At 38.0% G+C, this 71705-nt stretch overlaps 5 protein-coding genes and 3 long non-coding RNA genes across 8 annotated transcripts; 3 read left to right on the top strand and 5 right to left on the bottom strand.

The window, feature by feature from the left end:
* Positions 1-14063: 14063 nt before the first annotated feature.
* LOC133734814 (uncharacterized) lies at positions 14064-15696 on the bottom strand. Its single transcript, XR_009858597.1, has 2 exons — positions 15250-15696; positions 14064-14427 (listed from the first exon to the last, which is right to left on the bottom strand). It is a non-coding gene; the product is annotated as an uncharacterized LOC133734814 (long non-coding RNA).
* Positions 15697-15962: 266 nt separating this feature from the next.
* On the top strand, positions 15963-19812 carry LOC133734799 (G-type lectin S-receptor-like serine/threonine-protein kinase At4g27290). Its single transcript, XM_062162417.1, has 7 exons — positions 15963-17593; positions 17722-17874; positions 17958-18115; positions 18489-18699; positions 18826-19063; positions 19143-19293; positions 19374-19812. The coding sequence occupies exons 1-7, from the start codon at positions 16330-16332 to the stop codon at positions 19680-19682; spliced, it is 2484 nt and encodes an 827-aa protein (XP_062018401.1). The 5' UTR covers positions 15963-16329; the 3' UTR covers positions 19683-19812.
* Positions 19813-19952: 140 nt separating this feature from the next.
* LOC133734801 (G-type lectin S-receptor-like serine/threonine-protein kinase At4g27290) lies at positions 19953-23848 on the bottom strand. The gene is made up of 8 exons (XM_062162418.1): positions 23695-23848; positions 22245-23567; positions 21777-21908; positions 21570-21694; positions 21288-21498; positions 20892-21129; positions 20654-20804; positions 19953-20558 (listed from the first exon to the last, which is right to left on the bottom strand). Exons 2-8 carry the CDS (start codon positions 23521-23523, stop codon positions 20250-20252), a joined length of 2445 nt encoding a protein of 814 aa, XP_062018402.1. The 5' UTR covers positions 23524-23567; positions 23695-23848; the 3' UTR covers positions 19953-20249.
* Positions 23849-24598: 750 nt separating this feature from the next.
* LOC133730885 (uncharacterized) lies at positions 24599-25867 on the bottom strand. The gene is made up of 2 exons (XM_062158391.1): positions 25118-25867; positions 24599-25057 (listed from the first exon to the last, which is right to left on the bottom strand). Exons 1-2 carry the CDS (start codon positions 25865-25867, stop codon positions 24599-24601), a joined length of 1209 nt encoding a protein of 402 aa, XP_062014375.1.
* A 2560-nt stretch (positions 25868-28427) lies between these two features.
* LOC133734803 (G-type lectin S-receptor-like serine/threonine-protein kinase At4g27290) lies at positions 28428-32103 on the bottom strand. Its single transcript, XM_062162420.1, has 7 exons — positions 30677-32103; positions 30205-30327; positions 29851-29975; positions 29575-29785; positions 29204-29441; positions 28952-29102; positions 28428-28860 (listed from the first exon to the last, which is right to left on the bottom strand). The coding sequence occupies exons 1-7, from the start codon at positions 31944-31946 to the stop codon at positions 28552-28554; spliced, it is 2427 nt and encodes an 808-aa protein (XP_062018404.1). The 5' UTR covers positions 31947-32103; the 3' UTR covers positions 28428-28551.
* A 6610-nt stretch (positions 32104-38713) lies between these two features.
* Positions 38714-40833, bottom strand: LOC133734807 (uncharacterized). The gene is made up of 3 exons (XR_009858588.1): positions 40609-40833; positions 40424-40504; positions 38714-39030 (listed from the first exon to the last, which is right to left on the bottom strand). It is a non-coding gene; the product is annotated as an uncharacterized LOC133734807 (long non-coding RNA).
* A 19930-nt stretch (positions 40834-60763) lies between these two features.
* On the top strand, positions 60764-62018 carry LOC133734810 (uncharacterized). Its single transcript, XR_009858592.1, has 3 exons — positions 60764-61005; positions 61105-61208; positions 61299-62018. It is a non-coding gene; the product is annotated as an uncharacterized LOC133734810 (long non-coding RNA).
* Positions 62019-62780: 762 nt separating this feature from the next.
* Positions 62781-67398, top strand: LOC133734802 (G-type lectin S-receptor-like serine/threonine-protein kinase At4g27290). The gene is made up of 7 exons (XM_062162419.1): positions 62781-64550; positions 64868-64993; positions 65211-65335; positions 65410-65620; positions 65771-66008; positions 66095-66245; positions 66343-67398. The coding sequence occupies exons 1-7, from the start codon at positions 63278-63280 to the stop codon at positions 66649-66651; spliced, it is 2433 nt and encodes an 810-aa protein (XP_062018403.1). The 5' UTR covers positions 62781-63277; the 3' UTR covers positions 66652-67398.
* Positions 67399-71705: the final 4307 nt, after the last annotated feature.

Below are 71705 nucleotides of genomic sequence, written 5' to 3' on the forward strand. Positions count from 1 at the left end.
TCGGTTGGAACCCGAAATTGGCTTCTCTTGACGACTCTGCTCTAGTTGGGCTCTCCACTTCTCTCCTCACCTCTGGCTCGCCATCTATGTTGTTCTAGCAAGATCGAAGCTTACATCCGACGACGAGGCCGTACTGCAGATGTCGAGACGAGCTTCGATTTAGGGTTTGAGAGGTCGGAGCCCTGAGCTAAGATTTTAAGAGGTAAAAGCGACGATGTGAGGGGGAAGAGGGTGGGAAGAGAGCGTAGTGGCATTTTTGGTAATTAAGCTTAATTTTAGTGGCTGGTTATTAAGAGGTGACCTTAATTATCATGGAGACATTTGTGTTATCTGGATTATAATAAGACACTTCAAAATGACTTCTTTTATCATTGGCCCTATTTTTAATTATATTAATTATTTTTATATTCTTATTTATATGTTAAAAAAATAAAACTAAAATTAAAAATACAAAACCGCCTAGGCGGCGCCTGGGCGCTAGTCCCTTATTTATTGCCCGACTAGCGCCTAGCGATTTTTCGAACCTTGACGAAACTTTAGAGAATAAAGGAATCAAGACATTTTTTGATGATGAAAAGCTCGAGGCGGGAGATGAAATAGCACTTGCACTTCTCAATGCAATAGAAGCATCAAAGATTTCGGTCATCATACTCTCAAAAGACTATGCTTCGTCAAATGGTGTTTGAGTGAACTTGTTAAGATCCTTGATTGTAAAAAGTCAAAGCATCAACGTGTTATCCCAGTTTTTTACAATGTGGATCCATCACACGTACGACATCAATCTGGTAGTTTTTCCCTTGAGAAGTGGACAGACAAAAAAGGAGTTTCCCGCATGGCGAAAAGCTCTTACCGAAGTAGGAAGTTTGTCGGGATTTCATTACACGAACGGGTATGTTAAATACAAGAAATTTATACATTTTGAAAGCTGATCGACTTATATTCCAGTTGAGGGTGGTTTATTTCTTAAGCTAGCAAAACATGCATATTGGTAAATCACCGGTATATATATTTGTAGTGTTTCAACATGTATACAAATGTTGATTGGTCAAGTGTTTCCTAAATATATTTTCAAACTGACAGGTATGAATCTAAATTGATTGGCGACATTGTTAAAAAAATATCAGATATCAACGAGCAAAAGAAGAAAGAAGCTGGAAACTCAGTTGATGGGTTCGACAAAATATCCCCACAAGAGGTGGCCGGGTAAGTCAGCGTCTCAGAAACAAAGATCGATGGATCTGGTGGTTCACCAGTTTAATTGGTGTCCAGAGTGCAATGAAAAGGGCCCTTTAGATCTGATTTGATCTTCCCATGCCAGTTGACTTTTGTTGCAGTTTTTAAGTTCTGTATTCGCATAGAAATCCATTTCTGTGTGAACAGCGCGGATGTGCTCTTTCGTTTAATGTCAACATTGTCTTTGCATATTTTTCATGTCGATTAAGTGTTCTAATCAAATAATGTAAGAATCAAGTATTTCTTTTGTACTAGAAACGGTTACACAACACGACGTCACACCCAATGGATGTGGATAGTTTGTATTTCTTTTGTACTAGAAACGGTTACACAACACGACGTCACACCCAATGGATGTGGATAGTTTGAGGTAGTTTGTTTTATTTTATTTTATTTCATACTAGCCTCCCTGCACGTGCTTGCGTATAATTTTTTTTATCTACTATATTACGAGAAATTTTGAAAAATGACATTTTTTTGGTCACCAAGTTGATTTAATAACCTTGTTTTCCAATTTAGTGGAAAAATGACCATATGAGAAGGCAAAAAGTCTCTATTACCCTTAGTGGACTAATCTCTTATCTCTCGTGAGAAGATCTCTCGTTCCTCTTCTACTTCTACCATGACAACCATCGTCTCGTATAGTCAAAACTTAAACAACTATCTTACTTCTTCACTAAGCTTAATTGACATTAAGAACTGGAGCGTTGTACTTCAGGATTCATGTACTAGAAAAGAAAATGAATTCCTGTATCTACACTGCTACTGCTAGTTTTTGCTCTTTTTCTGTTAAACATTGTATTTGAGACTTATCAAATTGTATACATGTTTTGTGATGGAAAGGATAAGGTAAACTTCAATGCAAGCATCATTCAAATTTCCTATGCCCATCTAGATCATTGTAATATTTGTTTGTGTAGCAAACAGCATGAAAGCTTAAAGTCTTTCCTAACATGATGGTTTAGCCATAATTCATAGAGACTCTCAAACATTCATTGTTTCCTCATTCCCATTTTACACCCTACCCACGGAAAGAACATTCCTTTGGCTTAAAGGAAACAATGAATGTTTGAGAGTCTCTATGAATTATGGCTAAATCCCTCCATCTTATTCTTAATTAAATCCTAAAACCCTAGCTAAAATTTAAACCTAGAAATAATAATAAACCCCACTAGAATAAAAGCTCAAATCTATCTGAATAAGAAATAAATCTGAAATATGGGTAGAATAAACCCTACCCATAGAAAGAACATTCCTTTGGCTTAAAGTGGTGATCGCTATGGTATATAAATCTGAAATATTTTTCTATGCACCGGTGCCATTGCAAGTGAACCAGTAGATTTAGTAGATCTTAGCCATTAATATTTATACGCAATCTCTTTTTAATAACAAAAAAATGTATTGTGATGCTATCCAGCTGTCCATTTTTGTTGGTACAAGTGCACCGACGTGCACTAAATACTCTCTCTACAAACCTCTGTTTTGTCTTTTTTTTTTCTTTTTCTATAGTAAGTTGATCTGACTTCTAATTCAAGACCTGAATTATTATATATATATATATATATATATATATATATATATATATTGTTGAAGGAAAATCGACTTAGTGTGCCTTATCAAACTAGGAGTAGTAATAGGAGAGAATGTTCTAGAATTCCTAATCCTACTCGGATTAGTATTCCTTGTAACATTAGAACATGTACTTTGTAATCCCAATATATAGGGCTCCTATTCTCAATAATATGATTACAATTCTCTCATCAATTCTCTCTCGAATCTATTTTACTTAAACACGTTATCAGCACGAGTTCTAACCACAAAACAAAAACCAAAACCCGAATACCTTCTTTCACCACCGCAGCCCCTAGCCCGAGCTAGCCGAGCCTACACTGCAGCTTGCTCCTCGCGCGCCCAGCGCTACGTGCCCTTGCGCTCCCTGCTGTCCCCCTGCGCGCCCGTGCGCCTGCAGCCCTGCATCGCTGCCCTGCTGCTCCTGCAGCTCTACCGCACATCTGCTGCCCCTGCAGCATCTCCGCCAGGCACCTCTCGGCCAGCTGCATCTGCAGCCCTCTCGGCCAACCATCCGGCCAAACTTCCAGCCTTATTCCATACATCACCGAGCCCACCTAGTCCTCTATATTCGACCTACATCAACTACAAGTTCAAGAATCAAGTTTTCAAGCTTCAATTAACCAATATGTTTCCCGGAGAGCTAGAATGCCTCGTGGATAGTGCAACTACACATACCATCCTTCGAAATAGGCAACTATTTCTATGGATGACGCCTTCTCGATCTTTCGTGACTACGATGGTTGGATCATCTCAATTGATTCATGGTCGAGGACCAGCCCAATTTATGTTGTCAAATGGCACAACATTAAATGTCACCGAAGCTCTTTATGCTCCTAGGGCAGGAAGAACCCTATTGAGCTTCTAAGATATAAGAGCCAATGGTTTTCATGTGGAAACACATTGTGAGAATGGACAAGAGTTCCTTTGCATCACCTCTAATGACTACGGACATAAACGAGTATTAGAGAAACTTATGTGTCGATCTAGTGGGTTGTATGCCACCACTATTCGCATAATTGAATCCAATCATGTTTGAGTTATGATTTATGGGATTCCGACACGTATAGGCTTTGGCACGACCGTTTGGGACATCCAGGTCGTGACATGATGATCCGTATATTAAAGACTTCACACGGACATCCATTTTTCAAAACGAAAAGAAGTAAAAATCGGATTTTGGACTCCGAAAGAGCCCCTGCGCCTCATGGCGCCGTTTACCCCCAAAACCGGCCATCCTTGGCCGGCGCTGCCGTCCCCCTGCGGCCTCAGGGTGGCATTGACACCACCAATGCTCTTTTGTCTCCAAATTTTACTTCTAAAGTCAATTGTGACTTCGTGGCTCAACCAAAATCCTCATTGGTTATTTCGAACGCCCATCATTCGTTCTGCAAAGCCTGCTCTTTAGCAAAATTAGGATTGAGACCATCCTATGCAAAGGACACTAAAGAAAATATACCATTCTCGCAAAGAATCCAAGGTGATATTTGTGGACCTATCCAACCACCATGCAGACCATTTAGATATTTTATGGTATTGGTTGATGCATCAACACGCTGATCACATGTCATGCTATTGTCCACTAGGAATGCTGCATTTGCTAAACTCCTAGCCCAGATTATTAAGTTAAGGGCTCACCACCCTAATCATCCTATTAAGTCTATAAGGTTAGACAATGCTGGGGAGTTTACATCAAAAACTTTTGATGATTATTGCATGTCCATTGGGATTGATGTTGAACATCCTGTTCCACATGTTCACACCCAAAATGGTCTCGCAGAAGCCGCCATTAAACGACTACAAATGGTCGCTAGGGCGTTGGTAATGCGCACCAATCTCCCTATTTCTGCTTGGGGCTATGCAATATTGCATGCAGCTGTGCTTATTCGTCTGAGGCCTACTGCCACTCAACCCTTTTCTGCGTCCCAGATGGTGACTGGGTATGAGCCTAATGTCTCACACTTACGCATATTTGGGTGTGCAGTTTATGTGCCAATTGCGCCTCCACAACGCACCAAAATGGGTCCTCAACGACGATTAGGCATTTACGTTGGATATAATTCTCCAACGATTGTCCGCTATTTAGAACCCTTGATAGGCGATCTCTTTACCACTAGATTTGCGGATTGTTACTTCGATGAGACAGTCTTCCTGTCGTTAAAGGGAGATAAGAACATCAATGTTCAACAGGAATGACAGGAATTGTCGTGGTCTGTCCCCACTCTGTCTCATCTTGATCCCCGAGCTGCACAGTCCGAAATTGAAGTGCGGAGAATTCTCGATCTTCATAACGTAGCAGAATCGATGTCTGATGCGTTTTCTGATATCGCTACAGTGACGAGATCACACATACCTGCTGCAAACGTGCCTGCAAGGATTGATGTCCCTAAAATTAGAGGACATGACGCCACCTCAAGAGTACATGAGTATGGCGCCAACGTCCCCACCCTTGATGACGTTGTGGCTAGGCCTACGGCTCCTGCCAGGAAGCGTGGGAGGCCTATAGGTTCGATGGATTCTCGCCCAAGAAAGAAAGCGAGTTTGGCACAGAATAATCCATTAATCATCAATGTAAATAATTCATCTCATGAGAATATTCCGGATTATGGTCATGTCCAAGAGACATCATTGGGGGACGCTCCAATGTCAGAACCAACTCCAGAGAATAGAGAGATCTCCATGAATTACACTAGTGTACATGAGATGATGGATAGAAATTCTGTGACAATTGATCGATGATACATTTGCATATCATGTTGCAAAAGGAATTATAGAATATGATGATATTGACCTCGCTCTATCGGAGAATGTCAATGAAGAGCGGATTGGCCTAACTGGAAATATGCGATCCAGGCTGAATTAGATTCACTAGCAAAGAGACAGGTATTTGGGCCTATAACGCAGACACCCCCAGATGTAAAACCTGTTGGCCATAAATGGGTCTTTGTTAGAAAGCGTAATGAGAAAAATGAGGTGGTTAGATATAAAGCCCGCCTCGTGGCGCAAGGTTTCTCACAACGCCCTGAAATCGACTACGAGGAGACATACTCTCCCGTAATGGACGTTATAACGTTCCGTTACCTTGTCAGTTTGGTAGTTTTCGAAAAACTTGACATGCAGCTTATGGATGTGGTTACTGCATATCTCTATGGGGATCTAGATTCAGAGATATATATATGAAGGTTTCAGATGGACTTCAATTACCCAAATCAAGTGGCTCTAAACCACGGAGCGCGTTTTCAATAATATTAAAACGCTCACTATATAGATTAAAACAATCCGGACGGATGTGGTATAACCGTCTAAGTGACTACTTGATTGGGAAGTGATATATTAATAACGAAATATGCCCATGCATGTTCATTAAAAGAACAAGTTCCAGATTTGCAATCGTAGCAGTTTATGTAGATGATATGAACCTAATTGGAACTCTAGATGAGTTAAAGGAAACTGCTAAATATTTGAAATCCGAATTTGAGATGAAAGATCTTGGGAAAACACGGTTTTGTCTCAGTTTAGAACTCGAGCATCGTAGTGATGGGATTTTGATCTATCAGTCTGCATATATTCAGAAAATTCTAAGGCGCTTTAATGAAGATAAAGCAAAGCATGTAAGTACTCCCATGATCGGTCGTAGTCTTGAGCCCGGAAAAGATCTGTTTCGTCCAAAGGATGAAGACGAAGAACCATTAGAGGCCGAAGTGCCCTATTTAAGTGCAATAGGCGCATTATTGTACTTAGCTCAATGCACAAGACCGGATATCTCATTCGCAGTGAACTTGTTAGCTCGACATAGCTCTGCGCCAACACGCCGCCATTGGATTGGTGTAAAGACAATCTTTCGGTATCTAAGAGGTACGATTGATATGAGCCTATTTTATCCCTATAGAGAGAAAAGAAATGACGAAAATTTGGGACCGGACCCCAAGAGGCAAATTGCCACCATCCATAACATGATCGCCGGCCATGTTGACGCCGCCGCCGCCCATGGTGGCCGGACTCACCCTACTCCCCTCCATCAAAACGACAATGATGTTTTGATGGGTTTTGCTAATGCAGGGTACCTCTCTGACCCTCAAAAAGGTCGCTCCCAAACAGGTTATGTCTTTACCATGGGAAGCACTGCGATATCTTGGAGGTCTACAAAACAGACCCTTGTTGCTACTTCCTCAAATCATGCAGAGATTATTGCTCTACATGAAGCTGTGCCTGAATGCATATGGCTAAGGTCTGTAATTAGACATATTCAAGGAAGTTATGGTTTGAAGTCTACCACGGATGAACCTACATGCATTTATGAGGATAATGCAGCTTGTATTGAACAAATGAAGTTAGGTTTCATCAAGGGCGACAACACCAAGCACATATCGCCTAAGTTCTTTTATAATCAGCAACAACAATCACTTCTAAAGATTGATGTGAATCAAATCCGATCAGAGGATAATGTAGCGGACTTATTCACTAAGTCGTTACTTGAATCCACCTTCGAGAAACATGTGTAGAGCATCGGATTGAGAAAGTTATCCGAACTCCCATGCTTGTAAGCAATCAGGGGGAGATATCGACATCAGGGGGAGTTATGATGTCTACATGTTCGAACTCGAAGAGTAGAGGACGTGTTGTACTCTTTTTCTCCTCCTCGAGCGTATTTTTGTATTACAGGGTTTTTTTCACTCGAGCAAGGTTTTTAACGAGGCAACAAATGAAGTGTCACCACCAAGTTTGAAGCGGCACAAGGGGGAGTGTCGAAGGAAAATCGACTTAGTGTGCCTTATCAAACTAGGAGTAGTAATAGGAGAGAAGATTCTAGAATTCCTAATCCTACTCGGATTAGTATTCCTTGTAACATTAGAACATGTACGTACTTTGTAATCCCTATATATAGAGCTCTTATTCTCAATAATATGATTACAATTCTCTCATCAATTCTCTCTCGATTCTATTTTACTTAAACATATATATATTTTTTTTGTAGCTTATGGTCAACTTGGGATTGTTTCCATTTTCCATTTTCTCTTATTTTTATCCATCCTGCCCGTTACCATTGAACCGGTCCCGGCAGAACCATCATTGAACAAGTCCTGGCGACGAAGCTAGCTAGCGATAAAAGATCTAGTAAAAGCCATTCTTTCATGTACGAGTATTTCTAGTCAAATGATAAGACAATTGGAATAGTTCTGTGCTGTACGTTACTCTTAGACATTTCCTGTCAGAGTCTTCCAGTTCTGTACTTTAATTGTTTAGGAAAGACATCCAACTTCTGGGGTGAAGTCATATGGTTTCTTCAAATCAAAACAAAGAATTTTCCTTGCTACTTCTAAATCAAATTTCAACAATATCGTAGTCTGAGATTTTAGCTAGGTAGACACATATGCAGTAGATAACTGATAACAGACCACGGTTCCTACCCTGTTATGATCATACCCAGCTCATAGTCAACTTTTAAAATGGAGCAACACACCAATGCAATTATCAAATGATCAAAATCAGACTTGTTAAAATGACCAATACATCAGCTTCTTTAAAATATTCAAACTTGAATGGGGCTGGTTTCTGATTGAGACGATTAGTAAAAATTTCTGAAGTTGACATTCATAGCTCTACACTTAAAAGGGATTAAATTACTTTTCTGCCGCCTCTGCATCTCATTTTTAGCTTTTGCCAATCCATCAATACAGTTGATTCCTTGAACTATTAAGCACAATTAAATGATACGCAGGAGGATCTCATGGAAACTTTTATGGTATATCTCTATTTTTCTGCATGTCACCTTTCTTTATGTTCTTTGCACCATTAGACATTGTATGTGCTATCGAGTGACTTAAGATGGCAAGACCATAGTTTCAGCCGGTAGCAGTTTGAGCTAGAATTCTGTACCCCCTGGAAACTCCAGTAATCGGTACCTGGGGACATGGTACAAGAAAATAGCTACTGGGACTGTTATGTGGGTTGCTAACAGAGATACCCCCCACTTATTCAGCTGAATTTTGAAGTTTACTGACCAGGGAATTCTTGTCCTTATAAACGATGCTAACACCACAATTTGGTCACCAATTCAAATCAGCAACCACCTCGCTTTCATAGCTTTTGGACACAGGTAATTTAGTTGTGAGTGATCACAATGACCTGGAGACCACCATTGAACAAGTCCTGTTGAGAAAGCTAGCTAGCAACAAATATTTAGTATAAGGCATAATCTTTGATGCTGTTGTAAAACTAACATAGAAAGTGTTTCAGAAAATGGAGAGAGCTTTGCTTCTAAGAACTTGAGAGAGAGAGAGTTTAGATGCAGATAATAAGTGTAGTATTTTCTGTTTTTCTCCTCATAACATGGATGAGAAATGGACTACATATAGTGGAAGATAGGGAACATGTAGCCTAAAGTCCTCCATAAAACAAGGACCCCTAAAGTCCTCCATAAAACAAGGATTCCTAAAGTCATCCATAAAACATGGAAAGGGTAAGCCTATAACAACATAATGATGTACCCTATATCTATTTACATGATATAGCCATAATGATTTACAACACTCCCCCTTGGATATTTCATGTCAATAGTGTTGCATGGGTTGTGCGCTTCTAAGTTGTCTCATCAAAAACCTTGCCAAGTAATAAAAACCCTGTGGGAAAAAAACAACCTTGGTCGAAGGAGAAAAAGAGCACAACGCGTATGAGTGTGGAGTAGTAATATCACAGCTTCGGAGATAAGTGGAGTCTTCTTATTAGCATCATAAGTAGGTAGTATGTCTACGAGAGGGATGCATTTAGATTTGCTACACCAAAACCTTGCCCGGTAAACCCAGTGGGAGAAACCCGTGGTCGAAGGGAAAAGATGAGCAAATGCATATATGTCAAATCAAAGCATCTTCAGGATGTAGTATAAGTGGGGTGACCATTCTAAAGATGTGCCTCGTTAAAACCTTGCCAGGTAACAAAACCCAGTGGGACAAAATAACCCTGGACGAAGGACGAAAAGAGTACACGATGGTCAAGTGTATATGCTTCGGGATACTCCCCCTGATTTCGACTCCCCCTGAAAATTACATGTTAGGTAATTCAGATAGTTTACGTAGACCAATACCTTGAACATGCTTCTGGAATGTAGACTTTGGTAGTGACTTGGTAAAGAGGTCTGCACGATTATCTTCAGATCGAATCTGCTTGACTTCAATCTTCTGATGCTCCTGTTGTTGCTGATTGAAGGAGAACTTCGGTACAATATGTTTGGTGTTGTCTCATTTGATGAAACTCGTCTTTATCTGCTTGATGTAAGCAGTATTATCCTCGTGGATAGTGGTTGGTTCATCAATGGTGGAATGCAGCCCACATGTGCTTTGTGAGCTAGAATCTCAGCATGATTCAAAGAGATAGCAACAAGGGTCTGTTTTGTAGACCTCCAAGAAATTGCAGTATTCCCAATGGCAAAGACATAACCAGTTGGGGAACGCGCCTTGTGCGGGTCTGATAGATAGTCTGTATCAGCATATACAACAAGGCGAGCATCATTCTGTGGATCAAGTGGGTTTGATCCATTCCTTGATGCATAGGGATAGAATAAGCCCATGTCCACCGTACCTCTACGGTAGCGAAAAATGTCTTTTATGCCATTCCAGTGGCAGTGTGTTGGCGCAGAGCTATATCTAGCTAACAAGTTCATATCGAAAGAGATGTCCTGTCTAGGACATTGAGCCAAGTACAATAATGCGCCTATTGCACTTAGATATGGGACTTCTGGTACCAATATCTCTTCGTTATCATCTGCAGGACGATACGGTTCTCTCTAGACTTCAGACGACCATGGGTGTGCTTGCTTTTATCCTCATTAAAGCATCTTAACATCTTCTGGATGTAATTTGGTTGATGGACCAAAATTTCATCTGCACTGTGCTCGGGCTCCAGGTCGAGACAATAATTTGTTCTCCCAAGGCCTTTCATCTCAAATTCCAACTTCAGGTGCTTTGCGGTTTCCTTGATCTCTTCAGGAGTATCGATCAAATTCATGTCATTGACATAGACCGCCACAATTCTAAACTAGGAACTTGTTTCCTTAATAAACACGCATGGGCATAGTTTATTATTCACATATCCCATCTTGATTAAATATTCACTTAGACGGTTATACCACCTCCGTCTGGATTGTTTCAATCCATAAAGTGAACGCCTCAAAACTAATGGAGAGCGTGTTCCGTGGTCTAGAACTATTTGCATCGGGTATGTTAAGTTCTTCAGGAACTTTCATGTATATCTCTGTATTGTGATCCCTATGGAGATAAGCTATGACCACATTCATAAGCTGCATATTCAGTTTTTCAGAAACTACCAAACTGATAAGGTAGCGGAACGTTATGACGTCCATTACTGGAGAATACGCCTCCTCGTAATCAATCACAGGGAGTTGAGAAAATCCTTGCGCCACTAGACGAGCCTTGTATCTTACAATCTCGTTTTCCTCATTACGCTTCCTTACAAATACCCATTTAAATCCTACAGGTTTAACATGGTGAGGTGTGGGAACGACAGGTCCGAACACTTTTCTCTTTGTCAAGGAATCTAATTCGACCTGGATTGCTTCTTTCCATTTTGGCCAGTCGTCTCTACGTTGACATTCATCAATAGAGCGAGGTTCGATGTCATCGCTAGTTATAATTTCGGTAGCTACCGCGAATACAAATATATCATCGATGATAATCTCATTTCGATTCCAAATCTCACTTAAGCATGCATAATTTATCGAGATTTCTCTATTCTCGAGAGTGGGTTCAAACGTTGGAGCGTCCCCCAACGTTGTCTCTTCTAGGACGGACCCATAATCTGGAATTATCTCGTGAGATGGATCAGTTGAGATCGCGATGTCTAGTGGATTCGTTTGTGCTGGTTTTACCCTCTTCCGGGGATAGTAATCCTTCGAACCTAGTGGTCTACCTCGCTTCTGGGCAGGGACATGTGACTGGTTAGCCGCCATGGTCGTACCTCGTCCATCCGGGACAACGCGTCCTACAGGGACATCTATTCTTGCAGGCACATTTGCAGCAGGTATATGTGATCTCGTCACTTTAGCTAGATCAGAGAAAGCGTCTGGCATATTTTGGGCTACACTTTGTAGATCTAGAATTCTCCGCACTTCACTATCGCATTGTGCGGTTCGGGGATCGAGATGAGACATAGTGGGGACATTCCACGTCAATTCACGTCGTTCATCAGGAACGGTAACGTTCTTATCTCCCCCTAACGGCGGGAAGACTGTCTCATCAAAGTGACAATCTGTAAACTCTCCGGCATTATCAGGACTTATGGACTTTATGGGATAATCCGAGTGGTGATCCACAATTTCATGATCTGGGCGAGAGTTTAGCAAAAGCAGCATTTTCTTGTGGACAATAGTGTAACATGTGATCACTTTGTCGATACATCAACCACAACCATGAAATATTTAAATTGTCCGCATGGTGGTTGGAAAGGTCCACAAATTTTCCTTGCATTCTGTGCAGAAAAATGGTGTGTGTATATACTAGTCTTTGCACATGATGGTCTAGAGTTTAACATTCCTAACGAGCAAGTTTGGCGTAATGTGTTACTAAACACAGGACCCTTATTCAGAAGGGGATGCCCGTGTGATAAGTTGAGGATACGGTGCATCATACTTTGACCTGGGTGTCCCAAATGGTCATGCCATAGCAAGTAGTTGCTCGAATTGGTTAGCTTCTGGCTAACAAATTTCAATTTCTCCAATATACGCTTCTGGCCGCACATTCAGAGGTTATGCAAAGATATTACACTCATTTTTCTTAGGGGTTTCAACGTGATAAATGTTGGTTCGAATATCCTTAATACTCAATAACGTTCTTCTGGAACGTGGAGAATATAAGGCCTCATTAATGGTAAATTCAGTACCATTGGACAACATAAAGTGGGCTTTGCCATAGCCCTCTATCAGGTTGGATTGGCCTGATATGGTTGTCACAGAGGTATGCATGGGCAATAAGTTTGAAACATATCTCCGATCTCGGAGTATGGTGTGCGTAATAGCACTTTTAACCGGACAACAAACTTCCCCACAGAATATGCCTATTCATTTATTTAATTCAATGGATCACATGTATGAATAAGTTTATTGAATTAAATATATTCGAACATAACCACATTTCTATAATCCAAAATAATTGAAAACATAAATCACCAAAATCCGAAGATGTTTCATTCATTAAGATGAAATAGATATGGCACAAGGGGCCAATTATACCCATGTCTTCGAGTTCTAATCCTCGGTATGTTCAGTAACTGCCTGAAAATCCATGATCTCTAGTGTGGAATCGATAGAAAATGACCCTTTAATAAAGTTGGTATTTCGAGTTCTGCGACTGGCGTAATACTCATCTACTGCTTAGGCTATCGCACAACAGGTGCCGGACCAGCAGTCAATTCCTCCACATTGATAACAAAGATCATGCTGATCGATTCTGGTGGCAGCGGGCCGGACCAGTGTTCCTTTCAACTCGGGCTTGCTGAGTTATGGCATCATGGTTCCTACCACGTGGGCCTTGGCCACGTGGAGCCTGATTACATGGCCTCTTGGGCTTTGGCCAAGTGGCAGACGGTCATATGGGCTAATTTCGTTCTGCCAATCATGTCTTGCTTCAAGCAAGAAAATGGTCATTTGATGGTGAAAGTGCTCTTCTAGAGCGACCCAAAGAATCTGTGTATCCTCTTCATCGGATACTCAACTTGGAGTGTTTTCTCCATATGTTTCCTTTGAAAATTATGGCACTCATATTAAAAGCATCAATGACGACATTGTTAGCATTGATTGTTGATCTCATCTTCTTTGCAGTTAGATGAATTATCACATCTTGAACCACTTTAGATAGTTTCTTCCGGAAACCTCCAAAGAAACAAAGTCAAGTTTGTTGAGATTTGGTATTTCTTACAGGAAAGGAACAAATAATCTTAGTGCTTTGGGTAATATCGTCCATAAGCAACTAATAGGAACTTCAGGTTCTATAACATGGTATGAAAAATCGGATTAAACATGTAAAATCTACTGGTTTTATCATGTGTGGTGAATTTATGAAGGAAACTTCAAGTTTCTTAAATGGCATTATCGAAACTACAAGTTCGATATGTGTATGAACTACTGGTTCATTTAGAACTTCTAGTTCATTAGGTACCTGCATTTTCTACACATATATTCTAGTGCGAAAATTTAGACAAGTAACACAATAATATTGAATAGAGCAAATTGAAATAATATCTCACAAATTGAATAAATGGAAATCACAAATCAATTGAGATATTAATTGCATGCTAGTAATATAACATATTAATTGTCACACAATTATGTGAATAAATGCTTCTGGCAATTAATTACACATATGAAATATGGTGAATTTATTTGCAATAGCCATAATGACATGTACATTGTCTGGGTTCAAATCTCAGTAGAATCAAATCATTTTTCCTTTTATTTGATTCTGCTGGACCAAAGGAATGGGCTTGATAGTGAAGCCTATCGGGCTTAGTCTGCGGGCTTGTGACCCGGCCTTTCATGCGTAATTTAAATGGTGTGTGAGGCCTGCTGGGCTGCTAGGTCCCGCAGAGGGAGAGTGGGCCTGCTGGGCTCAAGCTGGTCTGCCAAGGAATGAAAAGTTATTACTCAACCCTTTTGGTAACTCCAATTAAATACGACCAGGTAAGAGTATGAGGTTTGGGTGGAGCGAGGCTCTCTTAAGTACACAACCTCATTGTATCTTGCCTAGACATCACATCGAATTGGGTGAGCCTACTTGGAAAGATTCATAATATTTCAGTGTTGTCAAAACTACAGGTTCGATACTATATGTGAACTTCTGGTTCAATATTTATGTATGAAATTTTGGTTCAATGTTTATGTGTGTGAACTTCCGGTTCGTTAAGTACCTGCATTCCGCACATATATATTCTAATGCAAAGAATTTAAGCGGGTAAAATATTTAAATTTAATATGAGCAGGTAACACCACAAAACATTATCATAATAAATAATGAAGGAAAGATGTATCATTATCACAAAGTCCAAACAAGTATTTATAGATATTTGTCACAATATACATGAATTAATAGCTAAATTAAAAAGCTATTGATTTTCCTTTTACTCATTCCATTATGCCAATTATAGTGCAAGAGAAATAAGTGTCTCTCATAGATGATTAAGTTAAACTAGATGCTTCAATAAAAGTCATAAATCGTGATTGCAGCTTCTACTGAATAGCAGTCGAAAAACAAACCAAAATCCCAACCAAAACAACCCAGAAAAATATGAAAAATTATAGAGATGCAGTAAACACACAGAGGCTCTAGCATACAAAATTTGGTGAATTTTGGAGTTGAATTACTATTTTAAATAAATACGGGAACACAGAGGACAGAAGGTAAACTGAAACAGTAAAATCTGTTTTTGCTTGGAAAAACATACTTGGTTGTAGAGCTGGTAGAGTGAAGATGATTGAAAGATGAACTGCCTCTTCTCTGCAACCCAAGTTATTCACCTCTCCTCTTGTCAATCTGCAATCCGAATCGTAGAGCTATTCGTGCTGATAACGTGTTGTAAAACTAACATAGAAAGTGTTTCAGAAAATGGAGAGAGCTTTGCTTCTAAGAACTTGAGAGAGAGAGAGTTTAGATGCAGATAATAAGTGTAGTATTTTCTGTTTTTCTCCTCATAACATGGATGAGAAATGGACTACATATAGTGGAAGATAGGGAACATGTAGCCTAAAGTCCTCCATAAAACAAGGACCCCTAAAGTCCTCCATAAAACAAGGATTCCTAAAGTCATCCATAAAACATGGAAAGGGTAAGCCTATAACAACATAATGATGTACCCTATATCTATTTACATGATATAGCCATAATGATTTACAACAGATGCGTGTTTCTGGTAGAATGGTATAGAAATTGGAATTGTTCTGTGTGTCACTTTTAGACATTTCCTGTCACTGTTTTGCTTTGATAAGATTGGAATAAAATTGACCTTCTCTTTTCTTATTTTTTCCTTTTTCCTTTTCGATCTTTTTCATCTCTTGTTACTTCTCAATCAAATTGAGACTCCAATGGCATGTAGGCACAAATGCAATTTGATGGTTATGTAACCATGACACTAGCAAACTAAGAAGAAGAAAAGAGGTTCTGTCAACCAATTTTGGTTTGATGATTTCTAGGTTATACCCTGTTAGTTGTAATTTCATACCCTAATATGCTCATACCCATAGTCAACTTTTAAAATGTATCAATACAATTATCAAAATGATCAAAACTAGACTTGTTAAAAGAAAATGATAGATGGAAATTCAACTTCTTTAATCAATGCAAACTTCAATGGGGTCTCTTTCTGATTGAGAGGGTTAGTAAAAAAATTGCTGAAGTTTGACATTGCACTACACAAAGGACTTCAATTACTTCTGTAACCTCTCATCTCATTTCCTGCTGTTCAAAATCTATCAATGCATTTGGTTCTTTGAACTATTAAGCACACCTAAATTCATTCAGGAGCTCAATGAAAACTTTCATCATACCTCTCTTTGTTTTCTGTCTGTCACCAATCTTCATGTTTTCTGCTCCATTAGACACTATAAGTGCTACTGAGTCACTTAAAGATGGCAAGACCATAGTTTCAGCAGGTGGGAGCTTTGAGCTAGGATTCTTTACCCCCCAAAATTCCAGTAATTGGTACTTGGGAATATGGTACAAGAAGATAGCTGCTAGGACTGTGGTGTGGGTTGCAAACAGAGATACCCCATTTAATGGTTCGGCTGGAGTTTTGAAGTTTTCTGACCACAGAGTTCTTGTACTTATAAATGATGCCAACACCACAATTTGGTCTGCCAATTCCTCTAAATCAGCAACCACCCCAGTTGCACAACTTTTGGACACAGGTAATCTAGTTGTGACAGATCACAATGACCCGGAAACTTTCCTGTGGCAGAGTTTTGATTATCCATGCAATACAATTCTGCCTGGCATGAAATATGGAGTAAACTTGGTAACAGGCCTGAACCGGTTCCTGACGTCATGGAAGAGTGATCAGGATCCTTCCAGAGGGGCTTATACGAATCAGCTTGACACAACTGGGTTACCGCAATTTTTACTAAAGAAAGGTTCTGTAGTGCAGTTCAGGTCTGGACCTTGGAATGGTCTCAGGTTTACTGGAATGCCTAATTTGAAACCAAATCCCATATATACCTATGAGTTTGTATATAATGAGGAGGAAATATATTACCATTACCAACTCATTAACAGCTCAGTTTCTACAAGGTTAACACTAAACCCCAATGGAAACCTCCAGCGTTTCACATGGATTGACAGAATTCAGGATTGGAGCCTTTACTTGACTGCACAAATAGATGACTGTGACAGGTATGCAATATGTGGGGCATATGGTAGCTGCAACATTAACAACTCTCCTTCTTGTGGATGCTTAAAAGGTTTTGCTCCGAAATCCCCCCAAGACTGGGAGATGGCAGATTGGTCACATGGCTGTGTACGAAAGACTCCACTGGATTGCCACGATGAAGAGGGTTTTCTACAATATTCTGGCATTAAATTGCCAGATACACAGCATTCCTGGTATAACAAGACAATGAACCTCAAAGAATGTGAACAGGTTTGCTTGAAGAACTGCAATTGCACAGCTTATGCTAATTTGGATATTAGAGGAGAAGGAAGTGGCTGCATACTCTGGCTTGGAGAACTGATTGATACTCGAGAATTCTCTGATGCTGGACAGGACATATATATAAGGATGGCTGCCTCTGAGCTAGGTAAGGGTTTACTAACTTTCTAATCACAGAAAATTAGGCATCCAGATATCATGGATACAAATTCATTCTTAGAACTTACTTAGATATTGTTTTTTTGTGGTAATTCTAATTTATACTTGAACTGGCAGTGACATACAGACGCTTGAAGGGAAAAACAAAAGTTAAGGTCATAGTTCTATCTTTACTAGCTGTGGGGATAACTCTTCTAGGCCTATGCTTGATACTAAATTTATACAAGAGGAAGAAGAAGAAGGAAAAAAAGCAGATTAAGAGAAAATTAGGTAACTTATTTCTATCTGTACTATACTGATACCAAATTTGATCACAGCAGAAATAATTCTTTGATAATACATTTTAATTGTAGGAAATATGTTGCATACTCCAGAGCAAGACAGCAATGACCAATCCCAAGATGAGCATCTAGAGCTACCATTATTTGATTTTAGTACTATAGCAGATGCCACCAATAATTTTTCTGTTGCTAACAAGCTTGGAAAGGGCGGTTTTGGTCCAGTTTATAAGGTAGAAAATAAAAGCAATGCTGAGGAACTACTCAATGGATGGCACCATTCAGTATGCAATTTTGTTTTCACCAATTTCAAAAAATGCACTTAGCGATTGTGCACATCATTTCACTGTCTGTTTTGTTCTATTGTGTATCCACTAAGAATGATGGAACAATTATTGATGATATAAAGTTATGTTCTGCTGGTAGCACTATAGAGCAATATGAGTACTTGACAAATCAAAAACTTTATGTGTTCAGTTATTACCAGTGAATTATCCTCTTCTGCAGATAAGGTGGATCCTTTTTTAGCACGACAGGTTTTCAGTTTACTGTTGGTCTGATTTTAGCATGAAAATTGTGAATAATAACAAGAATAATATCCTACAGGGAAAACTGATGGAAGGGCAAGAAATAGGGGTGAAAAGGCTTTCAAGAAGTTCGAGACAAGGAATCAAAGAGTTCAAGAATGAAGTATTATGCATTTCCAAGCTACAGCACCGCAACCTTGTGAAGCTTCTGGGATGTTGCACTGAAGGCCAAGAAAGGCTGTTGATATATGAATACATGCCCAACAAGAGCTTAGACTTCTTCATATTCGGTTTGGCTTTTTATTCACCCTTTTCTTTTTAGCTCTAACTAACTTATTGTGTTTTATTGGCTTAGTAATTATTTTTCAAAAACAGCCATCCAGATTTTCTAACCTTATCCTTCAAAACTTGGGCAGATGAACAGCTAAGTATAATTCTGGATTGGCCTAAGCGTTTCCACATTATCAATGGGATAGCAAGAGGGCTACTTTATCTTCATCAAGATTCCAGACTGAGGATAATCCATCGTGATCTAAAAGCCAGCAATGTCTTACTAGACAATGAACTGAATCCAAAAATTTCAGATTTTGGCATTGCTAGGAGTTTCGGAGGAGATGAAACTGAAGCAAATACGAAGAGAGTGGTTGGAACATAGTAAGGACCATAAATACATGTTGTAGGTCACTACTTACTACAGTTACATATGACAATAATTTATAACTATGGTTTGCAGTGGTTACATGTCTCCAGAATATGCAATTGATGGTGTCTTCTCGGTGAAATCTGATGTTTTTAGCTTTGGCGTTTTGGTACTTGAGATAGTGAGTGGAAAGAAGAACAGAGGATTTTCTCACACAGACCACAAGCTTAACCTTCTTGGACATGTAAGTGTTATCATTAAACAAGTGTACTTTATCCCTATTAGTTAAATTTACCAAATGCGGTAATTAATATCCTGAAATAGGCCTGGAGGCTCTTCAAAGAAGGCAAGCCATTTGAAATGATGCATACATCTATAAAGAACAAAAACACAAGCAGTATGTCTGAGGTATTACGATCAGTCCACGTGGCTCTATTCTGCGTGCAACAGAGTCCAGAAGAAAGGCCTAGTATGTCAAATGTAGTTCTCATGCTAAGTAGTGATATTACATTGCCACAGCCTAAAGAACCAGGCTTTTTCACAGAAAGGCATCTGCTATCTATGGCTTCCTCATCAAGCCAGCGTGAAAGTTCTTCATCCAACAGACTATCCATTTCACTAGAGGCTCGATAGAGTTCACTTTTACTCAAGACTAATTATGTTTAGCCCTCATATGATGACCCTCCGACTATGTACAATGTTATCGCATTTCATTATTTCAGCCAGAACAACTTGGTGCTATATATATCAAAAATTTAAAACTTCCTGCAGAACTATGAGGTTGTATTCCTAAATTCTTTTTGCTGGTTTATCACTTCTGCTGATGAAGATAAAAATCACTAGAATTATAAGGTTCCGGTTAGTATTTAGAGTGAAACTAACTGGAGAATTTAGACAATAATGGATAACTGAAATTCATATGCTAATTAATTTGATGGCTAGTGCCTACAACATAAAAGACACAGCTTTGGAAATACAAGTCTCAGATACTACCAACCCATATAATGCGATAACGGGAGTTGTTAAGAACTTAAGATAAATGGAGTTGTTATCCATTGAATCCCAACAATAAATACCTCTTGATGTAATTGACAGTTGGAAGACTTACAAAATGCAACTCTCTTCTCTTCCATCAAGAACTATCACCAATTCAAAGTCAGTTCGCAGGCAGAATGCGTGAATCCGAAATATGAACAAGGATTATCTAGCTTCTACCATCGTAATAGTCAATGTGGTTCCTGTGTGACTTCTTCCTTCACCTATGATGGTATCAATGTCTACAGAACTTCTTTCTGTGAAGAAACCAGGCTCCTTTGGTTGAGGCAATGCTACACCCTCATTGCTCAACATAGGAAGCACTGATGACATTTCTGGTCTGTCTTTCGGCAGCTTTTGAACGCACAAAAGACCCACTTGAATGCATCTTAGCACTTCGAACTCAATGTATGAGTTCTCCAAGCAAGGATCTAGTAGTTTCAAACCCTTATCTTTGTTCCACAGTAGCCAAGCCTGGAAAATTGCAAATTTTATGTTATTTAGCAATACACACGAAAACTGTAGGTTCCAAGTAGACACAGACTCAAACATAAGCATAAATTTCTTACGTGTCCCAGAAGACTGTGATAGTGGTCTGGATGATGAAACCCTCTGTTCTTTCTGCCACTTATTATCTCTAACAGAATCACTCCAAAACTGAAGACATCAGATTTCACTGAAAACTTGCCATCAATTGCATACTCAGGAGACAAATAACCACTACATGCACACAACAGGATTTAATTACTTGATCATAACTTGAAACAAAGTCATTCATGATATAATATATATGATATCACAACTTACTATGTGCCAATTACTCGTTTGGTTTTAGCTTCACTTTGATTGTTTCCAAAAATTCTTGCTATGCCAAAGTCGGATATTTTGGGGTTCAGCTCATCGTCAAGTAGGATGTTGCTACTCTTAAGGTCCCTGTGAATGATTCTAACTCTGGAGTCTTGGTGGAGGTAGAGTAATCCTCTTGCAAGCCCCACGATAATGTCAAATCGCTTTTGCCATCTCAACACCACCTTTCTATTTTGATCTGCACAAGTCATCCATAGCATGAATTTTGGCTCAGTTTTTAACCCTTCTAACAGAAATAAAGCCACAGAGGATTCTGTTAGTTACATAAATTGTACGGAAAGTAGTCAAAAAAAAAAAACACATGGATGCAAGAGTTGAAAGATAAAATCTCCCAACCGAAGATGAAGAAGTCCAAGCTTTTGTTGGGCATGTACTCGTAGATTAGCATCCTTTCTTCTCCTTCAATGCAGCAGCCCAAAAGCTTAATCAGGTTCCGGTGTTGAAGATTGGCTATCATCGTAACTTCATTCTTAAACTCTTCAACACCTTGCCCAGAGTGTTTTGAGAGTCTCTTTACTGCTATTGATTCTTCTTGTGTTAGTTTGGCCTGAAAACGTAATGCAAGTATATTAGCTCAACTCTGTAGAAGAAATGGTCAACTATGTATCAGCATGTTACCTTGTAAACTGGACCGAAACCTCCCTCTCCAAGTTTATTTCTGCTGGAGAAGTTATCAGTGGCAGTTGCAATAGTATGAAAATCAAACTGGGGCAACTCCAAGTCCTCCTTACTAGCTCTTGAACCTGTAAAACAAAGAAGATAATAAAATAAATAAAATGGACGAAGACCATATTATAAAAGCAATGAATATGCATGAATACTTACCCCGTTTGTTTCGTCTCTGCTTCAGAATTACACACCAACATAACAAACCCAGAAAAAGAAGCACAGAAGCTGCTGATAGGACAGAGATGAGTACTACTCTGTTATGCTTCTTGCTGGCAAGTCTGGTAGCACCTAAAGATCAAATAACAGGCAACATTTTGTATCACACATTGTGATCTTTTCTGTAAATGCCATGCGTCGCTTTCTTCTGTACTTCTGTATTTGCTTATTTTATTAGTATCTCAGCAAGATTTTCATGCATTTAGTATATTGAACCATAAACAAAGTTCACAACCTATGGACCTTTTATCTGAGAGTTGGAAGTTGCAACATACAATTCAAATTCAATTAACATACAACATGAATAAAATGAGACTGCAGAAACTAGCTGTTCCTAAGTAACGCCCCAAGACAATACGTACTAATGTTAAAGGATTAGGGACTATATGAAAGAAAATATTCACTTGCCTAGTTCAGAAGCTGGCATCCGAATAAAGATATCTTGCTCACCAAGATCCTCAACAAACTCCCGCATGTCAATCAGATTTCCAAACCACATAACACAGCCACTGCCTCCACTCCGAATATCTGAATTAGCAAAAGCTATGCAGGAACAATTCTTCAAGCAATTTGCCTCACATTCCTCTGTACTCATGCTCTTGTTCACCCAAATATCCAGCAGGTCTGGCAGTTTCACATTTTTCAGTTTCAGGAATCCTTCTCCCTTCTGGCAATCCAGTGCCATCTCCCTTTTGCAACCACTTGTCCCATTAAGCACCACCCACTCTTGCGGAGATTTAGGAACAAACCCCTGCAAGCAATCGCAAATTGGTACCTTATTAATTCTGCAAATGCCATTTGCTCCACACTCCCCGTAATTATTACACTGATCATTCTGCAAAGTATACATAAGGGCCCATTCTGTGCTTCCCTTATTCAGCACTAGCCGCTGCATCACACCTGATACAGACAGCTGTAGTCTTGTAGTAATAGAGCTTTCAGCAGCCTCAAACGTGTAATATATCTCATTGGTATTGTACACAAAAGTTGCCTTTATAACTGTGTTAGTATTGTTCGAAACGTAAGAGCCAGGGAATCGAAGACCATTCCAAGGTCCGGTACGGAACCTTTTGCTAGACCCTTCGGCAAAAACAAACTGAGGCAACACATCATTATCCATCCCATAGGTATATGCCCCAAGAGATGGATCGGTGGCATTTTTCCATGAAGTCAAATATTGGTTGAGGCCCCTTTTGAAGTTCCATCCCAGCTTCATCCCCGCTAACAATGTGTCTGATGAGAAATCAAAACTTTGCCACACATAGCTTTCAGAACCTGTCATAGCACTGTCTCTAACAACAAGATTTCCAGTCTCCAAAAGCTGTGCAACAGGATTTTCTGGGACTCTGGAAGAATTGGAAGACCAAATGGTGTTGTTCATCTGATTTGAAATGACTAGACTGCCATTTTTGGACAATTTCAAGGCTCCATGTGGACCAGGAATTGGATTTTCTCTATTGGCAACCCATACAACAATATTTGGAAATTTCTTGTACCAAATTCCCAAGTACCAGGCTCCAGAGTTGCCGGGGGAGAAGAGTCCCAATTCAAAGCTTGCACCGGAAGAAACCAAGGTATCAGAGCCGGTTATGGATTGTGATGGAGATATTGTATCAGCTGCACTGCACAAATTCAATACTAAAAATTGGAGTAGAGAGGTAAAGACGATGAAAGAAAGGCCCTTCATCTGTGTCTTTTGCGGTGCTTGCCAAAGCTACCAGTTCCTTTTCCCTATTCAGATTTCAAGAACACAGTTTCAAATCTATATGTGTTTATGATCAAGCTAGAAATTGAGAAAGAAAAAGAGAGAGGGAAAGGGAAGGGGGGGGGAGAGAGAGAGAGAGAGAGAGAGAGAGACCATTTCGTTGTTTGGCTGCTGCAGAAACGTAAATTTGGAGGGGGTTGTGTGTGCGGGAGAACTGACGGAGAAGTAGCTAGCAGTCATTTATATAGATTAGGAACATATATTGTCAAAACCTGATACCTAATGGTCCAATTCGGAACATAGGTGATGGCACACGTTAAGATTAGGAGGATACCCTAAAGGTCAACAACACTTACAACTGCTACTTTAGGGCAACTCCAACCATTGGGTGCCATACCAGAACTGAGCTAAAAATGAGACTTTTCATCTCCAACGGGCCAATTTAGGGGGATCTGGTTCTGGAATTATAGGACTTGGCCCTAAACCAAGTCTCATATATGAGTTGACCAAAAAAAAAAATAAGTCTCATATATGAGACTTTTTCAGAACCGAGACCTGTGTACAGTGTATTGGGGCCACAAGTTGGGCTGTGGTAGCCCAAGGCCGGACGAAACCTGCGAGAGAAGAAGAAGATGGTGACGCGCTGGGCTGGAGGGAAGAAAAGGGATGAACGGGCGCGTGGTGCGCTGGAGGAAGAAGAAGACTGCAAATCAGCCGCTGCTGTGGGCCCCGCCTGACGATGTTGTCCCCTGCTGACCGTTTTGCACTGTGCAACGGTCACGAGAAGGACGGCTCAGATCTGTCCATTTTGAATATGGACGGCTCTGATGTCGTCCCAATTTTTTTTTACTATAACGGTTATATATTTAATCCAAGGGCTAAGATTGGAGGAGAAAAAATGATCAATGGCTCTTGTTAAATTGAGGATGATTAATTTCATAATAAAGCATGATCTTATTGAGTAAAAGCACACCACACAACAATACAACCAAACTAGGTCATGTCCATTTATCATGACAACATGGCCACTTATTGAAAGCAATAAATTTAAAACTCCTCACTGGCGGTTCTGATCAGCTTGTAGCTTCATGGTCCATAGGTGATCGACTAGATCGTCTTGGAGGTTTTTATTCATCACTGGACATCTAACCTTCCTATAACGACGCAAGAATTGATTTAGTTGTTGCGGATTGCGATCAACATCGGTGTCAATTACTGGTCTGGCATATATCTCTGCTTTCTTTGGTCTGGTTGGGATATCATCCGGATCAAATGGCTCTGCTTCATCTTCATCATGTTCATCTTCAACAATCATATTGTGCAAGATAATACACGTCATCATGATGTATTGAAGGTTCTCCTTACTCCACCCACGAACTGGTCCTCTTATGATTGCCCAACGAGCTTGGAGAATACCAAATGCTCTCTCCACATCTTTTCTGTATGCTTCTTGCATCCTTGTTAAATGTTGTGTCTGCGGACTCCTCAGGTTTCTAATTGCTTGTACGAATGACCCCTATTTAGGATATATGCCATCAACTAGGTAATAAGCTTGGCCATAGTGCCTATTACTTACCTGGTAGCTCACTTCAGGGGTTTCACTAAGGCAGGCCTCATTGAACAACAGTGAACATCCAAGGACGTTAATATCATTCAGGGAACCTGGAAGTCCGAATAAGGCGTGCCAAATCCAAGTATCGTAGGAGGCCACCGCTTCCAAGATGATTGTCGGCTTCCCCTTGTAGCCAGTATATTGCCCTGCCCATCCGCTGGGGCAATTTTTCCACTGCCAGTGCATACAATCAAGGCTCCCGATCATCCCCGGGAATCCCCTTTCTGCAGCTTTGTCGAGTAGCCGTCGCAAATCTGCCGGTGTTGGTTGGCAGAGGTAAGTCTCATGGTACACATTCCAGATTGCTTTCGTGAAGTGTTCAAAAATCTCAATAGCAGTGGACTTCGCAATATCTAGGTAATCATCGCAGAAGTCAGCTGTGATGCCATACGCGAGCATCCTCATGGCACATGTAAGCTTTTGTTCAGTGGACAAGCTGACTCTCCCAGTAGCATCTCTTGTCTGAACAAAATATGGGTCGTAGTTGGCCACGTCGCGCATCATCCTGTCAAAGACCCAAGGTTGCATTCTATATCGCCTACGAAATATGTTTTGTTCATACCTGCACGGATCCTTGAAGTATTGAGCTTTGAGTCGAAGATCCATAAGCTCTCGATCCCTGGCCTTATAAGTACGACCTTCCGAGGAACCACCCCATTGTGAATCCTCATCTTCCAGCTCTTGGATTTGCAAGGCAGCGGCAGACATCATCATGGCTCTTCAACGGTTTCTCGTGACGGCCTCTTCTTGATCTTTCTGCAACCATTTCGTCAAACGATTCATTGCAGAAACGGTTTGACAAAATCAAAACGAAAAGAATATGGAGATTTGTAGGCTTTGGATATGAGAAGGTTTGTGAATTTGTGAGAGATGAGGATGACAATGACCTCATATTTATGTACGGTTTGAAATGATATCATCAGATAAGATATGACACGTGGCGGTCAAAGACTCAACTGAAATTTGGACGGCCAATTAGGGATTGACACGTGGCTCATGAAATCACATCCAAATTCGGTTGTTTGTCATATATGCCAACACAACCAAGGTTTTAAATTTTTCCAAAACTGCCGAAATTTCCGTAATTTTGAAGTACCGAAACGAAATTCATATGCTATATCATTTCCGTCAGAAGTTTCCCGAAATTTTCCGTACATTTCCACGAATTCTTAATTTCCGAAATATCTACACATATTTAAAAATTCATACCGAAATTTTGTCCGAAATTTCTCTAAAATTTCTGTTAAATTTTATGTCACCTACAATGAATTTTTACTTCATACTTTTATAGAGAAAATATGAAATTTTGATTTTGATTTTTTTTTTTTTTTTTTTTTTGCAATCAAGTTGAATACAACAAAAAATCTTTTTGTTTTTATCTGCTACAAAGTTGAATGCTCCAACCATAACATGATTTCCTTTTTGCTTCGTCTCAAATATTGTATGCTTCATACACTGTAACATCATATTAGGTAATTCCACAATATCCGATATATGGATTGCATGTGGAAAGGGAACAACACGTACACATACAATAACCATGTGATGAAGTACGAATATCATTTCCAAAATTCATGTACTTGGGAGCAGTATTGTATGATACTAAATGAAAGCAGTTCAACCAGCTAGATCGAACCACATCGTAGTAGCTTTTATATTCCTTTTGTTGTACTTGTTCATTTTCATTCACGAGGTTTTAGTTTTACGTGCCCCGCCCCACCCCCTTGTAATTTTCTAATTATTAAAAAAAGTAAATCATATTTACATTATCAATACACAACACATTATCAATACACATAGATAAAAACACTAGTTTAGCAATCTACTACAGTACTAGTTAATTAATCGTCCATATAAAATATCATAATTCTGTTATAAATGTATAATTTTAGAGATGTTACATTGTAAATAGGTTTATTATAGGTTAGTTTAGTCTATGTAAAAGTTTCATTCAAAAATATCATTTTATAAATGCAATTAATTTGATTTCTTTATTTTTAACCAAAATTTCCACCGAAATCGAAACTTTCTCCGAAATTTCCTTAAATTTGAAGTACCGAAATCGAAACCGAAACCGAAATTTGAAACCTTGGACACAACACATCAAAATATCTTCTAAATAGTTCGCTCGTTTGTCATACATGCCGACACAACATGACAAAAATATTTATTATGAATTTTTTTTATAAAAAAAATAATTAAATGATAAGAATAATTTTTACATTTTATGATAAAAATTAAAATTAAGATTTTTACCTTATTTAATTAAATTAACATATTTTTAATATAATATTCATAAACATTATAATCATATACTACTTTAATCAAGAATAGTGAAAATAGCACCACCATATAGCACCTCATTGTTGGAGATGAGAATGAGTCTTATATGAATAGTACAACAAGGGGGTGTTAAAATGAGAATAGCACCCCCAAATACAACCTCCTTGTTGGAGTTGCCTTTTAATGGTCCAATTTGGGACATAGTTAGGTGATGCCGAAAACTGCTCCCTAAACCCTACTTTATTCCAATGCCGAAAACCTTAAAGGTTGTTTCTCTGATCATAGTACATCCCAGTGAGCCCAATTTCTTATATCTGTTTCAACATGACAGTAGTACAGAAACTTCACACTTAGATATGGAAAATGTTGGTTTATTGCTTGGTGGCTCTGGTGAAACTGTTAGTGATGGAACTAGCCACCACCTCGAGCCATCAATGTTGTTGCAATTTGGCAGCAAAATTAATGATAAGCCCAGGCATACTATTGCTGCTCCTAATGTACAACAACAATGAAAACTTGCGAGGTGAGTAAATAGTGTTCTGTTGGAGAACATGATGCTGCCAACAATTATAACCGCTGCCAAAAACTTATACGATAAATTATACATTTGCAGAACATTTGTTTTTCATTAACGAAGGACCACCATGGCTTATGACTGAGTCTGCAGAAATAGCTCTTTTTCAGGAATTAGATGAACTATACGATATTCGTAAAGATGAATTTAGCCCATCTTGTAACCAAAAAAAGCTGAAGTTAGCTTATCCTAATGCTTTAATTTATTAATGCAGTTCTATTATACATTCACATATGTCTAAAGTCTTAAGTATGAGTTTTCTACTTCGACAAATTGTTTCAATTTTCTGTGGAAAGAGTCACCTTCAACTCATGGTATGCCATGATGCTAGTGCTCCTTACCTTTGACTTTGATGTCATCAATTAATTGAAAATTTAAACACCTATTAAGTTCTCATCTTCTTCTAGAGTACTCCCATTATTGAAACTTGGGTTAGTCTCTCAAAAAATCTAGAGCCACTAAATGTACATGATTGCTATAAATTACGTAGTTTATATCTAAATCATCAAAACATACATCGAACTCAGGGTCGAGACCTCAATCATCGAGCTTCCATCGTGGTAATGGTAATCATGTTTCCTGTTTTGCTTCTTCCTTCACTTATGAAGGTATCACCATCCATGGAACTTCGTTCCGTGAAGAAACCAGGCTCCTTCGGTTCAGGCAACATTGCTCCCTCGTTGCTTAACATGAACACCACTGATGACATTACTGGTCTGTCGATGGGCCGCTTTTGCACGCATAATAGACCCACTTGTATACATCTTAGTACCTCAAACTCGACATATGAGTCCTCCAAGCATGGATCTAATAGTTCCAAAACCTTTTTTTTGTTCCATAGTAGCCAGGCCTGGAACAATTGCAAATCACATTCCTTTAGTCACACAGATGGAAAAACTAAGGTTCAAAATAAATAGACACATAATCATCTAATGCCTTACATGTCCCAGAAGACTGTGATGGTGATCTGGATGATGAAACCCTCTGTTCTTTCTGCCACTTACTATCTCTAGCAAAAGCACTCCAAAACTAAAGACATCGGATTTCACTGAAAAGTGCCCATCAATCGCGTACTCGGGAGACATATACCCACTGCATGTAAACAATACAATATAAGTAACTGATCATATTTGGAAATCATGAATTTGTTTTGGTTGATGAAGGCATCGATGTTCTATGTTACTATAACTCACTATGTGCCAATCACTCGTTTTGTCTTCGCTTCAGTCTGATCAAGTCCAAAAATTCTTGCTATGCCGAAGTCAGATATTTTGGGGTTCAGCTCATTGTCGAGTAAAATGTTGCTACTCTTGAGGTCCCTATGAATGATTCTCAATCTGGAGTCTTGGTGGAGGTAGAGAAGTCCTAGTGCAGTTCCAATTATAATGTTGACTCGTTTTTGCCAATCGAGCGATTTCTTTATATTTTCATCTGCACAAGTCATCAATCATGTCAAATTTGGTTAAATTTTCTTTTGCTGAGACATAAAAAGAGCCTAATCATACGACTCTGTTCAATTGAGTAAACTACAATGAAAAGTAGTAAAAGAAACGAGGTTCCAGACCGAAAATAAAGCAGTCCAAGCTTTTGTTAGGCATATACTCATAGATTAGCATCCTCTCTTGTCCTTCAATGCAGCAGCCCAAAAGTTTAACAAGATTCCTGTGTTGAAGGTTGGCTATCATCGTAACTTCATTCTTAAACTCATCAATACCTTGCCCGGAATCTTTTGAGAGTCTTTTTACTGCTACTAGTTGTTCTTGTGCTAGGTTGGCCTGAAAATTACTGTAAGTTTTAAGATTACATTGATAGACAATGAGATCCACTGTCGATTTCTTACCTTGTAAACTGGACCAAAACCTCCCTCCCCAAGTATGTTTGTCCCTGAGAAGTTATTGGTGCCTGCTGCAATTGTATGAAAATCAAACAGTGGCAACTCCATGTCTTCCTTATTCGATCTTGAACCTATATAAGAGGTAAAAAAGGAAAAGAGATGTATCAAATTAATTTGCAAAGTGCATATGAATAATCAAAGGGAACTGTCCTTTTTATTGCTTGGTAAGATTTGCAGAAGCAAATACAAGGTATTCATAAAGGCCACCAGACAGGACATGAACATGAAAGGACTGTGTTAAAGAGTTTCACCAATTATATTTTGTTTCCACAAAACATTAGGCAAGGTCACTATGCTTACCCCTCTTCCTTCCTTTCTTCTTCCAAATTATAAGCCAACATGACACACCCAGCAAAATTAGAACACAAGCTGCTGAGATGACCGCTATGAGTACTACTCTTTTCTCCTTCTGACTGGCATGACCTAAAGATCATATAATGTGTAACACTCAGATATTAGTCAAATGTCTTAACTGTCTCACATAATAACTTACTAAAGTGTAGTGTAATTGCAGTTATCTTCTTTGACCTGTTTCAGCAGTTTTTCGTGCATTAGCATGTCTAATTGGAAGCATACAGAGCGTAACAAAATTTTGATCTTTTTTTATTTGAGTCTTGAAACATGCAATAGGAAAGCAATAAACATGTCATTGATAAAATGGGATTGCAGAATCTGGCAATTCCTATTGGATGTCCGATGTGCTAAAACCTTATGTTCATGATTAAGGACTTGGATACACAAATCAGGAGATTGAAGCAGAATACTGAAGTACCTAGTTCTGATGCTGGCATCCTAATATAAATATGTTGCTCACTTTCATCAACAAACTCACGGATATCAATAAGGTCTTTAAACCACATCAGACAGCCGGTGCCTCCAAGACTGTAATCTGAATAAGCATAAGCAATACAAGAACAATTCTTCAAACACTCTGCCCTGCATTCCTTCTTGTTCCGGCTCTTGTTGACCCAAAAATCCAACAGGTCTGGCAGTTTTACATTTTGAATTTCCCGAAACCCTTCTCCCTTCTGGCAATCCAATTGTATCTTCCTCGTGCACCCACTTGTCGTATTAAGCACCTCCCACTCTTGCTGGGATTTCGGAATAAACCCCTCCAAGCAGTCACAAATGGGTGAGTTGTTAATTCTGCAAATGCCATTTGCGCCACACTCCCCGTAACTATCACATCGATCATTCAGCAAATTATACATATCGTTCCATTCAGTGCTTCCTTCATTCAGCACTAACCGCTTCATGTCACCCCCTTCAGTCAGCTGCAATCTTGTAATAAGAGAATTGTCATTAGTCTCATACGTATAATACAACTCGTTTGTATCATACACATAACTAGGTGTTATAATTTCATTGTTCGAAACAGGAACACCAGTAAACCGAAGACCATTCCAGGGCCCACTTCGAAACTCTTTCTCCGATCCCTTAGCAAGAACAAGCTGAGGCAAAGCAAGATTAACAATCCTGTAGGTATACTCACCAAGAGATGGATCACTAGAATTTTTCCAAGAAGTCAAGAACTTGTTGAGGCCGGTTCTGAAATCCCATCCAAGCTTCATCCCCGCTAACAACGTATCCGATGGGAAATCAAAACTCTGCCATACATAACTTTCGGAACCCGCTGTAGCCTTGTCTCTGACAACAAAATTTCCAGTCTCCAAAAGCTGTGCAACAGGATCTTCAACTACTGTGGAAAAATTAGAAAACCATACAGTCTTGTTCATCTGGTCTAAAAGGACTAAAGTACCATTTTCGGTTAATGTCAGGGCTCCATCTGAACCTGGAATTGGGTTTTCTCTGTTGGCGACCCATACAACTATATTCGAAAACTTGGTGTACCAAATTCCTAAATACCATGCTGTAGAGTTTCCGGAGGAGAAGAGTCCTAATTCAAATCTTCCACCGGAAGAAACCAAGGTATTGGAGCGGGTGATGGATTGTATTGGAGATATAGTATCGACTGCACTGCATAAACTGAACACTAAAACATGGAAAAAAGAGATAAATAAGATGAAATGAAGGCCCTTCATCTGAGTTTTTCGGCTAAGGAATAGAAAGGAGATGGACACCAGTAGTTTTGGACTTATTGCATCATACTTTGCAGCAGCAGCAGCAGCCCTTAATCAAACTCAAACTAGCAATCTGGCATGAATTATTTACTTGGACTTAGAAAATAATGTTAGATAGGAATTACCTTTATTGGGTGGTAATTTCTCCCACTGAAGACACCATTTTTGACTTTCCCTCAACTTCTCCACTTGGGAAATAGCCTTGACTGCTCAAACTGTTGATACAGATGAACCAAATTCAACGCTTTCACCTTGCTGGGTAGGTCTCAGATTGGCAAATGACTTGGGGAAGGGAAACAGATTGCTGAATTTGTTAAAGAGGGATTTTTTCTGGAAATCTCCGGCCAATCGCCACCGTGAGGAGGATGAATTCCACAGCTTGGCGGCATCAGTGGCATTGACTGCTCCATGTGCGTGGATCGTAAGAAGGATTCACTGGTTGAAAAATGAGCATGAAGAAGACCAAGTCTTCAAGTCGTTTTGCCGCTTTGACAGAAAGACCGGAGCCTTTGTTCCTATTATTTATTTATTTGAATTTATTTCAGTTTACCCCTGAGGTTTGGGAGTGTCATCATTTCACCCTCTCGACTCTCAATTTCAATTTTTTACCCCCTAAATTTTCTAATTTTTGTCTGCTGTGCCCAATCTCTTATCCTCCGTCCAAATTGGACGTTAAATCCGAACATTGAGGGTTGAAATGGTCATTTTCACACAAATTTGCCTCCAAAATTTAAAAGTTGCAGCACAAACTTAATCTATTACATCTACAAAGATTTGCTTCCAAATTTTGAAATTTTTCTGCCAAATTCTGATAAGTACTAAAAATCTGCAAAATATGTGAAAGAACAAATGGGGAAGCATATTAAGGGAAATTCCAGTACCAAAAACCTTATAAGTACAAATGGGAAGCATATATGTGAAAGAAAAAAAATCCAAGAACAAATCTGCAATCACAAACAAAGACATATTTGAAAGGATAGTCTTCATATATTTGATAGAATAAACTGGAGGCCTGGAGCTTACATTGTCTTGAGCATTAGCATCCTAATGGATGAAGATCAGTACATGACATCCATAAAACCAAAAAAAAACAAAGGCTTAGTTTGGGATTGATGTGTTGTGAGGGGAAACACTTCCGAACTTGCTGTGAGAGGAAGCAGCTGAGGTGTTTGGTAAACTGTTTTTAAAAGTGTTGTGAGAATGAAAAACAATTTCTAGGTGTTTGGTAAGTTGCAAGACAAAAGTGCTTTGGTTGGGTATAATTACCAAAATGATCATACATGCTAAAATATGCTACTAAAATATATAATTTTGTTTTTTTTATTATGTCACCATACCAAATAAAAAAATTTCTCATGTATTATTCTTGTACCCTTGCTTGGACCGAATAAAAGATTTACTTTAAACCCTACTATTACACAAAATAAGTCTAGAATATTTGGATTAATTTCCCGACCATAGTTCAACGGGAACCATTACACAAAATACATTAAAGTCACTTGAAATTTGCAACTAAATGCTAAGTAGATGCATTCATTAGACTTTGAGCAATTGCATTTCTTAATACCTCCATTTCTTGTCTTCCCGGACCATCTCCATCATGTTCATTATCCTCCTTTCCTATTCTTGTTCGCATTGTAGATTTTAATGGAGCTTCAAAATGAATAGCAAAACACCAGCATAAGTAAAGCATTTATATAATGTGCAATTAACATCAAGTACTGATCAACTTATATAGTGGAAAAGAGACATACTTACCAAACAGAGTATGATGCCAAGAAACGATCAGAGTTGCATTCCTTTCAGGTCACCCTAGCAAGCAAATTCCTCCCCAGCATTTATCTGGCTAAAACAGGATAATTTAATTAACATTCAAACAAGAACAATATTAGTCTTTGAAAGTATCTGAAACTTTCTGTGCCTTATATACAATAGATTCAGAACTTCAGGTATAGATTAGAGATATTAAATGTCAAAAGGAGATCAGCTTACTTTTTTGGCATGGCCTTCTCATCAATTAAAGCTCCAATCTACAAAGCACGGATACGTGATTTTGGCCTCGTATCCCGTATCGAGTCGGAAAATGGGTACGATACGGTCGGATACGCTCGGATACGAGCGGATACGCGGATCCGAATTTGGATATGGTCTGGATACGTGCGTATCCTATGCAGATACGTAATGATGTAAATAACTTGGATACGCGGGGTAATATTGACTTTTTACCATTAAAAAAACAAAACAAAAAACACAAAACATCGCGACCTACTCTCAGCGCCGTTCTCTTCCGCTTCGTTCAGTTCCTGGTTCTCTTCCGCTTCGGTCGTTCTCTTCTCTTCTCCTCGTCTTCGCAAGTTGCAGCTAAGATCAATCAAACTTCTCCTCTTCTTCGATCCGCTTGGAGCTTGGAGCTTCAGTTAGACACGCTTCGGGTACGTTCTCTTCTCTTCTCTTCTTCTGACGGTTTCATCACTTTCATGGGTTTTATGGTTTGATTGTTTGATGATAGTAGGATAAGGATATGGGTTTCATGGGTTTGATGATAGAAGGATACGGGAAAGTGATTTGCATGCTTCTAGTAATTTGCAGATTGCAACATTTAATCGGGAAAGTGAACAAAAGCATGGAACCCCTGGCCTATATACATTCAATTAATTTAGACTTTTCAATGCTGCTGATTCACAGGCCTGGCCCTGGGAAATTCAAGGCTCGGGGCGAAGAATAAAATTGGACCTTTTATATATATAAAAAAAAAAATTTAATGTTTCATATTGATGAAAAAAAATGATACAACGAGGGGGACGTAAGACCAATACCCCGAAAAATAAATATTACATCACTTTATATCAATCAAATCTCATCTAAAATGACTTCTTCTTGCATTTTTAGATGCAAAGTCATCAATTATGTGCTCAACCTCAACATTTTTCAACAGATTCTTTTCAATACTCAAGATTGCTAAACTATTCAACCTATCTTGAGTCATCGTTGTCCGCAAATAAGATTTTAATAACTTTAATTTTGAAAAACTTCTTTCCGCAGATGCTACTGTAACAGGTACAGTCAATAAAATCCTATAAGCAACCAAAATATTTGGAAACATATCCTTTTTTTTTTGCAAACTCCATAATTTTAATGGAATTCCATGGTTTTCCTGTTTCATATGCTTCATTTGGTAGCATTTCCTGCAATATTTGTAACTCAAAAAGCAAATATTTTGCATCAATATCAGACACCTCACCATGTTTCAAAGCAAGTTCAAGTTTCAAACAACAATTTTTCAATTCTTCATCATCTAATGAAACCAACCGTGATGCATCAAATAAGAAGCCAAATACATATTCAAAACTTTCCATTTGTTCAAATCTACTCTTCAATTGAGAAAGAGCCATATCAACTAAGACAAGAAAGTAATCAGTTCTAAAATCTTCTTGAGCTGATTGTTGTTCTCTATCTGTATCAGGAATCTCATCAAAATGTCTCTTTCTTATAACCCTACGCTTCACAGGAAATACAGACTCAATTCCCATTTCATTTGCAATTTCTTTAGCATCAATTATAGCAGAATTAAATCCATCTTCTCTATATTTTTCAAAAAATGATATCAACCCTTTTAAACTTTTAATAGCAACATCAAGAATCATATCTCCAGCCTGCAAATTTTTGCTTACCATGTTTATTTTGTGCAAAATATCATGCCATATAACCAAACTTAAAATGAAATCAAAACTTGAAAATTCACCATCTAATAATTTCCCAACTTCCCAACCCAAATGATTATCATATGCATCACCAACTTCAGCAAGTTTGATTAAAGCTTCTTTTATTTTGGGAAATTGACTTTTTATTGCTTTCACACTTTCAATACGACTTTCCCACCGTGTAGCCGACAAAGATTTCAAAGTTAATTCATCTACATATTCAAGTAAAAGGTTCCATCGCTTTGTTGAATTAGCAAACACATTGTAAATGGCCTGACATGCTCCAAAAAAAGATTTTCCTTTTAGACAAGAGTTTGCCATATCACAAAGTACTAAATTAAGAGAGTGACAACCGCATGGCATATAAAAAGCTCTAGGATTTATGTCAAGTAACCTTTTCTGAACACCTTGGTGTTTTCCTCTCATATTGAAACCATTATCATAACCTTGTCCCCTCACATCATCAATATCTAAATCAAGAGAGCTTAGAGCAGCTTGTAGTTCATTAAAAAGACCCAAACCCGATGTATCTTCCACATTTAAAAACTCCAAAAAATACTCTTCTACTTTTATTGGGCAACTTGCAACATCTACACATCTTATTATCAAAGTCATTTGCTCTTTGTGACTAGCATCAGGGGTGCAATCAAGAATCACAGAAAAATATTTAACCTCTTTAATCTTCTTTATAATCGCACTCTTGACACTTGATGCCAACATAGCTATCAATTCATTTTGTATTTTATGACTAAGATAATGATAATGAATATTTTTATTTTGAATGAGTCGAAAATGATGCTTCATTATTGGATCAAACTCTCCTATTGATTCAAGAAAGCCTAAGAAATTTCCATTTGAATCCTCATAGATTTTTTCATTTGTTCCACGAAAGGCTATATTATTCATAGCAAGACGTTTAATAACACTAATTACCCTAACCATGACTTCTTTCCAATGCTCTGTATCTTTCTTGATTTGCTCTTGTAATTCTTTATCAATTGTTTGATTTGTGCTCAATCTCACTCGTAGCTCATTCCAAGCTCTAAGGTTAGAGAGGTGTTCACGACTCTTTTCATGTTGTTTAAGCTTATCCCCCAAATGTTTCCAATCATTAATTCCTTCATTTGCTAATTGACTCTAGAATGAGCTTTTCTTACAACTTTACAACAAAAACAAAATACTTTATCCAAATCTTTTGAGTAAACCAACCATTTTCTATCGGAAAGTTCACCATTACTCATCTTTTGAGAAAAATAATCCAAAGAGAACCCCCTATTTAGATTATCCTTAGGAAAAACAATATTGGTTTCTCTAATAGGACCTTTTTCAACAAGCAGATCTCTCATTTTTCCATCTAAACTATCCCAAACTCTAGGATCATATATATTCAAAGGCATTGTACCTTCTAAAGGTTCACTCACACGATTTATTTCAATATTCTCACTTTCAAGCACATTTGTTTCTTCCATATTTTCTGTTTGATCAATTTCATGTTCACCTATATCTTCAACTCCTTCGGCTACCTCATTTTCATTTTCACCTATATCTTCAACTCTTTCCGCTACCTCATTTTCGTTCTCACCTATATCTTGAACTCCTTCAGTTACCTCATTTTCACCTTGATTATCCGAATAAACACCTCTTTTCTTAAAAAACTTATCTAAAGAACCTCTTTGGGAGCTTATAAAATCTTCTTGCTGTTTTTTTCTTTTTCTTTTTTCACTACCAGAAGCATATTTCTTAGGAAACATTACTCTAATAAAAAACAAAAGGACAAATATCAATCGAACAATAGAACCTGGATGTGAGAAATCTAATACGTTGTCTACCCAAACCGCCCTCCTTGAGTCCTTGACTTTGTTCACAGTTTCACACCAATGACACCACAATGCTGTAAACAATTGAAAAGAAAAATCAAAATCCATGGCCGGTGCACAAAATTCCATTGCTAAAGTTCAGTTGAACAAAATAGTATCATATTTCTAACTTGAATCACTTGATTTACGACTTTCCTTCTCACATCATTGTGGTGGTCTGGTGAGTGATACAATTGGTCTGATAAAGCACTAAACTGGAATTCTGGAAAACAAAGGAAGTTAGACATTGAATCAAACACACACATAAAAGCAATCAAGAACTGCACCATTCCAATCCTCATCTTCAATTTCCTAAGCAACCAAACAAGAAAAAAAAGAACAAGAAGTGAAAATCGGAGAGTGAGGTATTACCGAATCAGGATCGTTGCGGAAAAAGAACAACTGCACGGATCGCTTGACGAATTCGTCCCAGGAAGTAACATACACCAATTATATAGATATAAAATTGGAAAGAGCTATGGTTAGCTTCCAGTTCCAGGTATAAGAAACAAAGCCCAAGATTTGTGATTTGTAAACAAGTAAAACAACGAGATTGAGAGGTTGAGAGACGAAGATTGAGATTGAGAGAGAGTCAGAGAGAGAGACTGAGATTTAGATTGAGGAATTGCTAGCCTATTTATAGAGAGATTATGGAGAAGATGAATTGTCTTCTCCATAAATTGGTAACGGGTATATTGCTCGATTTCCTCCATGATTAATGAGACTTGGGAGCTGTGAATTGAGAGGAAGAAGAGAAGAACTAGAAGATGAAGAGTTAAAGAGCGTTTTGCCGAAGAGAAAGAAGGGAGATGTCAGATGCGCGACTTTATTTAGGGATTCAGGTTTTTTTTTTTTTTTTTTTTTTCTCTCCCAAAATTTAGGCCCTTTTTTTCTCTCCCAAAATTTGGGCCCTGGGCCATCGCCCTGCCTGCCCTGGGCCAGGGCCGGGCCTGCTGATTCATTAATTGTTGCCACTTGCCACTCATTCCGTAACATGACTAACATGTTAGGAAGAGGATAAGTACAAAATGATAGTTGCACTGGTCAGTAAACATGTTACTTGCTGCCTCTAAATGCCATAACATTTAAGTAAACAAGATTGCAACATTTACAATTCCTTGCATTATGCTAATTTGTGAATTGTGATAAATTGTGTATTTTTCAGGAACCATGAGTGATGGAGGAACACCTCCTATTAGTTCTAGTGTCGGGTAACAGTACTAGTGGTGGAGCTGCTGATGCTGAAAATGAGATCATAGATGTTTGATTGTGATAAACTAGTACTTTGTTTATGTTTAATAATTTTTTTTTTCTAATTATATATATATATATTTGACGGATCCTTCTCGTACCCGTATCCAATTACATTTAAGATTTGCCGTATCCACGGATCCGACCGTATCGTATCCGGATACTCGTACCCGTATCGGTGCTTCTTAGGCTCCAATCTATTCCTTTATGTGCAGCCTTTTCAAGAGGATCACCAACCTACATGCAGTTGTGAAAGATTACTCATAAATGAGAAATTCAAGAAGAAAAATGTTGCCAAACAATAGTCAGAAAAAGGAATGTCAGTTGTAACCCAAAGTTTGATTTACAGCAGACTACAGCTACAATTTTGTTTTGTTTGTAGGAATATAATATCATTGATAGGAAAAAATACACTACAAAGTAGAGGAAAACTTGTTCCGTGGACTAATTATCATAACCTACACTTGCAAACAAGACTAAGCATTATCAGAAATGATTAAGAAAATTCAAAAAAGAATTAAATAATTCAATCACACAAAAATTCTTGAAAAGAACATCCTGGGATTCCATCAATGAAAAGCCATATATAATGTAAACTAATACTCCTGCCATCAAATTAAACAACAGCATATATCCCTGCAGCTGCCTCCATGGCATCGACGGATAAGCCAGCTGACCCGGAAGCCGGTAAGAAAGAAATTACCACCATACTGCAATTTTGCTAAGCTTAAACTTGGAGTTTTCAAGCTTCCAATTCCAACTGGCTACTTACAAATTAAAAATCTAATCATGCAAACACAAACCAAGGTCAGTGTTGCATTAAAAGAATGGGATTTGACCTTCATGTGTATGATTTGAATGTCTCTAATAATTAAGAAGCCAACCGCCAACCGAGATTGACTTTCTGCAATATCATGTAGCTAAACTAGTCTCTAGGCTACTGCATATAATTATGTATTATAGTTCTGTACTAATGAAGCAACAAATTAATTCAACAGAATATTCAAGAGAGAATAGAACTCAGCATTCCAGTTCTCTTTATCAGAATTTTTGAAATTGCTCTCTGACACATCAACATATATTGTCTTCATCTTTATATTCCCTTCAAAAACCGAAGAACGAGACAATTTTCCAGAACAGCAAAGCTTCTTCTTGTTTGATATACAGATGGGCCAAGATTTTAAACAAAGCCACAATATAACCATTCGAATATATATCAGAACTGATTAAGTGATAATCAAAACCCATGCTAGCAATAATCAAAACTGATTCAATGCAAAACCCATTCAATGCCAATTCGAATCAAGCAATCTTTAAACAAAAAAGTAAATCAAATCGAACTCATCAGAGAGGGACAGATCTAGATTGACTGACTGATAGTGTGATGTTGAGAGAACGTGATGAGGTCGTCACCGGGACTGGGTCGTCGCAAAGACTCTATCTTAAGCAGGACAATTATACTTCACAAAAATTAAAACTTTCAGGCTTTGTATCCCAAATTAAGCAAGACACAAGCTTCAATCTATCTTAAAAGCACAAACCCAACTCACAGAAGAATACCAATTACATGGGTACGAATCAAAAAAAAGATTGAATCTGAAAGAGTAAGGTAAAGACAGCAAGATTGAACCTTTCAGTGACAGCTGAGAGAGAAGGAGGAGAAGTTCGATGAGGATCGAATTATCCAATGTTGAGATGTATAAGAATTCTCCTATATAACAATTCAATGAAATCTGATCAATTTCTCGAAATTAAATGTAAAGAGAAGCAGTCAAGCAGACTTTGGGTTCTAGAAATCTGACTAAGTAAACTCACATTCCTTACTCCTTTTTGTGTAGTTATGGAGGAATCAGAGAAATTGGGTTCCGTTTGATTCTATCTGCAGAGAAGAAGCATGACCCAGAAGACCTAAAGTCTGCGCAGAGGAAGGAGGCGGGCCGGCGAGAATCCACGAATTGAAGAAGAGGAAGGAGGAGATGTGGAATGATAATGATAATGACGGCAAAGAGAGATGTCTGCCTCGCGATGGAGAAAAGTCGATGTAATTTTCAGAAAAGGAGGAGGACATAATTGGCAGTTAGACAAATTTCATTAAACTGTCTACTGTTGGTGCTCTGTGTTTTCCCAAAACAGTTCCTAAAAGCTACAAATTGTAGCTTCCCAAATTCGGCTTTACGGCCATTTCAACCAAAAGCAACTTTCAGATATTTTACCAAACACCATGCTCTTGGCCCAAAAGCAGAAGCAGCCCCAAAAGCACCCTAGGAAGCAATGCCAAAATAAGCCAAAGTTGCTTTGGGTTTTAGCTCTAATCATCTTGTCAAAAAATTAGAGCCAACAACCAAGAGACACAGCTCAAGGTTGCACAAAAGATAGCAACATAAACAAACTTGATATGATAAAGTTCAGGGCATGTTAACAAGACAACATACAGTACTAAAACTTAATGTTTTCCATCCTTTTGTCTAATTCTGGTCGATGACCGAGTGGGTACTGCTTGCCTAGATGATGAAGGCTTAGGGGGAGGGTTTGACCTTGTTGGAGCAGGAGTTGTAGCTCTTGACATTGCTGGAGCAGAAGCAGAAATTGTCGAAGCTGTTGCAGGTCTACCCTTTGATCCTCGTGACACATTTGATCGTCTTGTTGCTGCTGCTTGCTGTGCCTTCTTTGCATCTCTCTTTTTCTATAAGAAGATATACCAATACACATAAACCAAGTGTCCAAAATCATTGGTTACAAACCAGAAAAAAAAAAATAGACCAAAAGCACAATCTATGTAACAAGTGTGTGCAGCAATGAATAGACCTTTACCTTCCGCTTTTCTGCCTTAAGTTGTTCCTTCTTCCTCAACTCATTTTGACTCACTGGTCCCTTTTTCTTATTGTTGGTCTACAACACATACATACACACATATGAACTCAGATCAAAATACACATAAATATACACACCAATAACCAGAATTCACAATTTCAGAATGTAAGAAGTTCATACCTGAGTTTCAGATGTGGATGCATCCAACTTTCTCTTCTTGCTACTGCTTGTTGAGGTCTTATCCTTCGGTGGCAAGTGTCGATGACAGGTCTTCACATTGTGACCAAGTTGTTGACAGTTGCTGCACTTAAGGGACCTTTGAACTCGGCCAAGTTTGCTGGCACCATTGGCTGCCTCCTTCTCATATGCATCCTTGATCCACTTTGTCCTTGGTCTCCCTGGTTGCCTTGTGTACTGTAGGGGAAGGATTGGGGGTTCTGCACTCTTAGACCACAAATCCATACCATTTACAGGTTTGATTGGGTTGGCATAAATGGCCATGTATGTCTTCTTCAAGTAGCACTGATCCACATACTCTTCAAGGGCATGTCTCATATGATGTATTGCTGAAACTGCATGTTTACAAGGGATGCCAGTTAAATCCCATCTTCTGCATGCACAAGTGTGGGCTTGAAGGTTCACCACATACTTGCTGCCTCATATGCTTGCAACTTCAATTTGTGGCCCACATGATCCAGTAGGTATGCAATCAGTTGCAGCCTTGAGCTTGTTTTTCTCCAATATCTCCCCAGGTTTGGGGCAGATTGTATCTTCATGTTTCAGCATCTTATCCCTCCTCACATGGATCCTCCTCATCAGCTTTACCCTTATTTCTTCCAAAAAGCTCACAATTGGCTTCTTTCTAGCTGGTACAATGAATGCATTGAAGCTCTCCGACAAATTATTCAAGAGGATGTCACACTTCAGGTGTGTGCTGAAATGTGCTCGAGACCAGTGCTTGGCAGGCCTATCAGGATCTACAAACAAGATAAAGATTCTTAAGTACAATTGAAATGAACACTTAAACTGAATAAACTGAAGTACACTTAAAATAAACACAACTTCACTTACGCATTAACCATTCCCATGCTGAAGGATCCAATTGGTTCATTAGGACCATTTCCTTGATGAAATAGTTCTCAGTGGTGGCCTTGGCACATGCCCAAAGTTGATCCTTCATCACCTTGCCAGGAAATAATTTGTTGAAGTTCATCCACAAGTGTCTAACACAAAATCTCAGGTTTGCAAGTGGCATAACTTCCTCAAAAGCAGGTAACAACCCCTTCTGTTTATCACTAATAAAGGTCCAACCAGCTCCTTCATCCCTTATGTTCAAATCCTTAGCTAACAGGTCCAAAAACCAAGTCCAGCTGTCGGTATTCTCCAACTCTACCATAGCATAGGCCAACACCCAGGTTGTGTTATTTGCATCCAACCCCACAGCTGTAAGTAGCTGACCTCTATAGCAGCTCTTCAAATGGCACCCATCGAGGCCAAGTATGGACCTGCATCCAGCTCTAAATCCAATCTTAAGTGCTCCTACATATATACATCCTCTTGAACACAAGTAATTGGCCTTCATTGAAGTCACACTTGATGTCAATGGTGGTATTTGGATCTGCTCTTCTAAGCTCATCCCCATAGTCCCTTATCCATGCATATTGCTCCTTGATGTCAACTTCTAAATGGGCCAAGGCTGCCTTTTTTGCTCTGTCCTTCATACCAGCTGACATGGCTTGTGCAAGTGACTCTAGAAGAAAACAACCAAGCTCATTACCAGACTAACCAAACTACCAAGCTCATTAAGCTCATTTCGGATAAATATACGAGTATACTGATTGGTTCTAACACATAAATGCAACAAAACTGCAAACTACAAAAGCAGAAAATCGTATATATGTCCTATGTACAATTATCAGTCATAAAGTAAACACAAAATTTAAACTGGACCAAACTCATACCTGTTGACCAATCGGGGTTGAGCTTAATCTGCTCAGCATACTTCTCAGTCAAGTATGGTACCCTAATCATGTGGTTTTCATTAACTCTAGCACAAGTGTGTGCATGATTATAGGTCTTGATTTGCAAAGTGTTTGCATGTTGCATCGTCGATGCGTAAAGCACAAAGGGGCAATTTTCTGCTTTGAATATTACCTTTATCCTATCCCTGTCACTCTTAACAAACAAAGCGTCCCACCCTTTTTGAATTGCTCTTTCTCTTACTGCAGCTCTCAATATCTTTGGGGTTGCAAACTTCATACCTAGGCAGAATTGAGGGTTATGCATATCAGTTTTGGGGTTGAACTCAGGGAACCCATCTCCATCAACTTCCCCATCAGACCCTACCTCATTCCCAATACACTCCTCATCAGAGTCAAGTGCTCCATGCATTGCTTCATTGTCATCACCATCTACATCTGCCTCATTCTTAACATGTGCAGAAGTGGACCCTTGACCAGCTCCTCCTATCCACTGACCAATTTTATTAAACTCAACATCCATGTCACCTAACCAATCATCATCCAAACCATATTCATTATAATCTTCATTGTCAAACTTGGGAACATAGTCCTCATCCTCTGAGCTGTTCTCATACAACAAGTCTTCATCATCAGTTTCATAATCAGCTTCTTGCTCCACATCAGCAGACACTCTTGATCTTCTTGAGCTTCTTGGTTCGTAGCTGGACACATCAACATCCACAAGACTGTCCTGGCCATCAAAGACACCTACATCAGGTTCTTCTTCCACAATTTTTTGCTTTCCTTTGTCTTTAGGTGCATTCACTTGAGCTGCACTAGCTTGAGTAGGCACTACATCAGTCCATTCCAGCTCCCTAATGACAACTCCAGAAGACTTCTTTGGTGGCACTACATCATGCCATTCCAACTCAGGTTTGACGATAGAAGCTGACTTCTTTGGTGGCCTTCTCGGAGTATCCCTCCTTGGTGAATCAGGTAGTTCCTTGATAACCACGCTTGGTGGCCTCCTTGGTGAATCAGGTAACTCCTCAATAACAACTCCACTAGAACCAGCCTGACTAAAAGCAAAATCATGGTACTTATCTTCTTCATCCGAAAGCTCATCCTCATCATCATCTATCTCCACAAAATTGGGGTTCAAATACAAATGATCCAAGTATAAAATCACTAGCCTAATTTGTGGAACACAACAGCACATAGTAACTGCATCTGAATCTGTAGAAAGCTTTGTCAAAGCCTCATCCTCATTTCCAATCCTAAACCAATAATCTATCCTCTTGCCAGCATAGTCTTGGTTCAACCCCCTCACCATTCCATCAACTTCGACAAGTGACATCCTATCCTTGTCCACAAAGTCATAATAGTTTACCTTCCCACCTATATACTGATTCCCACTAAAATAACCTCCATGATACAGCTTAACAGTAAAGTAATCTAGGTGACCTGCATACCAAAATAATCAAAGTTTAATCCATACATGCAGACAGTAGAAAAATCAAGAAGAATAAAATCACATATAAACAATAGAAAACCTAATCAAAACTAGGACCACAACAGCACTCAAGCAGACAACAACATTCTTTACTATTTGCTTGGACCACTTGAACAGTATTTAAAGGGTAAACACAACACCCACCAACCTACTTTATTATTTTCAGTACTTTATTCATAGCAATAAACATAAGCAGACAAGAAACCCAATAAATTATCACATGCCAATCCCTATTTCAGTTCAAAATCACTTCTTCTAAACCACTTTCAAGCTTCAAAGACCCCAATCAGTCCCCAAAATAGAATCCCCAAATTAGAAACCCTAATCTCTGAAACCATAACCCCGATCGAAAACCTTAATCCCTAAAACAAAAACCTCAATCGAAACCATAACAGAACACCCAAAACGCAATCGAAATAAGAAAGCACGATTGAGATTAAACAGTTACTGTAATTCGGAAGGTCATCTCCTTCGGTTTCCACTCGCGGTCTCCAATCATCGTCCGCCATTCCGCCTTGAGGATTCTGGGTTTGGGGTTGTATAAACCTTATCCAGTTTCTGGGTTTCTATCCTCGATCAGGATCAATCTCTCACTTCTCTCTTCGTTTTCGCTTTTCCAGTTTAGTGTTAGGGAATAGTTTTACCAATCCTCACAATCGGGTTTAGATCTGAAATGGGAAACTGTGCTATTGTTTATTATTGTTTTAGGGTTAATTCAGTGGGAACTGATCGAGGTTTTCAGATTAATGGGGGGAAACGTCCTTCTGGGGTTAGTCTGGTAATTTAGCCACTAAACCCTCTAATCCGTCTAAAATTCATTAAATTTCACATGCAACGTTCGGATTTAACGTCCACTTTGGACGGAGGATCAGAGATTGGGCACGACAGACAAAAATTGGAAAGTTTAAGGGGTAAAAAATTAAAATTGAGAGTCGATGGGGTGAAATGATGACACCCCCAAACCTTTTTTTTTTTTTTGAACTAATGAAATTTCATTGATATAAACTCATGCCAAGAAGACCATTACATACCCATCCGCTGACACATAACAATGGCCAGACAAGAATTCATGGAGGAGCCACAGTGGTACATATGATAGACCAATTATATTCAAACTTACCGCTCACTTATTTAAAAGTGAGCCTATAACTATGAACTAGTCGCATAGTAATAGGCTTAGTTGTAACAAAACTAATTTAAAAAGGGTCCAAAGACCCACTGCTCATTCTGGACCCAAGAGACCGGCCCAAAACTGGATTTCAGTGCTGCAGGCGCTTAGCGGTCCAAGGAGCCCAAGAAACCACCAGCATGCTTCCTCCGCCACCAGAGTCGCAGACGTCTCCGCCATCAACGCCACTGAGAGTTGGGTGCGGAAAGGAGCCCAAAAGCTGCACAACGCCTGCCCCAATGATTCGCCACCAGCAGCCATCGTCGCCGAAATCATCAGCCTCTCAGCGACAACATCGTCCCATGCATGTAATGGCGCACCTCCAACCGCCGCACAAGTCTTCGGTCCGAACAGATCAAACCACAAGGAATTTAAGAACGAGATCAGATTGAAAAGGAGTGTCCGATCAGTTTCGTTCCATTCTTCGCCGGAGAAAGCAAAGATTTCCGGATCAGGGAAAGCTTGGTGTTGAGTCGGAACTCGCCCCGCTGACTTGATGCATAAACTCTCGCAAGCGTACGAATCGTGTCAAGAAAGGGAAGTATTAAGCCCAAAGTTATCGTACCACGGGCATTAGTGGCTAACCCACAATCCTTCGATAGTCAGAACTAGAGTCACTAAGCAAATAAAGGAAAAAGAAAAAAAGAAAATAAATAAAAATGCTAATCTAAGGCACCAAGCCTTACCAATGCTCGGCTTTGATTTTCACCAAAGCCTAATCAAAACTAAGAGCCTAGTGATGAATATTTACAATGAGTTGGAGTTCAATATTTTGAGAGTTGATTTTAGATTAACAAAATGTAATGAAAATGTAAAGCAATTAATAAAAATGCAAATAAATTAATAAAAGTGTAACCAAATAAATGGGAATGTCAGGTGTTAGGGAGGTTCCTTCACCCAAATTCTATGTGTCGGAAGCTAATCTAATGTAGATGCAAATTCCTAGTTTGGCGGTAGTCGTATCCAAGGCGGTTCAAGGCTCAAGGACCGAAATTCTCTTTCATGGTATTCCTACTCCGGTTCAATGGCCGTAGGAACTCACTTGGCATGAATTAGAGCCGGTTCAAGGGTCACTAATTCACATCAAGAGGCGTAGAGGTCGAGGAATTAGACTACTAAGCGACCCGCCCGCGCAATCACGCAACGGGTGTAAATCACCATGCTTATAACCCCTCGAATACGAAATTGAAGGTTTCTAGCTTAGAAATTAGAGGGGGTCAAACCTCTAACTTCGTCCTAGACATGCTCAAAATACACACCCTAGAGTTGACTAGGCTCCTAGACATGCATTTTAACCCAACAAAAATAGATATAAGCATCCATCATATGAAAATTGCATCATTACATTAAATTAAACATATTTCACACAAAATTTGGGTTAGGAACACAACCCTAAACAAGGAAATTACTCACTACCCATAATCATAGACATCAAAATTACAAAATTCAAATACAAAAGAGAAGAGAAGTGTAGGAAAAAACAAGAATAGTCACAAATAGCTAAAAAGCTAGCATGACTAGTCTTGATTTACAACTCCCACAATTACCCAAGTCTTGAATCTTGTAGATCGAGGAGAAGTCTTTCATGAATCTTTGAAGCTTTGGGTGAGTAAATCCTTTAAATCCCTAAAATAAAACTAAAGAAAATATGGAAAATGGAGGAGAAGAGATGGGGAAGAGAGCAGCCCAAAGGGCTGCCTCTGTTTTGTGGTGCGGCGCTGTAGATGTTGGTGTGAGTGGTCTGATGGGTTGTATATATATAGGGATAATTAGGTCATGGTTTCTGTGGGTTGTGAGAGAAAGAGTGGCACGTGGTCTGCAAGTGGGGTGAGAGAAAAGTCAGCCACACTAATATCAATTAAAGAGGCCAAACGTGCAGCACCATTTCCTTGATCTTAATTAATCAATCAAATGATTGATTAATTAAACAACAACCTTTATATATATATATATATATATATTTCTCTCTCCTTGTAATTTCAAGTGCATGCCCACAACTACGAATAATTGCATTCTGCTCCTTTTCTGACTTTGATCGTGGTTGACCGAATCAATAATTTCATTTCTTTCTCGGAAATTCAATTTTGCTTCATTTTCGTGTCATTTTCTCTCGATTTCCGCAACTCCGCTTATTTTCTACAAAATAAATAAAAGTAGATTAATTACATAATAATTGACTTGAGAATTAACTTATTTCTAGTGTTTTAGATACAATTACATGCATAAAAAAGTTCTAGATACGCAATGTCATGAAATTGTACACACATGAAAGAAAAAGTGAATGAACAATGCATACATTATAGATATAGGCACAATAGCTCACAAATAAGGCATCCAAGTTAATCAAATCACCTATATGCTTCTCTAATTATGATGAACCAACCTAACCATAGGCTATGTGCACACATATAGTCAAGCATAGATCACATATACACTCAATTACAAAACAAAGTCAAAACCCTAGATCATGCTTAATCTATTCACAATCATAACAAGTTAAGTCCATAGCTAGCTGGTCATTGGGGTTGGAAAAGGCATTAACCACTAAATTATAATTACAAAAAGCTAATCTAATTTTTTTTTTCATTGGTGCCCGAGCCCTCACCCCCACACTTAAAACCAACATTGTCCTCAATGTTGTAAAGTGAGCTCGAAAGCTAAAATCCGTGTCAGATTTAGGCATGAAAGTGAAGTTCGGGCGAAGGCACAAAAATTACTATGAAAATGAAAATCTAAATGCGGAGAAAAGTTACGGAAAACCCCCTTTGTAGACCTCCATTGCTCACGACCTTCGGAGAAGACAAATATGAGACACCAACCTCAAGGCACAAGGCCTTGACTTCCTTAACGTATGCTCCAAGCTAGCTCTAGGTGCTCATGAAAAGATCGACTCCATTTAGAACATAAATGCCCTTGAGCAATGCGTCGCACAACAACCACTTCAAAGAATAAGGAAAAGAGTCCTCCATTAAGCACATGGCCTTGACCACATCCAACACACCTCACAATAGCCCAATAATGGCCTCCATTGAAGAATTGAAGTGCAAGAAGTCCAATCAACCCGAGTGAACAAAAAAACTAGTGAGTGCAGAAAACTTCCAGCAATGACCTTTCTGTCTTCAAATGCCCATATCTCAAATTCAGAAATATATAAGTAAGTGAGACTTCATGGAATAGAAAGTAGACTCAGAGAGATTTCTATCCATATAAAGGAAGCCACCTATCTCCAATTGAGATGAAAACTATAGTTGGTCAAAGTTGCTGATTTGTCATGAAGTCTTCCGCTGACCCTCAGTCACCAAAACAGAAATATCTTAAGCTCCAGAGGTGCAAAGAGGGTGAAACCAATGGGATATGAAACTATACTCATAAGAATACCTGATAGTAAAGTTTCACTATAATATAAGTTCTGAATCAAAAATCGTTGGCCTCCAAACTCACTAATCTATTCTGCAGTTTCTGTAGTGCCCTGTTTCTGGCCCCTGTCACTTGGAACACTATATCTGAAGCTAGGAAGGTTCAAATTCAAAAATGTTTTTTCAGTATATAGAGGACATGTGAAGATACATCTCTGAAAAATTGTAGCTCTAAATAGCTTGATATGTAGGGGGTGTAGCTTCTCAAAGTCACTCTACAGTAGCTATCTCTGTTCTGACCTTCATTCATTGACCATTAAATAACTAGAGCTCCAGTGACTGAAAGTGGCTCAAATTTTGGCATAAAACATTTGACATATAGGAGAATAGCTCCAGAAAATTTCAGCTCAAAATAGCATGTAGAATGGAAGATATAGTCATCCAAAGTCAACTGAACATTCTCGACAGAAACTGCTCACTGCCAAATTCATTCTTTCTCCACATTTCAAACTCCGGACACCTCCCATCCTCCCAAAAATATGGCTAAATATCCTTATTGATGCAAAATGAATAAGGTAAATTCAAAACAACCTAGGGTTGCCTCCCTAGAAGCGCTTGTTTTTAAAGACCCTATGCCGGTCCATAGAACATGATCTTGTCAAGGTGGATACTTCTCAAGTACGACCACCCTATTGTTTGGGGCTAAGGGACTCCTTGACGTGTCATAAAGGCAAGACCAAGAACTACATAAGAATACTCCAATTGGCAAGCAAAAGTGTAGCTTCTTAGTTTTCCTCTTCTTCTCAATTTTTCTTCTAGGAATTAATCTCCTTGCCTTCTCCTTCTCAAGTGATGTAGAAGTGATGCTCATAGGAACAATAGGTGGTAGAAGCTCTTGAGAGTGATGGGAAAGGGTGAGTGCAAGTGCACCATTTCCTTTCCAATCCATCACCTCATTATAGAAACATTGACCACTTAATGGTGGATTGGGAGGTAAAAGTACCTTGATCCCAATCTTCTCATTAAGAACATGAGGGCTCAATGTTCTACTCTCCACCTTGGAAAGCTCATGATGGATCTCCTTGGATGTAGGAGGAGAGAAAGTCTGTGGCTCTTCAATTTCTTGACCATCACAAAGTATTGAAGGACTCTCTTCCTCCTTGGGAACATCGACCTCAATGAATAAAGGATTATGGTATATGACTTGAAGCTCTGCATCCTCCTCGATGAATAAGGGATTATGGTGTATAACTTCAAGCTCCGCATCCTCCACACTAGAAAAGACATCCTCCTCTTCGGAATCATCTTCAAATATCTCCCCTCCATTAGGAAGCTTAGATTTCCAATATTGCACCCATTCCTCCGAAGTGTAGTCTCTCACCTCACTTGCATTGAAACTTTCATAACCAATCTCAATTTCTTGTACATCAACATCACTATCATCATTTTCAACTTGCATAAAGGACTCTTGCTCAAGATGCTCGATATACACATTTTCTCTTGAAATAGGCTCCACTTGGTCAAAGAAAGATTCATGCTCATGAAAAATTGTGAAGGGTGGCTCTTGTGCAAGACTCGCCTCAAGTTGCTCATTGGAATGTATAAGCATCTCTTGAGAAGCTTGCAATAGAGCTTGAGAGGCTTGCAATAGGGCTTGAGAGGCTTGCAATTGAGCTAGTATTTCTTCAAGGGAAGGCTTCCTAGACTCATATGCTTGCTCATGAGGATATGCTTCGGGAACCGTGGTTTCTTGTGAAATCCTAGCTTGGGAGGCTTGCAATTGAGCTTGGGAGACCTGCAATTGAGCTAGTAGTCCTTCAATGAATTCCTTACTAGGCTCATGAGCTTCATCTTGTGGATATGCGTCGGGTACAAATGTCTCTTGATAAATGTACTCACGCTCTTGCATAAAATTTGGGCATTCAAATCTCATAGAGCACTCAAAACGTGAATGCCACGGAGAATTACACAAAGCACAAGTTTCATTGCAAGAGGACATAGAACCCACCGCATGAGAATTCCACTCTTGATGACCTCCACCATAGAAACTTTCTTGCTCATATCCCCTCGGATCATCCCATCCATAGTTCCATCGATCCATAGCTCAATATGATAAGAAAATAAGCACCTATGAGTTCCCAAAAATAAAATTAGTAACCAAAATTTAAAAAGAAAATAGAAAAATGAGGGCACAAAACATAAATAACTAAATTAAAATATAATTTTTTTTTTTAATAACAAAGAAACAAAAATATGTCAAAGTGACCTAGAACCGATTTACCAAGGGATTAAGGCTATTAAACCCTAATCCCCGGCAACGGCACCATTGACTTGATGCATAAACTCTCGCAAGCGTACGAATCGTGTCAAGATAGGGAAGTATTAAGCCCAAAATTATCGTACCACGGGCATTAGTGGCTAACCCACAATCCTTCGATAGTCAGAACTAGAGTCACTAAGCAAATAAAGGAAAAAGAAAAAAAGAAAATAAATAAAAATGCTAATCTAAGGCACCAAGCCTTAGCAATGCTCGGCTTTGATTTTCACCAAAGCCTAATCAAAATTAAGAGCCTAGTGATGAATATTTATAATGAGTTGGAGTTCAATATTTTGAGAGTTGATTTTAGATTAACAAAATATAATGAAAATGTAAAGCAATTAATAAAAATGCAAACAAATTAATAAAAGTGTAACCAAATAAATGGGAATGTCGGGTGTTAGGGAGGTTCCTTCACCCAAATTCTATGTGTCGGAAGCTAATCTAATGTAGATGCAAATTCCTAGTTTGACGATAGTCGTATCCAAGGCGGTTCAAGGCTCAAGGACCGAAATTCTCTTTCATGGTATTCCTACTCCGGTTCAAGGGCCGTAGAAACTCACTTGGCATGAATTAGAGCCGGTTCAAGGGTCACTAATTCACATCAAGAGGCGTAGAGATCGAGGAATTAGACTACTAAGCGACCCGCCCGCGCAATCACGCAACGAGTGTAAATCACTATGCTTATAACCCCTCGAATACGAAATTGAAGGTTTCTAGCTTAGAAATTAGAGGGGGTCAAACCTCTAACTCCGTCCTAGACATGCTCAAAATACACACCCTAGAATTGACTAGGCTCCTAGACATGCATTTTAACCCAACACAAAATAAATATAAGCATCCATCATATGAAAATTGCATCATTACATTAAATTAAACATCTTTTACACAAAATTTGGATTAGGGACACAACCCTAACTCCCAACAAGGAAATTACTCACTACCCATAATCATAGACATCAAAATTACAAAATTTAAATGCAAAAGAGAAGAGAAGTGTAGGAGAAAACAAGAATAGTCACAAATAGCTAAAAAGCTAGCATGACTAGTCTTGATTTACAACTCCCACAATTACCCAAGTCTTGAATCTTGTAGATGAGAAGTCTTTCATGAATATTTGAAGCTTTGGGTGAGTAAATCCTTCAAATCCCTAAAATAAAACTAAAGAAAATATATATGGAAAATGGAGGAGAAGAGATGGGGAAAAGAGCAGCCCTTTGGGCTGCCTCTGTTTTGTGGTGCGGCGCTGTAGATGTTGGTGTGAGTGGTCTGATGGGTTGTATATATATAGGGATAATTAGGTCATGGTTTTTGTGGGTTGTGAGAGAAAGAGTGGCACGTGGTCTACAAGTGGGTGAGAGAAAAGTCAGCCACACTAATATCAATTAAAGAGGGGAGTGTATTCCATGCACCGTTAGTGCATGAGTACTTGCAATCAAATGATTAGAGGCCAAACGTGCAGCACCATTTCCTTGGGCTTAATTAATCAATCAAATGATTGATTAATTAAACAACAACCTTTATATATATATATATATATATATATATATATATATATATATATATATATATATATATATATATATATATATTTCTCTCTCATTGTAATTTCAAGTGCATGTCCACAACTACGAATAATTGCATTCTGCTCCTTTTCTGACTTTGACCGTGGTTGACCGCATCAATAATTTCATTTCTTTCTCGGAAATTCAATTTTGTTTCATTTTCGTGTCATTTTCTCTCGATTTCCGCAACTCCGCTTATTTTCTATAAAATAAATAAAAGTAGATTAATTACATAATAATTGACTTGAGAATTAACTTATTTCTAGTGTTTTAGATACAATTACATGCATAAGTATGCGTGTAATCACCCGCCCTCCATCTTTTGTTTACCAGACTGTGTGATGGCCAGATCCAAAGCTGGCTTAGAGGTCGGCTAGAGATGGCCGAAAATAGACACTCCCAAACCTCATGGGGGTAAACTGAAATTAATCCTATTTACTTTCTTTCCTCCATATGCCCTCTCTTCTTTGTGGACAAATTTTACATGCCCAATCCCTAAGTCTTTACGTCCAAACCCTCCACTCTTTCTTATTTGTATACATGAACATGGTTCTAAGATCATAATCATTCATCTAGTAGATAATTTTTAAAGATTATTTCTACAAAAAATCATCTAAATTAAATTAAATATTAGTAACTGATCTGATAATTGCATCGAATAACGGAGGATTGATCAAACAAACGTCTTTGATAGAGACACTATAAGTGCTTGGAGAAGTGAGGAATAGAGAGTGCATAAAATAACAGAAAATATAAGGAAAGAAGACTCATCTTTGCATTAACCAGGGGAGGATCAACACCCAGTTCTGAAACCTGAGTGTCAGCTTGCACAAAAACACAGGCCGTTTTCGCATTGTTCCATAACTGGTGAATTTCTTCAAGCATATGATCAGCAAGTACTGGCTTCGATCTCGTTAAGATACTACAAGAATCCATGTACACTAAAATATAAGCTTCTTCATGCACTAGTCTGAAACCATTGCAGTACAAAGAAACTCAACTCAACACCACCATACCAAAACTTGAGCTCAACCTACCACTCCAATGACTGAGTCAACCCAACTATGGTAGCAATTATGAACTATTACTGCAGTCAATTGGGTTTGGGTTTGGGTTTGGGTTTACCTGATCACATTATGACTGATTTGAACCAATGTTCTAGTTTGGAAAGAATCCATGATGCATGCCTAATGCAATGTATTATGCTTGATAATCTAAAATACCTCAAATTTAATACATAAAAGATTGTCTATATTTTATTCAGAAATAAAATGTCAGACAAATGACTTCAGATTACTTCTTCTAAAAAAATAAAAATTATAAAAAAATTAAAGCAACCTGCACTACTAGAAAAATGGCTACTAGCCACCCCCCTTTTGGATACACTTTATCAACCATGTCATTTGATACAGCAAATGACACCCTTTTGTATTTGTGGTATTATTTGTTTTATGAGTACTGATAACTGTGACAAAATAAAAAAAACATAATCGACAAAATGTTTTACAAAAAATACAAATTTGAATAAACACAAACATCCGTATTCATTGCTAAATAAAGGGCTAAATTAATGTATTATTATTTAATATTTAGATAAACATCTTATATAGATACGGTTAAGGGTGTGAAGTAATGTTAACAAACCACTCTTTTACATTTAATTTATCCAAATTTACAAATTAATCATCCCTTGTTTGCAACAGTAGTTGAAATACACCAAAATATATTATTTTTGACCTTTTTTCTATATAAAATTTATAAAGAGCTTTTCCTATTAATAATTAATTTATCCAAATTTACAAATTAATCATTCCTTTTTTGAATCAATCCATCAATGATTGCATTACTCAAGCCAGAATGGCCATTACATACCCCTCCGCTACCATTCAAAGATAGACAAGAGGTTGTGGAGGTAACACACGGTACATAGTACTAGACCACTCATTAGACAACCAGTGCTCACTTATGAAAGCAAGCCTATTACTGCGATAACCTAGGACGTAGTAATAGACCAAGTAAAACTATACTCATTAGTGCTCGAAAGAAAACTAACAAGCATAGGTTCCTAATACAAGGAATTATTTTAATTTAGACAAAACTAAAACATAGTAAAGGCCTAGGGCAATAACCCTAGCCCAAAATAGCAGGCCCAACAGCATCCAAAAGAAAAGTCCAACTCCAGAGCCCATCAAGCTGGTCCGGCCCCAGCCCATATCCTCAACGACATGTCGTTTGCCACAATCCCAGCGTGCCTGACGCCATGCCGCACGTCACAAACCCAGCAGCACTACCCGACCCGCTCTGCTACGACTCGTGCCACGCCGATCTACGCCGCCGCGACAACTCCCCGCTTCGGCCCAAACCCCCGCGCCTCACGCCGCCACAGCTCATGCCTGAGACACGCCGCCACAGCTCATGCCGCACCGTACGCCGCTCGAAAACCCGTTGGTCTTGATCAGCACACCCCGTCGCCGATTGAGATGCGGCCAGAAACCCAATCCCGAGCAGTCTGGAAACCCCGAAGCGCACCACCCATGGATGATTCGGCTAAATAGGATCGAAAGCCCATCCGACAGCAACCCCAAGACGATGGCAAGGCCCGGAGGCCAACATCGGTCGGGGAGCCGCCGGACGAGATCGAATATTGGTGTGGAAAAAACTCGACTTTTAGGGATTTTAGGGTTTTCTCTCTAGAGAGAGAGAGAAATAGATGACAAATTAATCATTCCTTGTTTGCAGCAGTATTGGAAATAAGCCAAAAATAATATTTTTGACCTTTTTTCTATTTAACATTTTATTAGAGCTTTTTCTATTAATAATTTAATACACATACTTGCAAATTAACTATGGATATATATAGGTACTCAATGCACTACCATTTTTTGCACACTAGTATCCGTATTCATAGTTCATTAGCCATGGATTTCTGTATGAAGGCATAGCAAAATGTAGTTGATTTTTTGGGCCGTTTTAAGATAATAAATTCACATTTATATATGTTCCATATAAAAAACAAGCAAATTTCTCATTAACCACGGGAAACCGTAGTTGATGTTGATTAACACATAAAAGAGTATCCAATATGATTTGTATTTACGTATGAAAAGGATTTCCATATATATCCAATGTGTATCCAAGGCTTTAGCTTTTTATTTCATTTTATTTAATCATCCAATGACTTTATATAATCATAACAATTCCAGATTGAATTATCCATAGTATCGATCAGCATGTGAACTGGAGTAGTCCTTATCAACTTCTATTTCTTTAATTTCCCGCTTGTACGCCCAAAATGAAAAAAAGAAAAAACAAGAACACGAAGGAGACACTACTAGGATTTTTGCCTTAGACATCGGCTAGAAACCGATGTTAAAAAAAAAAACCATCCGATGTCTTAGTGGGTGATGTTAAAGATCAGTAAATCCCAGACATCGGTTTTTAGCCGATGTTAAAAATGACTCTAGACATCAGTTTCTTATATAAGCTCCCGATGTATAAAATGACTCTAGACATCGTTTGATTTATACAAAACTGATTTTGTTTCCTACTATGACATCGTTTTACATAAGAAATTGATTTATATATCAGTATTAGACATATGTTTTATAGATAGAACTGATGTCCTTTGTCATTTATAACATCAGTTTGTTATTTCAAATTGTTGTATGTTTTCGTTCTTTTTTGCTTCAATTTCTATTTTAGAAGTGATTACTAAATCAGTTTCTTTGCTAGAGAAGTTTCACAATGAGAATACCAGTGGTAAGCAAAAGAAAATTCTCATTAATACTATTGATAAAAAGAGTACAAAGAGTAGGGAGAAGGGGACGTATGACCTAAACTTCTCCATATACAACAGCAAAAGAAAAGAACAAGATTGAAGTCTTCTAAACTTCTCCATATACAACAGCTAATAATGCCTCTGCTTTGCTCTGTTCTTTTGCAAGTTGATCCTACAAAGAAAATGCAACCCCGATGATACACCTTATCAGCAATATCAGCCTAAGAAATAACAAAGTGAAAAACTAATTGGATTATCATTTTCCTAGATAACTCCTTATGATTATTCTACAACAAGTCGTTATACTGCACTTGCTGTTTCTCTACCTCTTAACAACCCAACATCCATATAGAATAGCTTGAGAAGGAAACTTAAGCTATTCATATAACACAAGGCAGTACATATCATGGTGCTTTTTGTCACATTGCATCATATTGAGGAGGAACAGATGCTTTACCTCTCAATTTGACTAACAAGGGAACTCAAGCAACTGCACGTATGAAGGGCCTTATTCTTCAGGTCGTCAAACTCTATCTTAACCTTAAAATCACCTAGATGACATTTTGTAGATCGAACCTCTTCTGTAAAGTGAAGACTCTGGGCCATTTTTAAAGCTTCTACCTGAAAAGGAAAGCAGAGAAGTATTAATTATATATATATATATATATATATATATATATATATATATATATATATATTCAAGAATAATGAACTGATAAACATCATGAATTCCTAATAACTCATTTGGGATAACCAATAATAACTCTCATGAGCTACTCACTCTTTTAACCCAAAGCTACTATCATGGGCAGACATCCTTCTCCCTAGGCAAAGATAATTTTCACAGCATTAGCCTAACAATATGTGTATGATATAGACTTCAAAGACCCTCTTAACATCTATAAAGCTTCAAGTTCCAAACCCAACATGTACACATCAACCAAATTTATTGTATAGACTTCTTTTATACTGTTGAAGTTTGAAAACCTGCAACTAAAAACAGCATCTCGGTATCAGTTGAAGAAACCACCAAAACGGTAGACAACAAGCATCTCTTTTTATTTGGGCAAAGTATGGGAATAAATGAGAGAAAGATCCCAAATTTAAGTTTATTATAGTTATGGACAACCAAACATCAACTACCAACAAAAAAATTATTACAAAATTGAACTGAAATCTGAGGAATCTACCAGAATATATTGCAGAAAATCTAATAAAATACTGAAGCAAAGATCATATTGTGCTATTCCCCTTAAGAGAATCACACATGTTGTGCTGCATAAATGAAAATTTCTAAGACCCCACATGAAGAAAATATGCCCATAATATATAGACAAGCCCCAAAAGCCACTCTCCGTGTCAACCCCAAAAAACCAAAGACCCCATTCATCAAACCTAAAGAGATATGCAACTATATCATACACTTGCAATTTGAATAAAAGAAACCCAGTTCCAAACTGGGAGCAATCAGCCAAAACTAAGCCTAGAAATCAAAACCCATATAGTATAACTGAGCAAGAGACCAATAAAGACACAAACTTGCCAAGCACAACTCACCAAAGTATGTGAAGCTTTAATCTAGTAGAAGTACTGCATAGCTTGGGACATTAAAGCTGTAAAAGAAAGAATCAAAATCCACTTATTCGAATTACCAAATACATAGACATGAACTGTCTAGTTTATCTAAGAGAAATCAAACAAAGTTGGATACAAGCATTAACATCGTGAATGCAAACAATTTATTGACATGGACAAACACTAAATAATAAGCCAAGTACTCTGCCTGACTAGCTTACTCAACAACAACTTCCATTTATAAATTCTCATTTGGAGATGCCAACAATTTCCAAAACCTTTTGCTGCACCTCACGTTTATAAATTCTCAGACTTCCGCCACCAATCTAATGGTACCATAGGAAACAGCATAGCATATCAATTTTATTATCTAGGTGTGTATACTACCAAATGCATTAAACTTGAAACTGCTGGAGAAGAAACTAACAAATGATAGTATATACCTCAACTCCATTGTAAACCAAATGCAGTCTTTGATTGTGCAGGCTCACTTCACTGCATATTGCACATTGCACACACAACCAACCAGTTCAATATCAAGATTACCAAAACCCAACCAACATTTACACTCAAACAACAAAGAAATCCAATTTAGGGTGGATATGTGAATATACTCTGCAAGGGCTTTAATTATGATGTTGAGCGAACTGATTGAGCTTCCTCCCAGTTCCGAACTAACCAATCAAACAACAAAGCTGAAAATTGATAAAGGCCCAGAGATTTAACTGGATAGATTAGCTGAAATTTTTACCTCAATCAAAGTTAGGTTTCCGGAGAGGACCAGAGAAAAGCACAGACAAGAGAGAGATGGAGGAGAGAGAAAGTGGATCTGGAGGACTCTCTCTCCCCCGTCACCGATCTCCGACCACCAGTGTGGACTCACCGCAGCCACCATCGTCTTCTCCTTCCTTCGACGAGTCAAGGCCAGGTTGCACGTCCTCTTGCGATGACTAGAAGCACGGCCACACATCTCCGTCCAGTCCACCTCCAAGAGGAGCTACAACGAAATCTCTGCGAATTCGTTCTAGGGTTTTGTGGTTTTGGCTCGATTAGGACGGGGAGAGAGAGATAGAGAGAGAGAGAGGGGTGAGGTGAAGGACGAGAGGGATAGGGTATCGGGGAAGAGTGAGAGTATGCGTGTGAATGTTGGAGATAAAGTGAGTGAGGTAAAGTAGGAAAATTTTGTTTGCCGCTTAGTCTTTCCGCGTTTTTGAAAATTTTGGAATCAAAATATAGACATCGGTCAACAGTAATAAACGATGTTAATTATATATATAGAAATCGGTTTTTCAGAAATCGATGTTAGAATATATTTTTCACATCACGTGTTTTCTGAACCGATTTAAATGACGTGATGTCTAAGGCCAAAATTCTAGTAGTGAGAGTGGGAACAAAAGAAATTTAGGCGGGACGATTGGCGCCTGATAAGAGCCCCAATCCCTCAAACCTCGCTAATCGATTAGATTAAAAGGGCGTTCTGCTTTTCACTGACCAAGGAAGCATAGGGAAGTAGAGGTTTGGCTACTGCTCTTCTCTTAAACCCAAATTTGTTCATGTTCCCTCTCGTGCACTTGTCTTCATTTTTTGACTGATTTTGGGTATGTCTTGCGCTTAATCGCTTATGATCGATCTTTGTTTGTTTTGCAGGGTTTGCGGAATCGACACGGCTGGGTTTTTAGGAAGCGGGTTCGTGTGCTTTTAGGTAGTATTTTTTACTTGTATGTGCCATTTTTGGTCTTATCGTGCTTGGGAATAACGTCTTTGGGTTCTCTACATGTGGGTTGTTCTTGCTTGGTTTTATCTTCTTGCTATTCTTAGCATTTACAGGTTTTCATGAAAATGCATGTGCTATTCTTTTAATACAAATAAGTTGTACAGTGTAAGGAGTTAATTTGCGTGTTTGAGGGGGAAAAGTCAGTAACTTATGATTAAATAGCATGCTTGATTTCAGCATATCAAATGGTTTGGTTTATTGTTTAGTAGTTTATGTACTTTGATAATATCTAAATTCGAATGAATTAGTGCCAAAGCAATATGCTTTGTTCTAGCTAGAAGTAATTTATGGATCACACAGAGGATGGTCATCAACAAGAGGAACCGGTCTCAAAAGAGAATGAATCAGTCAACAGGGACACGAACCTATATATGCTAGTTTGGCTCATGAATATGTAAGTTAGTCTATACTTTTACTTATTTTCCATTTTATTGACTAGAAATTTTGATGTGTTATCTTTATATAATATGTACCATCCTTTGAATTGCACAAGAACTTCTGCATGGTAAAGAGCCAGATAGATGGGAATTGTTCAAATTAACACACCAAAAGGCAGGAACTCAAGAGCCAATTGATGCAGCAGGTGCAAAAGCAATTGTAAGTGCTATATGAAATATTAATGTTTATTTAACAAATATGAGACTAGTGCTATTCTTGAATTTATAATATAATATTTACATTTTGTAGGCGGATTTTGAAGAGGCCGAACAAAAGAGGCTAAGCATGAATGTTGACATCACTGCTCCAGAAATCCGTGAAGAAATGTATGCTGAGGTTCTTGGTAAGGAGAAGGGAAACCGAGTAAGGGGTCTTGGAGCTGGGGTTACTTGGGATGAAGTTCCTGGAATTCATGTGGAAGAGCGAGATGTTTCAAAGGAAGTGCAACTCTTGCGAGAGCGTTTAGAAGCACAAACCAAAGAGGCACAAGAGAGGGAAGCACGTCTGATGGATGAATTACAAAGGAAAATGGCCGAACAAACAAAAAAAATGGAAGAAATGCTTGAAGTAAGGTGTGTAGGCATGGCGGTCCAAAAAATGGGAGAGATGTTTAAACAATGTGGAATATCGGTGGATACATAAGAAGATATGGAGCAAACAATGTCTCAATTTGCTCAGCACATTTCTCAAAGGCCGTCAAATGTGATTTTTTCACCAAATGATGATGTTTACCGCTCCACATTGCCATTTGAATGTGCTGATATGCAGACGGATTGAAGACATTGCTTGAAGATGGTGGTCGCTCGTTCAACTCTATCGGAATTAGTTTGATATTACAATAAAGATTTTCGTATTAGTATTTCCATTTTCTAGTCATTTGAGATTTCGGACTAATTTTAATTCTTGTCTTTTGTTAGTTTAAAGTTTAAACTTTGTAGATTTTATTATAAATATATTTTCTTTAGAATATTAATGGTTATGCCTCATTGTTATTATTATTTTTTTAATTCCCTGAAAATTAGAATTATTTGGATATAATTTATTTATATTAAAATTACTGATTTTCATAATATTTTTTTAAATATAAAATTTAAACGATACCGATGTCGTAGTGTATCCATTGCTTAATACACATGGATAATTATCCGTAATTCTGGATAAATTAATATTATACAAAAAATATAATATTAAATAAAGTATAACGTATTTTGTATACGCATAAAAGTATTTATGTATTTTGGTAAATATGAAATAGAAAATAAAAGAAAATGAGGAGAGAGAAAGAAAATAAAAATTAATGCAGTAAAAAAGAAAAGAAAAATGGGAGATACTGAAGTCTTAAGCGTGGCTTTTGGTTAGTGGAACCTGCGATAGAGAATACCATTTTTCATTCCGTGGCTGCACCGTACCCAATGAGTTTTAGATACTCTTATTTGTATCATTTGAAGCAAAAGATACAGAAAAAAATCTGTATTCTATGAGCCTTTTGCTAGTAGTGCTGTCTATTCTGTTCTAGTTATTCATTCGCATTTCTATTCTATTCCCAGGCAATACAGCTTTCCAACCGAGCTGGCAGTTCTAGAGAGCCAGAGATAAAGGGGATAACTTATTCAAAAGCCTTCTTGCAGGGTAGTTCTAGGTAGAAAGGTCGATTTCAAAGTCAACAGGAAATGTTCTAGTGTAAAATCATGAAGCTCACAATCTCCTTGGTCAAATAAAAAACAACACAAGACGCCGGGCTAATTAATGCAATATGAGATTGAGAGGATGTAAACACGAGATAATTAAAAGTCCAATCAACATCAAAGATATTAAATTGTTTAAACCAATTTGAAGAGTTTGTGCTTTTGTATCAAAAGTGTGTATCAGCTTACCAGTACCACTTATTCTTGATATTCCCTGGTCAATTATGACAGTGCAAGTTGGAAATTTCTTAAAATTAAAAGAAGAATCAGAGAAACTAATGTGTAGGCTTGTATTGTTAAGGAAGGACCTACATTGAACCATAACAAAAATGAAAGAGAGAGAGGTTTTTGTGATTATTATTGTTATAAGCTAGAGACCAAGAATGGAATGACCTGCATGAAGCTTGTCCAAACCCAGAAAAGCAGCTGTGTCTCCTCAAAAACAAGGGAAGGTGGCTGCAAACCTGCAAGGTCCAAATAAGTACTCAACTCCTTCCTGTATCATTTTTCCGTGAAACTATATTTTTCTGTCATAGAACAGAGATGAAGGGTCTCTTTGTTATCTTCTTTACCTCTCTATTCTACGTTTTGGTCTTGAAGCTGTCCACCGCAGCTGACACCCTAGCTGCATCGCAATTCATAGTTGGCTCTGATACCTTGGTTTCTTCCAGCCAAAGCTTTGAACTGGGACTTTTTCCCACAGGCAACTCTAGAGCATGGTATCTAGGAATATGGTACAAGAATTTTCCAGATATTGTTGTATGGGTTGCAAACAGAGAAAATCCACTTGCAGATTCTTATGGAGCCATGATGTTGTCCAAAAATGGAAGTTTAGTCCTTTTAGACCAAATGAATAGAACTATTTGGTCTTCTAGTCCTTCCAGAGAAGCTGAAGATCCTGTTGCACAGCTTTTGGAAACTGGAAACCTTGTTGTTATAGACAAGGCTGTGACAAGTTCTGAAAGCTATATATGGCAAAGTTTTGATTTCCCATCGGACACACTGCTACCAGAAATGAGGCTGCTATTGAACTTCAAAACAGGCCCAAACCAATTCTTGACTTCTTGGAAAAATGCTAGTGACCCATCTCTTGGTTTATATACCTACAAGATCGATCACCCTGTGTTGCCTCAGCTTGTTCTTGCTCAAGGATCAAAGAAAGAATTCCGCAGTGGACCTTGGAATGGTCTTCGATTTACTGGTCTTCCCGTTTCAAGCAACGAAATATTGAAACCAAGTTATGTTTATAACACAAATGAGTTGTATTATATCTATGAGGCTAATGACAATTCTATTATTACCCGATTAAAGCTGACTGAAACAGGTGAGATGCAACGGCTAGTGCTGAATAAAGGAAGTACTGAATGGGGTGTTATGTATACTTTGCAGAATGATCGATGCGACAATTACGGGGAGTGTGGTGCAAATAGCATATGCAAAATTAACAGAACACCCATTTGTGAGTGCTTACAGGGGTTTGTTCCAAAATCACAGCAAGAATGGGAGGTTCTTAATAGGACAAGTGGTTGCAAGAGAGAGACCCTATTGGATTGCCAGAAGGGGGAAGGGTTTTTGAAATTTCAAAATATGAAACTTCCAGACCTGTTGGATTTTTCGGTGAACAACAGCATGAGCTTCAAGGAATGTGAGGCAGAGTGTTTGAAGAATTGTTCTTGTGTAGCTTATGCTAAATCAAATATGAGTAGTGGAGGCATTGGCTGTCTGATGTGGTTCGGGGAGCTTATAGATATGCGTGAGTTTGTTGATGAAGTTAGTGATCAAGATTTATATATTCGGATGCCAGCTTCAGAACTAGGTAAATAAATATTGTGTTCTAATAGTGTTAGTTCTTGATTTTCCAGAGTAAAGCCTTAATTCTGAAAGATTAGTACATAATCTGTAAAGGAATCCAGTGAAACAGCTATGTTGTACATTCCAATTTTATCAAATGAATAGGTTTATTGATTCCAAATTTTATGTTGCAAAGCTAAAACTGAAAGGTCAAAACTTTTTTGTGAAAATGAAATAAGTGGAAAAACACCAGATGGGAAGAAAGTAATGTGTAAAATTCTGAATGGTTAAATATTAAATTAGTTATGAAACTAACCTTTTATAGTTTTATATCAAATGCAGGCAATAGTACCAGTCAGAAGGATAAAAGAGTAGTATTAATCTCAGTGATATCAGCAGCTTCTGTACTTCTTTTTCTGGGTCTCTTATGCCGTTGTATCGTTCTGAATAAGAGAGCAAAGAGAAAGGGTAAGTATACTTATGCACCTTTGCTATTTATTTTTGTGCAAACCTTGAATCACTAACAAAGAGGCTTAAATATATTGCACAACTTAGAACATGTTTAAGTCCAGTTGGCTTCCTGGCAAATCATTTTATACATTGACAAAAAGGACAATGTTATTAAACGTCATTATGCAGTTTGCAATCAAATTCATGCATTGTCACTGAATTTTTGTTTATTCAGGTTCAAGATCAAGCAAGGAAGACATACAGTTGCCACTATTTGATTTTCATACAATTGAAATCGGCACCAATTACTTTTCCTGGCAAAACAAACTTGGAGAGGGAGGTTTTGGTCCAGTTTACAAGGTAACAAGACAATCATTCACCTTATTGTCTAATGTCTATGAATTCAAGTTAATATGCTTACACTACATTTTCAGGCTAACCTAAGACAAGAAGAATTAGTAGCAGTAAAGAGACTTTCAAGAGGCTCTGGACAAGGTCTTGAAGAGTTTAGGAATGAAGTTACAATGATAGCCAATCTCCAACACAGGAATCTTGTTAAACTTTTAGGCTGCTGCATTGAAGGAGAAGAAAGGATGCTAATCTATGAGTACATGCCCAACAAAAGCTTGGACTTCTTTATCTTTGGTATAAGATTCTACCCTCATTATTCTGTTTAACTACATGATGATATATGTCCAGCTCTAGTAAAGGAATTGAATAGAGTCCTGTGTGGTATCTCTTTGTCATAGGGTAGGAAAACTGAACTAAAATTCATGAGATTGATAACTTGTGCAGATCAAAACAGAAAGAAGCTGCTTAACTGGCAAAAGCGGTTCGACATTATCATGGGAATTGCACGAGGACTTCTCTACCTCCATCAAGACTCAAGATTAAGAATCATTCATAGGGACCTTAAGAGTAGCAACATCTTGCTAGACCGTGACCTGATCCCAAAAATATCCGACTTTGGCATAGCAAGAATTTTCGAACACGATCAAACTGAAGGAAAAACAAAACGAGTAATTGGCACATAGTGAGTCATATATAACAATACTATGTAGAACATGACTTTCCGTCTTCATTTCCAACAAGTACTTAAAAATTTTCTTTTGCACGCAGTGGATATATGTCTCCTGAGTACACAATTGATGGGAAATTTTCAGTGAAATCGGATGTGTTCAGTTTTGGAGTGCTATTATTAGAGATAGTTAGCAGCGGAAAGAACACAGGGTTCAATCATCCAGATCACAACCACAATCTTCTGGGACATGTAAGTTATTTTATGGTTTTTTGAATATGTTTTTACCAACTTACTTGGAGTTTCATTCATGTGTATGACTAAAGGCCGTGATTTGAAATTGTTACAGGCATGGCTACTGTGGAACAACAACAAGGGTTTGGAACTTATAGATCCATGCTTGGAGTACTCATACGTGGACTACGAGGTCCTAAGATGCATTCAAGTGGGTCTATTATGTGTTCAAAAGCTACCCAATGACAGACCAGCAATGTCATCAGCGGTGTTCATGTTGTGCAATGAAGGAGCAACATTACCCGAACCAAAGGAGCCTGGTTTCTTCACAGAAAGAAGCTCCATAGACAACAAAACCTTAACAGGAGGAGCAAGAAGCCACACAGGACTCACAATTACTATTTCGACATTGGAAGCTAGATAGATGATTCAAGCAAGGAGCTGTAGAGTAAATGTAAATATCAGTTTTGTCTCTGAACTCATACTTCAGATTCATGCATTTTCATGCAAACAGAGACTTAAAAACCCTACTTGAATTAAATTGAGGACCACCCATTCTCATACTCATCAGAATATACGCATTGCACTCTGGTTTATCAATCTTGTTCGTTGGTTACCAGTGATCAGCAAGAAATCTTTAACATGGGAGATTAAAGCAAGTTTATTTCTTTGAGAATTCAAGCCAATTCTTTACCTTTCTACTAACACTGACAGACACAAGGATCACAAAGACTACAAATCGCCTTTGCATTTCAATATGGAAGGTTGAAGCTGTCAGAGAGTAGGACACAGCCACAGTACCATTTTCATCAGCGTTGCCAAGAATTCACATGCGGCTTTTCCCATTGTTCCACAACTGGGGCATTTCTACAAACATACGGTGAGCAGCCCATAAGTTCATACCAAAATACTGCAGAACAATGCATATAGACTTGGCCACACACAAATAGAATCCCCTTTACCAAAGATAACTAAGACCAGGAGAGTTACCAGAAAACTACCCCATGGAAAATGGCGGGATCCAAGCTCTCTACGCAAAACACCAGCTATTCTCCGATATGCAGAGTAAAAGAACGAGCATGTAATTTTCAAGGGATTTTCATTTTTATTTTATTTTTGGTAGATGCCTTTGTAAAAGTAATGACACGTATACGAGTATAGCCGTTGTGATCCATGTTTGATCAATAATTTGATTTAAGTCTAAAATTTACTCTCTGTAATCTGTATTGGATGCAATTCACACAAATACTTTTTGTTAATTGCTGTTCTATGACTCATCTGTCACATAGAATTTCTTTCCATTTTAATTTTATCCAATTAAATGCGTACTTTTGCATTCCTACTTACCCTTTTGTAACAAATTGTCATAATTGTCTTCATAATTCACATAATGAAAGAAGGTCAAACAAGATTTCATGGAATACTAAATTTAATTTATTTTCTAAATATTGTTTTCTAAAATTATTATTTTTAATCAAACTTAATTATTAGTGCATTAACTTTTATCAACTCCTTATATATTGATTTAAGCACTTAACAATTCCAACTTTTCGTTTTTTTTTTCCTACCTAATCATCTCTTTTTTTCTTTCCTTCCCTTGCTATCTTCTTTCCAACACATACTTCTCTTCTTCTTCTTCTTCTTTTTTTTCTTTCTTTTCCTCTCATACCAATATTTTTTGCACAGCTTCTCCCTTCTTAGTTCATTTTTATGTCTTACTAACATGACTTCTTCAATTCGCAACTACCTTTATTATAAATTTGGTAAGAAGTTTTTGCTTATCTTTGATATATAATCGATTATGGTGTTAGTCAACCCTTGTCCTAGAATTTATGTTTGAATTTTAATCTCTATATCTAAGATTCTCTCATTATCTCCCACTTTCTCTTTCATAGTTTTTATCTTTTAACTAGATAGGGTGGTTCTAGTTGGACCTCCAAATTTGATATTTGGACCTCTCCTACTTATTAAACCTCCAATTCACTTTTTTCAATACTTAAAAATCTAAGTACACCTCCTTAATTTTACCAAAACACCCTTGAATAATCAAATTTATATCTTCAACAATTTGTTTTTTTTTTTTTTTTATCTCTAACAATTCAACCACGAAAAATTTTGTGAGTGAGCTATCTACATTTTTGGTGTACTTTCAGTGACGGAACCAAAAAGTAATGCTTGGAGGGGCCGAGCAAGTAGACAATTACAAATTTTTTTCTGTTAATATCAAATTTGGAGGTCCAATTAGAACCACCCAATTAGATAAGGTTCTGTATGTACATATTTATACCTTTTGATTAAATTGGTAATATATTTTATGCTTTTTTTTGTGCTTCGTATGTATAAGTAGATCAAATCTCTACTATACATCTTTAAAACACCTATAATGTAGGTATATAAGTATTCAATATTTTTATGTTTGAATTTTTGTTCATTTGTATGTATAGGGAGGTCAAATCTCTACTATACATCTTTAAATACTTATAATGTAGGTATATAACAATACGTTGATGAATTGTAGATTTTGGAATTTTGAATTTGAAATTTAAAATTTAGAATTGAGCTAATATTGTGATTCAATTAGTTAATACTTATAATTACCTTATTTGGTTGTAAGGGTAAAATTGACTATTAGAAAAAGTAAATGGACCACAATTAATAAGAAAAGATGCGCGGACTGCAATCAACTTTTATATAACAAAAAAGACTTGAATCGAAATACCTCAAATTTAAAATATAGGAAACAAAAGTGTTTTGTTAGCTAAAACATGTGATACCAAACTATATTTCTTGGTAGTAAGCATTTTCAATTGTAAATTTGTTCTAACGCAGTTGAGGTATTATTACTTGGACAATTTGTTAATAGCTAGTTTAAAAAGACACTAACATAAAAATTTGTCCTTCAGGAGCTATAAAAAATTGGCCACTACCTAAGAAAGCTCAACAGTCTTTTTCTAACCACAATGGATTAGCACAAATAAATCATGATAAGAACTCAAACACATGAGTACAATGTACTAATCTGTGACACCTCCTATGAGCAGAAGAACGAGGTAGCAAAGCTTTCATCTATTGTAGGAATTTTCTTCTTCTCACTCCTTTTAACTTGGAATGTGTAATAACCTCTAACTTGGAATGCGTAATAACCTCAAAAGAACCATTTGTTATTGGGACATCTTCAAGAGTGAAGAATACCACATGTTGGAAAATAAACCTAGCCTTAAATGAGTTGTCTCACCTACTTATTAGATATTTAGTTATGTATTTTAGTTTAGCCTTGAGTGTTCTAGTTGGGGGAGTTCTAGTATTTTGTCTCTTTGGCTTCAGAGCCAATTTTGCTTTGGACTCTTCACCTATTGCACATCCCTATAAATAAGATTGTGCCTCTTGTATATTGTTGTGTGAGATTCAATAAATATCTTTCTTGTTGCTCCAGCAGCTTGATTTTCTCTTGGATTCATTATTGTGTGTGTGATAGATTTGTTAGAGTTCCATATTTGTTGTTGTGATTTGCTGATGTGAATTTTGTTGGTGTTGTGATTCTACATCTGGTATCAGAATGGTGTAGCAGAGCAAGTGTAGCAATCGATGGCGAACCGAGGGAATGATTTGTTAAACAGCACCAACAAAATCCTTGCCTAACCCTTGTCCTCCCATTGTAATAATAGAGCACAGTGGAATGAAAAGATAAAATTGAGTATGCTGAAAAAATGAACAGTAGAAGCGCGCTTAAAGGGAAAAAGGTTAAAATCCAAATTCTAGGTTTTAAGGTTTGAAAATCTCAATCACAAGAATACAGACAGACAAATCTCAATTAATGGGTAGAAGAAAATTTAAGAGAAATTAAATTAAGAGAATTGAGAGCAATGAGAGAACAAAGAGACAAAGTCTAATACGAATGTTTGCTCTGATACCAACTTAAGAATAAGAATGTATTTGAGAGAATAATGAGATAATTTCATTCTTCTCACAAGGAGGTATTTATACACCCAGGTTACATATACTAACTAGATAAGTACTAATTATAATTAAGATAATGTAATTCCTAATTGAATACAATAAGTACATTCCTAATAGAAGATGAATATTCTTAACAGGATATGTTGACTCACACTAACATAATTTTCCTCAATGTCTAATTGGTAAATTTGATGGGAAATGAAACTTCCAGCATTAGAGCTCACATATGGAGCTCTTCTTCAAAATCATGGAGTACACAGAGGTGGTGATTAATGGATATGCAAATCTAGGAGACGAAGCACATCTCACACAAAACCAGAGAGAATAATTGATTTGAAATAGGAAGAAAGATAGCAGATCCCTGATGTATATATATGCAGCCATTGGTTCTAAAGTCTATGAGAAGATTGCACATGTTACTACATTGAAGGAAGAATTGGATTATCTAATCAATAGCTATGTGGGGCGAGATAAAGTGAAGAAGGTGCAGTTGCAGACTCTACAACTACAGTTCGAGCTTCTTCAGATGGAGGAAAAAAGAAAGCATCTCAAGTACTTTGCAAAAACCTTAGCCATTGTCAATCAAATGAAAGCCAATGTGGAGGTTATTAGAGAGCTTCAAATCGTAGAGAAAATTCTTCGAACCTTAATGGAGCGGTTTGAAGGAAATGTCCAGCTATTGAGTAGTCACAAGACCTTAATGCTATGAAGGTGGATGATTTAATGAACTCCTTGCAGGCCTATGAACAGAGGTTGAATGAAAAGTCTGAGATGTTAATTGAAGAAGCATTGCAGACTTTAACCTTCAAAAAGGAGAAAAATTGGTAATCCCGCTGTGAGTCAAGCTCAACTAAGAAGAATCAAAATTCAAGTTACAAGAGAGGTTCGCAGGGTAGATTTGGAGCAAGAAAATGAAGAGGAAGAAGCTTTCATTGGAGTCAAGGACGAGATGGATCAAATGCCCAATGCTTTAATTGTCACAGATATGATCACTATAAGAATGAATGCAGCTTGAGAATGGCAAAGAACAAGCTGTTTCATGCCAAGTTTTCCCAGGGGAAAATAGCAATGAAGAGACTATGTTTATGGTTTTCAGTGTTATGAGTAATGGTGAACACATCACATGGTACTTGGACACAGGTTGTAGCAATCGTATGTCTGGTCACAAGGAGTTGTTCGTTGAGCTAAATGAGTTGATACGGTCAGAGATTACATTTGGGAATGTTGCAAAGATGCCAGTTAAAGGAAAAGGCAAGATTTTTAACCAGCTGAAAAATATGATGTACAATACCATATCAGATGTATACTATGTGCCTGGATCACAACTTGGTTAGTATAGGGAAATTGTCAGAGAATGGTTATGATATTAGAATACTTAGAGGAGTTTTCACCATCAGTGATCCCCGACGGAAACTAATAACAGAGGTAACCATGGCTCATAACCACTTGTTTCCATTACATATGCAGTATGATAAGTTACCTTGCTTCAATTTTATGGCAAATGGTGATAATTGGTTGTGG

The sequence above is a fragment of the Rosa rugosa genome, chromosome 2 (genome assembly GCF_958449725.1).
Source record: "Rosa rugosa chromosome 2, drRosRugo1.1, whole genome shotgun sequence".
In the NCBI taxonomy this organism is placed as follows: Eukaryota; Viridiplantae; Streptophyta; class Magnoliopsida; order Rosales; family Rosaceae; genus Rosa; species Rosa rugosa.

Bases quoted from the DNA above. Each gene is read 5' to 3' on its own strand.
- LOC133734799 (XM_062162417.1), top strand. From the start codon at position 16,330: ATGAAAACTTTCATCATACCTCTCTTTGTTTTCTGTCTGTCACCAATC. The intron at 18,700-18,825 runs GTTTGGCTTTTT...AAACTTGGGCAG, and splicing joins CTTAGACTTCTTCATATTCG to ATGAACAGCTAAGTATAATT. The intron at 19,064-19,142 runs GTAAGGACCATA...TATGGTTTGCAG, and splicing joins AAGAGAGTGGTTGGAACATA to TGGTTACATGTCTCCAGAAT.
- LOC133734801 (XM_062162418.1), bottom strand. From the start codon at position 23,523: ATGAAGGGCCTTTCTTTCATCGTCTTTACCTCTCTACTCCAATTTTTA. The intron at 21,130-21,287 runs GTTGGGAGATTT...TGACTTGTGCAG, and splicing joins CTTGGACTTCTTCATCTTCG to ATCAAAATAGAAAGGTGGTG. The intron at 20,805-20,891 runs GTAAGTTGTGAT...GTGTGCATGTAG, and splicing joins AAACGAGTAATTGGCACATA to TGGTTATTTGTCTCCTGAGT.
- LOC133734803 (XM_062162420.1), bottom strand. From the start codon at position 31,946: ATGAAGGGCCTTCATTTCATCTTATTTATCTCTTTTTTCCATGTTTTA. The intron at 29,976-30,204 runs GTAAGCATAGTG...CCTCTTATATAG, and splicing joins GAAGAAAGGAAGGAAGAGGG to GTTCAAGATCGAATAAGGAA. The intron at 29,103-29,203 runs GTGAGTTATAGT...GTTTACATGCAG, and splicing joins AAACGAGTGATTGGCACATA to TGGGTATATGTCTCCCGAGT.
- LOC133734802 (XM_062162419.1), top strand. From the start codon at position 63,278: ATGAAGGGTCTCTTTGTTATCTTCTTTACCTCTCTATTCTACGTTTTG. The intron at 64,551-64,867 runs GTAAATAAATAT...TATCAAATGCAG, and splicing joins GATGCCAGCTTCAGAACTAG to GCAATAGTACCAGTCAGAAG. The intron at 66,246-66,342 runs GTAAGTTATTTT...AAATTGTTACAG, and splicing joins ACCACAATCTTCTGGGACAT to GCATGGCTACTGTGGAACAA.
- LOC133730885 (XM_062158391.1), bottom strand. From the start codon at position 25,867: ATGATGATGTCTGCCGCTGCCTTGCAAATCCAAGAGCTGGAAGATGAG. The intron at 25,058-25,117 runs GTAAGTAATAGG...TATCCTAAATAG, and splicing joins CCCCTGAAGTGAGCTACCAG to GGGTCATTCGTACAAGCAAT.